This window comes from Amblyraja radiata, chromosome 47, assembly GCF_010909765.2.
Source record: "Amblyraja radiata isolate CabotCenter1 chromosome 47, sAmbRad1.1.pri, whole genome shotgun sequence".
Taxonomy (NCBI): Eukaryota; Metazoa; Chordata; class Chondrichthyes; order Rajiformes; family Rajidae; genus Amblyraja; species Amblyraja radiata.
The window spans coordinates 1073523-1127599 of NC_046002.1; the positions used below are offsets into that span (position 1 = coordinate 1073523).

General features: G+C 51.8%; 4 protein-coding genes across 5 annotated transcripts; 3 read left to right on the plus strand and 1 right to left on the minus strand.

Annotated features, from left to right (window-relative positions):
- The first annotated feature begins 4448 nt into the window (after positions 1-4448).
- Positions 4449-8392, plus strand: LOC116968883 (perforin-1-like). Its single transcript, XM_033015863.1, has 4 exons — positions 4449-4901; positions 5006-5302; positions 7230-7835; positions 7877-8392. Exons 1-4 carry the CDS (start codon positions 4539-4541, stop codon positions 8390-8392), a joined length of 1782 nt encoding a protein of 593 aa, XP_032871754.1. The 5' UTR covers positions 4449-4538.
- Positions 8393-10978: 2586 nt separating this feature from the next.
- Positions 10979-16018, plus strand: LOC116968884 (perforin-1-like). The gene is made up of 3 exons (XM_033015864.1): positions 10979-11680; positions 13611-14764; positions 15614-16018. The coding sequence occupies exons 1-3, from the start codon at positions 10979-10981 to the stop codon at positions 15936-15938; spliced, it is 2181 nt and encodes a 726-aa protein (XP_032871755.1). The 3' UTR covers positions 15939-16018.
- A 2467-nt stretch (positions 16019-18485) lies between these two features.
- LOC116968885 (perforin-1-like) lies at positions 18486-22387 on the plus strand. The gene is made up of 2 exons (XM_033015865.1): positions 18486-19187; positions 21118-22387. The coding sequence occupies exons 1-2, from the start codon at positions 18486-18488 to the stop codon at positions 22273-22275; spliced, it is 1860 nt and encodes a 619-aa protein (XP_032871756.1). The 3' UTR covers positions 22276-22387.
- A 4718-nt stretch (positions 22388-27105) lies between these two features.
- On the minus strand, positions 27106-41045 carry prf1 (perforin 1). Of its 2 annotated transcripts, XM_033015862.1 has the most exons (3): positions 40178-41045; positions 34987-35380; positions 27106-28172 (listed from the first exon to the last, which is right to left on the minus strand). In XM_033015862.1, exons 1-3 carry the CDS (start codon positions 40940-40942, stop codon positions 27331-27333), a joined length of 2001 nt encoding a protein of 666 aa, XP_032871753.1. In that variant the 5' UTR covers positions 40943-41045; the 3' UTR covers positions 27106-27330. The 2 variants fall into 2 exon arrangements, with proteins under 2 accessions (XP_032871753.1, XP_032871752.1); XM_033015861.1 differs by lacking the exon at positions 27106-28172 and having other exon boundaries at positions 33811-35380.
- Between the last annotated feature and the right edge of the window lie 13032 nt (positions 41046-54077).

Genomic DNA, 54077 nt, shown 5'->3' on the forward strand with positions numbered 1-54077 from the left:
CCCACATCTCTCTCCATCCCTATCTCTGCTTCTCTCCCCCCTCATCTCCCTCACTGCCTCTCATACTCATATCCTCCCCCCTCCTCTCACTCTCTCCCCCCTCCCTCTCCACTTTTCATTCCCCCATTTCTCTCTCCATCCTTGCGTTTTCTCTCTCCCTCCCTCTCTCTGTCACCCTCTGTCTCTCTAACACATCCCCTTCATGCCTCTTTGCTGCCTTTCCCACTCTCTTTCCACCACCTCCCCCCCCCCATTTTTCCTCCTCTTCTGCCCTCTTTCTCAATTTACTCCCCCCCCCTCTCTCTCTCTCTCTCTCTCTCTCTCTCTCTCTCTCTCCCCCCCTTTCTCCATTCCTCCCTTTCTCCACATCTCTTCTATCCCCCTCCCTTTTTCCTTCTCTCCTCTACTTTTCTTCACTTCCCCGCTCCCTCTCTCTAATTGTAATGAATTTGTAAACATACAAGGAATTTGATTTGCCACCAGTCATACAAAAAAGCAACATAACCACATAAACTCAAACATAGACTTAAACAGCCCCCACAGCGGCGTGTGAGAATCCCCAGGGCACACAGCATAAGTGGAGACCTAGGGCCACACACACACACACACACACACGCTCCTTCACCGTGAAGTGACCAGAGTTGTACCGACCGCTGTCACTCTCTCTGCCGTCCCTGTCCGAGCGAACAGTCGGAAAGCCGTCCACACTCACACCAGACTCCCGGATTCCTCATGGACCCATGTCCCCACAAACACCGAGATCACCGCACTCACGGCTCTCCCTCCGAGTCCCCACCAGCGCAGGCAGCATCTCCATCTTGTCCCCATTCCCCACTGTGATGGAAGGCAAATCACTTCTACCTTCTTTCCTGCGTTTGTCCCAATGGAAACTTCCACAGTCGGGGGCAATAGAAGCTCTCTCATTAGGGGGGGGGGGGGGGGGGGGGTGGGGGGGGAATTTGAAAGCTCCTGTGGAGCTCCCGTAGTCGGTCACTAACAAAGGGACCGCCAGCTCCACCATGTTAAAGCCACAGTGCAGTGGGAGAAACGATGGGGAAAGTCGCATCTCCGTGGAGGAAAGAGATAAAAAAGGTTTCCCCAACACCCACCCCCTCCTACATAATACAAAAACTAAAGATACACTAAAAACACACAAGTAAACACTGTAACAAAAGAAGCAACAGACTCTTGGTGGCCGGTGGCTCAGCGACAGAGTTGCTGCCTTACAGCGCTTGCAGCACCGGAGACCCGGGTCCCATCCCGACTACGGGCGCTGTCTGTACGGAGTTAGTACGTTTTCCCCGTGACCTGCGTGGGATTTCTCCGAGATCTCCAGTTTCCCCCCAAACTCCAAAGACGTGCAGGTTTGTAGGTTAATTGGCTTGGTAAATGTAAACATTGCCCCTCGTGTGTGTAGGATAGTGTTAGTGTGCGGGGATCGCTGGTCGGCGTGGACCCGGTGGGCTGAAGGGCTTGTTTCCGCACTGTATCTCAAAACTAAACTAAACTTAAACCAGGTATCAAAGTGTGTCAGATACACTGTCCCCTCAGACACTATAACCGGGTGTCACAGTGGATCAGACACACCGTCCACTCCCCCCCGGGACAGGATGCGACGGTGGGTCAGACACACCGTCCACTCCCCCCCCCCCCCCGGGGCAGGATGCGACGGTGGGTCAGACACACCGTCCCCTCAGACTCTATAACCGGGCGTCAGACACCCCCGTTCTCGCCCCCTCGGTAACCGGGAGCTACGATGCATTAAGCACACCATCCTCTCCCCCTCCAGGACTGGCCGTCACGGTGCGTTAGACATGCCACAGTTATATTACACTTTGGTGAGGCCACATTTATTTTGTTCAGAAGATAGACACAAAAAGCTGGAGTAACTCAGCGGGACAGGTAGCTTCTCTGGAGAGCAGGAATGGGTGACGTTTTGGGTCGAGACCCTTCTTCAGTCTAAAGGAGGGTCTCGACCCGAAACGTCACCCATTCCTTCTCAGCAAACACCACCTCCCAAGTACAAAACCATGCTGATTATCCCTTATCAGCCCATGCCCATCCAAAAGCCTTTATACAGGGCTGCCAACCTTGGGTGAGAGTTGGGAGTGAGAAATTGCGAGAGACCAAGCCCAAGGGAACGTAGCGACCGGGGTGGGGGGGGGGGACTTTGGTTGCACACCTAGTACTATTACAGACCTTGACTCTGGATGCACACTTGGACTTGCTCCTAGCCCCACTGCACTGACAATATATCTGGCCCACACATAAAGCCCCATATCTGACCCCCTGGACTTAAGCTATTATGTTCAAGTCCTCAGGTGCTTATCTAATGCGGTAATCTTTTATGGGGCACTTCACAGAACAAATTATGATAACAACATTTGCTATATCCATTGGCTTCCTTGTCATCTAACATGCTAGTTACTTTGTCAAAGAAGTCATCAATTGGTTGAACAAAATATCTCATCCATAAAATTATACTCACTCAGTCGTATAAGTATTCTGTTACCATTTCTTTTATTTTCCCTACAAACTGTCCTGAAGTCATTTTCACCCTCAATATTTTCAGTAATTTGCTGCCTTCCTCTCAGCTGGGACTTTTCCGAAATGCAAAGTCCAATAACTATATATTTAAGCAATATTATTCTATTAAATGTGATCTTGAGATTACATAATATTTTCTGTGGTATTCATAGTGCAACAATGATAAAAAGGTCTTTGTTTTGATTGCACCTACGAACGTGCATACATTATTATATTACAGTTAATATGTACCGAGGGCAAACTTTGTTCCAATGCTCCCCATTCCCAATTACTTTTACATTGAAGTGATTGAAATCCAAGTGAGGTTAAAAGCCATCATAAAAGTAAAACCTCCTGAATGGATGATATTCATTATGTGGTTGTGTGGGGTCAGTATCAGCACAATTATTGTCGTTGTGTCCTTGGGCAAGACACTTCACCCACCTTTGCCTGTGTGTGAATGTGTGTGAATGTGTGTGAGTGATTGGTGGTGGTCGGAAGGGCCGTAGGCGCAAGAATGGCAGCCACGCTTCCGTCAGTCTGCCCCAGGGCAGCTGTGGCTACAGAAGTAGCTTACCACCACCGAGTGTGACCTGAGGAGTGAATGAATAATGCGATGTAAAGCGCCTTGAGTATTAGAAAGGCGCTATATAAATCCCATCCATTATTATTATTATTAATTACTATATTAAACTTTTAATCTTCAGATGTCCTGGTTCAAGCTAAACTAAGACAAATACTAATCTCCTCACACATTGCCCTGCAAGTATCTCTGTCACTCCTTTAAAAAAGCCCCCTCTTTGAACAAGCTCTTAAATATCGCATCTGAATCAGTTTCCATCTGATTACACTGCTGGAGTATGTTCATCTACATGTATTAATAAAACAACGAGATTGGGGACATTTCTATTCAACCTGTCAAATGAATTTGGGGGGTGGGGGGGGTTAGAAATAGTCAGTGAGGCAACAAACATAATAGTTGAGTGGCAAATGACAATAGTGCTACCTTCCCAATATTTAACTGAGGAAATAATGGGTTATCGGGGCTGTATGTTGTGACAGACAGCCTGACACCTTGCATGTCATTTTAATATTACACTTGTCCCATCCCCCTGGATATTCCAGATTAATAAATTAAGGTTTTGTCAACTAATTACAAATCAGGCTAATTACAAATCAATAACATTAGCAACTCCGAAACACGAAGCGCTGAGCATTGGGATCCAGACATCACGGACAACTGGCCTCAGTTCCCCGCTCACATCTGGCAGTGCTCTCCGTCTGAACTAGGGGCCGCGGAGCGTTTTTTGAAAGTTGGGGAGGCTGAGCAATCACTGATCACTGGCCTTGGGTTATCTGGCGAGGGAGTGGAGCAACCGAGTGGGGAGAGGATGTGGAAAGGGGGATTGTCCCCCCTCCCAGGGTAGGGACCATTTGAAAGTTGATGTATTAAAATCATGTTTTAGTGCATTGTAGAAGTATGATTTCAATGTAGGATTTGTATGAAGTATTTTTAAGAGGTAACATTTCCACACAAAGGTTGGTGGGTGTAGGGAGCAGGTAAGAGCGTGAGAATTTGTCAAAATGCGTGATTCTCACGCTCAAAGCGTGAGAGTTGGCAGCCCTGTTGTAAAACCTATCCCTCAGAATACGCTCTAGTTCCAACTACAGATGTTAAGCTCACCGGCCTATAGTTCCAGGCATTTTCCCAGCAGCACGTCTTGAAAAGCGGCACAAATTTGCCACCCGCCAGTCTTCGGGCACCTCTCCTGTATTTAAGGACGATGTCAATTTCAAGCAGGATTCCCGCAATTTCCTCTCTTGTTTCCCACAATTTCCTCGGATATATCTGATCAGGCCCTGGAGATTTGTCCACCTCACATTCACACTCTACCCCCAGGCCCTAGGGTGCGTTACTCAGACTCTGCCCCTCTGGAATACGGTGCGCCATTCACACTCTTCCCCCCTTCTCTCTCTCTCTCTCTCTCAGCAGAGACCCCAAAGACGTGCCCATGGCTGCCCGCTGTTGGTGCCCACCCTTGCTGCTGATCTCCCTGCTGCTGCTGGCCCCTCGCGTGGCCTCCAGCGTGTGCGGGACAGGCACGGCCAAAGAGTGCAATGTGGCGACCCCGATGCCGGGGGTGGAGATGGTGGGCGAGGGCTTTGACGTGGTCCACATGCGTGGGACGGGCACCTGGGTGGTGGATACCCGGTCCTGGCAGCTGCCGGATGGGGGCTGCACACTGTGCCACAACGATCAGCTGGAGGGCAAGCGTCAGCGGCTGCCCCAAGCCGTGAAACACTGGCATTCGGCGACGGACTGTCGGCGTTACCTGTCCGGCCAGACCTTCAATTCCAGCGGGGGAGGTAAGCGCGTCGGAGAGCAGCGGGCTGGACAGCAGCTGGAGCTCCCACCCTGGACGTGGCGAACAAGGATATGTCTGCCGTGGTCTCTGCTGCCGGCTCGCTCTCCCAGCAGACCGAATTGCCCGGCGGGAAGGCCTCCAGCGCCGCTACAGTTTCAGCCGCCTGTCCTTCAGCTGCCGCTGTACAAGGCGCGGTTGGGGCCACCAGCCACCACAGCATCCGCACCTGGAGCAGCTCCTGCGCACCCTGCCCGTTACCGTGCACCAGCGAAGCCGACTTCCTCTACAGCAGCTTTCTGCGCACCTTCGGCACCCCCTATGTGGTGGCCGTAGACCTGGGTGGCGCCTACACTGACCTCACCGCCCTCCGCACCTGCCAGATCGCCCTCAACGGGCAAACCCTGGATGAGGTGAGTGCCGACCCTGACCCCAGACCATGAACCCCCGCCCTCGGCCGTGACCTCTGAATCACAACTGTTAACTCCAATCTTGTGTTCTCAGGACCTCTGACCTTGAACCTTGACCGCTGAACCTCAAACTTTAACTCAAAGATAACCCCTGACCTGGACTATGAACATCGACCTCTGTCCACGAAACATTGACTCCTGAACCCCCAACGCTTAACTACAAATTGACCTCTAACCCCGACCTCTGACCGCGAACCTCAACCTCTGACCATGAACTTGGAGCTGGTGTACAATTAATGACATAACCCTTAACAGCATTGATGTACAGAGGGATCTTGGGGGCCAAGTTTGTAACACCCTGAATGTGGCAACACAGGTAGATACAGTGGTAAAGAACTATAATATGTTTGCTTTCATAAGTCCGAGCCTTGAGCACAAGTCAGGAAATCATGATGCACTTTGGTCAGGCCATACTGAGAACATTGGGTGCAGTTCTGGTCACCCCATTACAGGAAGGATGTGGAGGCTTTGGAAAGAGTGCAGAGGAGGTTTACCAGAAATGATATGCGCCAAATGCTGGAATAACTCAACTGGTCGGGCAGCATCTCTGGGGAAAAAGAATAGGCGACTTTTTGAGTCGGATCCTTTGTTCAGAATGAAAGGAGAGGAAGTAGGGCCCAGAATAATGTTTGGATCAGTTGGTATTAGCTACAGGATGAGGTTGGACAACCTCGGATTATTTTCTCTGGATTCGCAGATGTTGTGGGAGACCTGGTGGAAGTATGAGAGGCATTAGATAGGGTAGACAGTCAGAGCCTTTACCCTACGATGGAAATATCAAATACCAGAGGACATAGCTTTGAAGTGAGATGAGCAACGTTTAAAGGAGATGTGTGGGTCAAGTTGTACGGATGTGGGGGGACTCCATTGAAACGTACAGAATAGTGAAAGGCCAGGATAGAGTGGATGTGGAGAGGATATTTCCACTAGTGGGAGAGTCATGAACTAGTGGTCACAGCCTCAGAATTAAAAGACGTTCTTTTAGGAAGGATATGATGAGGAATTTCTTCACTCAGAGGAGGTGAATCTGTGCCACAGAAGGCTGTGGAGGCCAAGTCAGTGGATATATTTAAGGCAGAGATAGATAGATTCTTTATTAGTACGGGTGCAGGAGATTATGGGGAGAAGGCAGGAGAATGAGGTTAGGAGGAAGAGGTAGATCAGCCATGATTGAATGTGGGCCCGAATGGCCTAATTCTGCTCCTATCACTTATGATCTTATTAAGTTTATTTTTACACAGAGGATGGTGGGCTCCTGGAACACGCTGCCAGGGGTGGTGGTGGAGGCAGATACGATAGTGGTGTTTAAGAGGCGTAACTTGGATAAGCACATGGCTATCAGGCAATAGAAAGATATGGATTGTGTGCAGGCAGAGAAGAGTTGGTCTTGGGATCTTGTTCAGCACAAACATTGTGGGCCGAAGGGCTTGTTCTTGTGCTTTATGACCCTTGACACAAACACATGACCCCTCCCGGACGGGCCCAATGACTGCAGACACCAATGGTAAATATTAACAACAGATCCCCGACCTTAAACCTGATCCCTCCCTCACTCTCCCACGGTGCTCCCTCAACCCCCTACCCTCCCTCCCCTGACGCTCCCTCACCCTCTCCACACTCCTCTCTTCTCCAATCGCTCCCTCATACCCGTCTTCCTCACCCCATCTCCCCCCCCCCCCCCATCTCCTTCATCCCCTGACCCTCCCTCACCCCCCCCCCCCCCCGTCTCTCTCCTTGTCATGTCACACAGCTTATTTATTTATTTACTTTTCTTTTACATCGGTTGGAAGCTGCGTACTAAATCTCGTTGCACTGACGTGCAATGACAATAAAAGATATTATTATTATTATTATTATTATTCACCCCCAGGTGAAAGACTGCCTGAAGTCGGAGGTGCTGAAGAAGATGACGGGCAAGGTGGACTCTGACACCAAGGTGGACTCTGACACCAAGGGGCCAAACTGCAACCAAGACCGCAGCAAGATGGAGGGCAAGCTGACCTTCCACCAGACCTACAGCGAACGCCTCACGGAGGTGACGGGCGGCAGCCCAGGCAGCATGGACAACCTCTTCAACCCCTCTTCCTCCTCTGACTCCTTCTACCTCTCCTCCAATTCCTCCCTCTCTACCTCCTCTGATTCCTCCCCCTCCTCCTCCTCCTCCATCTCCAACCCCCCCTCCAAAGACTCCTTACCTTCCTCCAACTTCGTCTTTACTTCCGATGACTCTTCTGACCCAGACTCTCCCTCCAACTCCAAACATTCCTCCATCTCCTCCTCCTCCAACTCCCTACCTTCCTCTGACACCGACTCCTCTTCCCCCGGCGGCTCTTCGGCCTACACCTCCTGGCTAGCCTCGCTGCCCGCGCACCCTGGGGTGCTGCGCCGCACCCTGGAGCCGCTCCACCTGCTCCTGCCCTCCAAAGACCCGCGGCGGGATCTGCTGAAGGCGGCCATCGCCCGCCACCTCCTGCAGGCGGGAGGGGAGGCGATGAAGAATCAATGCCCCGGGTCGGGACCGAGCCGTGCCCGGCGGGCGGCCGCACTGACCCGAGTAGGCCCTGCAGCTGCCGTTGCCAGGGGCAACCGGGGTTGAGCGCCGCCTGCTGCCCCCTCCGGCGGCGCTGGGGGACGCTGCAGGTGGAGGTCCAGCGGGCTCGCGGGCTGTGGGGCGACTGGTTGTCGCAGACCGACGCCTATGTGCGCCTGCGCGTGGGGGCCGGCGGGAGGCGGGGCCGACATCGCCACCGGGTCCACCGACGTCATTTCGGACACAACCCCGTGTGGAACGTCACCCTGCACCTGGGCCAGGTGAGTCTGGCCGCCAGCGACACCGAGCTCACCGTCGAGGTGTGGGACAGCAACAGCTTCTGGGCCGACGCGCTGCTCGGCTCGTGCCAGGTGCACCTGTCCTCCGGCCACCGCGACCACGTGTGTAGCCTGAAGCACGGTAGCCTCAACTACTCGCACACCCTCACCTGTGGCCCACACCTGGGCGGCGACCTGTGCCAGGAGTACATGCCCGGCAGATGAGCCCCTACCCGCCTCGCTCTGCCCCCGCATCCTCCCCTCCCTCACCTGCAGCCCGCACCTGTGCCAGGAGTACATGCTCGGGAGATGAAAACCTCCCTCCCTCCTCGCTCTCCCCCCGCATCCTCCCCTCCCTCATCCCCACATCACCCCTCACTTCCCCCACTCCTCACCATCCACCCCTGACCGTCCCCATCCTCTTATCCCCTCCCTCCCCCTCCACTCACCTGCAGCCCGCACATGCGCGGTGACCTGTGCCAGAGGTACATACCCAGGAGATGACACCCTACCAACCCTCACCCTCCCCTCCCTCGTCACGTCTCGTCCTCCCCTCCCTCTCTCCCTTCCATTCCTCCCTCACCTCCCCCCTCCCCTCATGTTCCCTCCCTAGTCATCCCCTCCCTCGTTCTCCCCTCATGCTTCCCTCCCCATCCCTCCCCCCTCATTCTCCCCATCCCTCCCCCCCTCATTCTCCCCTCCCCCTTATCTTCCCTTCCTTAACTCCCTCTCTCATCTTTCCCTCCCCCTCTTCCCGTGAATCTTCCTCTTCGCCCCCCCACCCCCACCCCCAATGCTTCTCAATGCTAAATATTGCAACAGTTTTTAATCCTGCTTGTGATTAAATAAAATCATTGTTACGCTGAGAGACGGCCTGAACTTTATTGACCCGTGTATGACTGAGGGTGAATGCACAGAGTATTTTACGCATAGCAGGAGAATTGAGAACCTGAGAGGCAAATGGAGGGGGCTAATGCATGAAAGATTGGGGGTGATGGGGAACGGGCACAGAGGTACCTGGGTCAGGCAGAGTGTTGCTATGTTGTGGCCAACTCTCTCCAGCTGAGGGTTAAGGCCAACACTGAGCAACTGGGAATTTATTATTGTTGGGGGCCTGTGATGGAACGATGCAGTAGTTTAGTTTAGAGATTCAGCGCAGAAACTGGCCCTTCGGCCCACCCTGTACGTGCCGACCAGTGATCAACCCGTACACTACCACTATCCTACGCACACTAGGGACAATTGTATAATGTTCACCTAGTCAGTTAGGCTACAAACCTGTACGCCTTTGGAGTGTGGTAGGAACCTGGAGAAAACCCATGCAGGTCACGGAGAAAACGTGCAAACTCCGTACAGACAGCACCCGTAGTCAGGATTGGACCTGGGTTTCTGGCACTGTGAGGCAGCAACTCTACTGCTGCACCACCGTGCCTTCCTAACTTCCAGAACCTGAATGTAGACATAAAAAGCTGGAGTAACTCAGCGGGTCAGCAAGCATCTCTGGAGAGAAGGAATAAGTGACATTTTGGATCAGACTGAGGGTCAGGGGAGTGGGAAACTATGAAAAGGTACAGAACAGATCAGAGCTGTCAATGATGACCAAGAAAAGGTGGAGCCCACAATGGTCCATTGTTGGCTGGGGATAAGGTGATAATGAAGGGATGCGAACAGTGAAATTCATGACTCGTTATCACCTTCCTCACAGCCAACAATAGACCCTTGTGGGCTCCACCTTTCCTTGGCCATTGTTGCTGACTTTGATTCGTCCTTTTGCACATCTTTCATGCATTTTTTCTATGTTCCTTTTCATATCCCTCGTTTCCCTCTCCCCTGACTCTCTCAGTCTGAAGAAAGGTCACGTATTCCTTCTCTCCAGAGATGCTGCCTGTCTCGCTGAGTTACTCCAGCATTTTGTGTCTATCTTCGGTCTAAAGCTGATCACCCTAGCGACATGAACATTGGCTTCTCTAACTTATTTACTTACTTCTTAGTCCAGATAAAGAGCATATATTACATAGAATAAATTGTATACAGAAGCACAGTAAATTACATACAAAAGCACAACACATGGTTTAAGATCAAGAATTAAAAAAATCAGTGTCCTACAACGAGACGACGATGCCAATGTCTCCGCAGCTGGGATTGGTAGCATGTAGTGCTAAACCTTATGTTTGATAAGGTCAAGATTATTTCATTCTCAGTCATTAATCCGGCAAATAAATGTATACTGTATAAATGTATAAACGAGTATACCCACCTTATTAACACTAATTGAGGAATTCGGCTCTTTTTCAGGATATAGAATAAATTGGAATAAAAGCGAAATTATGTCTTTAAAACCACAGGATTCGAGACACTTACTAAAATTCCCCGTCAAAATTGTAACAGAAAAATTCAAGTATCTGGGTATTCAAATTACGAGAAGACACAAATCATTATTCAGTGCCAATTTTATACCACTATTAAATAAACTGAATGATATGATTAAATTTTGGAAAGCACTTCCGCTCTCATTGATAGGTAGAATTAACGCTATAAAAATGACTTTCTTACCACAATTAATATATTTGTTTCAAGCGATCCCAATATATATTCCAAAATATTTTTTCAAAAAACTAGATTCCACTATCACTAATTTTATATGGGATTACAGAACACATAGAATTCAACTAAAGCATTTGTGCAAATCTAAAGAAGTTGGGGGTTTATCATTACCTAACTTTATGTATTACTACTGGGCAGTGCATATTAAGAACATAATGTACTGGCTGGATAGTTCCACTCAGCAGTTGGAGTGGATAAGAATGGAGAATGGCCTCCAGCGTGTGCGGGACAGGTACGGCCAAAGAGTGCAATGTGGCGACCCCGATGCCGGGGGTGGAGATGGTGGGCGAGGGCTTTGACGTGGTCCACATGCGTGGGACGGGCACCTGGGTGGTGGATACCCGGTCCTGGCAGCTGCCGGATGGGGGCTGCACACTGTGCCACAACGATCAGCTGGAGGGCAAGCGTCAGCGGCTGCCCCAAGCCGTGAAACACTGGCATTCGGCGACGGACTGTCGGCGTTACCTGTCCGGCCAGACCTTCAATTCAGCGGGGGAGGTAAGCGCGTCGGAGAGCAGCGGGCTGGACAGCAGCTGGAGCTCCCACCTGGACGTGGCGAACAAGGATATGTCTGCCGTGGTCTCTGCTGCCGGCTCGCTCTCCCAGCAGACCGAATTTGCCCGGCAGAAGGCCTCCAGCGACCGCTACAGTTTCAGCCGCCTGTCCTTCAGCTGCCGCCTATACAAGGCGCGGTTGGGCCACCAGCCACCACTGCATCCGCACCTGGAGCAGCTCCTGCGCACCCTGCCCAGTACCGGTGGCACCAGCGAAGCCGACTTCCTCTACAGCAGCTTTCTGCGCACCTTCGGCACCCACTATGTGGTGGCCGTAGACCTGGGTGGCGCCTACACTGACCTCACCGCCCTCCGCACCTGCCAGATCGCCCTCAACGGGCAAACCCTGGATGAGGTGAGTGCCGACCCTGACCCCAGACCATGAACCCCCGCCCTCGGCCGTGACCTCTGAATCACAACTGTTAACTCCAATCTTGTGTTCTCAGGACCTCTGACCTTGAACCTTGACCGCTGAACCTCAAACTTTAACTCAAAGATAACCCCTGACCTGGACTATGAACATCGACCTCTGTCCACGAAACATTGACTCCTGAACCCCCAACGCTTAACTACAAATTGACCTCTAACCCCGACCTCTGACCGCGAACCCCAACCTCTGACCATGAACTTGGAGCTGGTGTACAATTAATGACATAACCCTTAACAGCATTGATGTACAGAGGGATCTTGGGGGCCAAGTCTGTAACACCCTGAAAGTGGCAACACAGGTAGATAGAGTGGTAAAGAACTATAATATGTTTGCTTTCATAAGTCCGAGCCTTGAGCACAAGTCAGGAAACCATGATGCACTTTGGTCAGGCCATACTGAGAACATTGGGTGCAGTTCTGGTCACCCCATTACAGGAAGGATGTGGAGGCTTTGGAAAGAGTGCAGAGGAGGTTTACCAGAAATGATATGCGCCAAATGCTGGAATAACTCAACTGGTCGGGCAGCATCTCTGGGGAAAAAGAATAGGCGACTTTTTGAGTCGGATCCTTTGTTCAGAATGAAAGGAGAGGAAGTAGGGCCCAGAATAATGTTTGGATCAGTTGGTATTAGCTACAGGATGAGGTTGGACAACCTCGGATTATTTTCTCTGGATTCGCAGATGTTGTGGGAGACCTGGTGGAAGTATGAGAGGCATTAGATAGGGTAGACAGTCAGAGCCTTTACCCTACGATGGAAATATCAAATACCAGAGGACATAGCTTTGAAGTGAGATGAGCAACGTTTAAAGGAGATGTGTGGGTCAAGTTGTACGGATGTGGGGGGACTCCATTGAAACGTACAGAATAGTGAAAGGCCAGGATAGAGTGGATGTGGAGAGGATATTTCCACTAGTGGGAGAGTCATGAACTAGTGGTCACAGCCTCAGAATTAAAAGACGTTCTTTTAGGAAGGATATGATGAGGAATTTCTTCACTCAGAGGAGGTGAATCTGTGCCACAGAAGGCTGTGGAGGCCAAGTCAGTGGATATATTTAAGGCAGAGATAGATAGATTCTTTATTAGTACGGGTGCAGGAGATTATGGGGAGAAGGCAGGAGAATGAGGTTAGGAGGAAGAGGTAGATCAGCCATGATTGAATGTGGGGCCGAATGACCTAATTCTGCTCCTATCACTTATGATCTTATTAAGTTTATTTTTACACAGAGGATGGTGGGTGCCTGGAATGCGCTTCCAGGGGTGGTGGTGGAGGCAGATACGATAGTGGTGTTTAAGAGGCGTAACTTGGATAAGCACATGGCTATCAGGCAATAGAAAGATATGGATTGTGTGCAGGCAGAGAAGAGTTGGTCTTGGGATCTTGTTCAGCACAAACATTGTGGGCCGAAGGGCTTGTTCTTGTGCTTTATGACCCTTGACACAAACACATGACCCCTCCCGGACTGGCCCAATGACTGCAGACACCAATGGTAAATATTAACAACAGATCCCCGACCTTAAACCTGATCCCTCCCTCACTCTCCCACGGTGCTCCCTCAACCCCCTACCCTCCCTCCCCTGACGCTCCCTCACCCTCTCCACACTCCTCTCTTCTCCAATCGCTCCCTCATACCCGTCTTCCTCACCCCATCTCCCCCCCCCCCCCCCATCTCCTTCATCCCCTGACCCTCCCTCACCCCCCCCCCCCCCCGTCTCTCTCCTTGGTCATGTCACACAGCTTATTTATTTATTTTACTTTTCTTTTACATCGGTTGGAAGCTGCGTACTAAATCTCGTTGCACTGACGTGCAATGACAATAAAAGATATTATTATTATTATTATTATTATTCACCCCCAGGTGAAAGACTGCCTGAAGTCGGAGGTGCTGAAGAAGATGACGGGCAAGGTGGACTCTGACACCAAGGTGGACTCTGACACCAAGGGGCCAAACTGCAACCAAGACCGCAGCAAGATGGAGGGCAAGCTGACCTTCCACCAGACCTACAGCGAACGCCTCACGGAGGTGACGGGCGGCAGCCCAGGCAGCATGGACAACCTCTTCAACCCCTCTTCCTCCTCTGACTCCTTCTACCTCTCCTCCAATTCCTCCCTCTCTACCTCCTCTGATTCCTCCCCCTCCTCCATCTCCAACCCCCCCTCCAAAGACTCCTTATCTTCCTCCAACTTCGTCTTTACCTCCGATGACTCTTCTGACCCAGACTCTCCCTCCAACTCCAAACATTCCTCCATCTCCTCCTCCTCCAACTCCCTACCTTCCTCTGACACCGACTCCTCTTCCCCCGGCGGCTCTTCGGCCTACACCTCCTGGTTAGCCTCGCTGCCCGCGCACCCTGGGGTGCTGCGCCGCACCCTGGAGCCGCTCCACCTGCTCCTGCCCTCCAAAGACCCGCGGCGGGATCTGCTGAAGGCGGCCATCGCCCGCCACCTCCTGCAGGCGGGAGGGGAGGCGATGAAGAATCAATGCCCCGGGGTCGGGACCGAGCCGTGCCCGGCGGGCGGCCGCACTGACCCGAGTAGGCCCTGCAGCTGCCGTTGCCAGGGGCAACCGGGGTTGAGCGCCGCCTGCTGCCCCCTCCGGCGGCGCTGGGGGACGCTGCAGGTGGAGGTCCAGCGGGCTCGCGGGCTGTGGGGCGACTGGTTGTCGCAGACCGACGCCTATGTGCGCCTGCGCGTGGGGCCGGCGGGAGGCGGGGCCGACATCGCCACCGGGTCCACCGACGTCATTTCGGACAACAACCCCGTGTGGAACGTCACCCTGCACCTGGGCCAGGTGAGTCTGGCCGCCAGCGACACCGAGCTCACCGTCGAGGTGTGGGACAGCAACAGCTTCTGGGCCGACGCGCTGCTCGGCTCGTGCCAGGTGCACCTGTCCTCCGGCCACCGCGACCACGTGTGTAGCCTGAAGCACGGTAGCCTCAACTACTCGCACACCCTCACCTGTGGCCCACACCTGGGCGGCGACCTGTGCCAGGAGTACATGCCCGGCAGATGAGCCCCTACCCGCCTCGCTCTGCCCCCGCATCCTCCCCTCCCTCACCTGCAGCCCGCACCTGTGCCAGGAGTACATGCTCGGGAGATGAAAACCTCCCTCCCTCCTCGCTCTCCCCCCGCATCCTCCCCTCCCTCATCCCCACATCACCCCTCACTTCCCCCACTCCTCACCATCCACCCCTGACCGTCCCCATCCTCTTATCCCCTCCCTCCCCCTCCACTCACCTGCAGCCCGCACATGCGCGGTGACCTGTGCCAGAGGTACATACCCAGGAGATGACACCCTACCAACCCTCACCCTCCCCGCCCTCGTCACGTCTCGTCCTCCCCTCCCTCTCTCCCTTCCATTCCTCCCTCACCTCCCCCCTCCCCTCATGTTCCCTCCCTAGTCATCCCCTCCCTCGTTCTCCCCTCATGCTTCCCTCCCCATCCCTCCCCCCTCATTCTCCCCATCCCTCCCCCCTCATTCTCCCCTCCCCCTTATCTTCCCTTCCTTAACTCCCTCTCTCATCTTTCCCTCCCCCTCTTCCCGTGAATCTTCCTCTTCGCCCCCCCACCCCCACCCCCAATGCTTCTCAATGCTAAATATTGCAACTGTTTTTAATCCTGCTTGTGATTAAATAAAATCATTGTTACGCTGAGAGACGGCCTGAACTTTATTGACCCGTGTATGACTGAGGGTGAATGCACAGAGTATTTTACGCATAGCAGGAGAATTGAGAACCTGAGAGGCAAATGGAGGGGGCTAATGCATGAAAGATTGGGGGTGATGGGGAACGGGCACAGAGGTACCTGGGTCAGGCAGAGTGTTGCTATGTTGTGGCCAACTCTCTCCAGCTGAGGGTTAAGGCCAACACTGAGCAACTGGGAATTTCTGGACATCGCCACCGGGTCCACCGACGTCATTTCGGACAACAACCCCGTGTGGAACGTCACCCTGGACCTGGGCCAGGTGAGTCTGGCCGCCAGCAACACCGAGCTCACCGTCGAGGTGTGGGACAGCAACAGCTTCTGGGCCGACGCGCTGCTCGGCTCGTGCCAGGTGCACCTGTCCTCCGGCCACCGCGACCACGTGTGTGACCTGAAGCACGGTAGCCTCACCTACTCGCTCACCCTCACCTGTGGCCCACACCTGGGCGGCGACCTGTGCCAGGAGTACATGCCCGGCAGATGAGGCCCTACCCGCCTCGCTCTGCCCCCGCATCCTCCCCTCCCTCACCTGCAGCCCGCACCTGTGCCAGGAGTACATGCTCTGGAGATGAGACCCTCCCTCCCTCCTCGCTGTCCCCCCGCATCCTCCCCACATCACCCCTCACTTCCCCCCCCCCCCCCCACTCCTCACCCTCCCCCCCCTGACCGTCCCCTCCCCACCCACTTTATCCCCTCCCTCCCCCTCCACTCACCTGCAGCCCGCGGTGACCTGTGCCAGAGGTACATACCCAGGAGATGACACCCTACCAACCCCCTCACCCTCCCCTCCCTCGTCTCGTCTCGTCCTCCCCTCCCTCCCTCTCTCCCTTCCATTCCTCCCCCCTCCCCTCATGTTCCCTCCCTAGTCATCCCCTCCCCTCGTTCTCCCCCTCATGCTTCCCTCCCCCCACATTCTCCCCTCCCCCTTATCTTCCCTTCCTTAACTCCCTCTCTCATCTTTCCCTCCCCCTCTTCCCGTGAATCTTCCTCTTCGCCCCCCCACCCCCACCCCCAATGCTTCTCAATGCTAAATATTGCAACTGTTTTTAATCCTGCTTGTGATTAAATAAAATCATTGTTACGCTGAGAGACGGCCTGAACTTTATTGACCCGTGTATGACTGAGGGTGAATGCACAGAGTATTTTACGCATAGCAGGAGAATTGAGAACCTGAGAGGCAAATGGAGGGGGCTAATGCATGAAAGATTGGGGGTGATGGGGAACGGGCACAGAGGTACCTGGGTCAGGCAGAGTGTTGCTATGTTGTGGCCAACTCTCTCCAGCTGAGGGTTAAGGCCAACACTGAGCAACTGGGAATTTATTATTGTTGGGGCCTGTGATGGAACGATGCAGTAGTTTAGTTTAGAGATTCAGCGCAGAAACTGGCCCTTCGGCCCACCCTGTACGTGCCGACCATTGATCAACCCGTACACTACCACTATCCTACGCACACTAGGGACAATTGTATAATGTTCACCTAGTCAGTTAGGCTACAAACCTGTACGCCTTTGGAGTGTGGTAGGAACCTGGAGAAAACCCATGCAGGTCACGGAGAAAACGTGCAAACTCCGTACAGACAGCACCCGTAGTCAGGATTGGACCTGGGTTTCTGGCACTGTGAGGCAGCAACTCTACTGCTGCACCACCGTGCCTTCCTAACCTCCAGAACCTGAATGTAGACATAAAAAGCTGGAGTAACTCAGCGGGTCAGCAAGCATCTCTGGAGAGAAGGAATAAGTGACATTTTGGATCAGACTGAGGGTCAGGGGAGTGGGAAACTATGAAAAGGTACAGAACAGATCAGAGCTGTCAATGATGACCAAGAAAAGGTGGAGCCCACAATGGTCCATTGTTGGCTGGGGATAAGGTGATAATGAAGGGATGCGAACAGTGAAATTCATGACTCGTTATCACCTTCCTCACAGCCAACAATAGACCCTTGTGGGCTCCACCTTTCCTTGGCCATTGTTGCTGACTTTGATTCGTCCTTTTGCACATCTTTCATGCATTTTTTCTATGTTCCTTTTCATATCCCTCGTTTCCCTCTCCCCTGACTATCTCAGTCTGAAGAAAGGTCACGTATTCCTTCTCTCCAGAGATGCTGCCTGTCTCGCTGAGTTACTCCAGCATTTTGTGTCTATCTTCGGTCTAAAGCTGATCACCCTTGCGACATGAACATTGGCTTCTCTAACTTATTTACTTACTTCTTAGTCCAGATAAAGAGCATATATTACATAGAATAAATTGTATACAGAAGCACAGTAAATTACATACAAAAGCACAACACATGGTTTAAGATCAAGAATTAAAAAAATCAGTGTCCTACAACGAGACGACGATGCCAATGTCTCCGCAGCTGGGATTGGTAGCATGTAGTGCTAAACCTTATGTTTGATAAGGTCAAGATTATTTCATTCTCAGTCATTAATCCGGCAAATAAATGTATACTGTATAAATGTATAAACGAGTATACCCACCTTATTAACACTAATTGAGGAATTCGGCTCTTTTTCAGGATATAGAATAAATTGGAATAAAAGCGAAATTATGTCTTTAAAACCACAGGATTCGAGACACTTACTAAAATTCCCCGTCAAAATTGTAACAGAAAAATTCAAGTATCTGGGTATTCAAATTACGAGAAGACACAAATCATTATTCAGTGCCAATTTTATACCACTATTAAATAAACTGAATGATATGATTAAATTTTGGAAAGCACTTCCGCTCTCATTGATAGGTAGAATTAACGCTATAAAAATGACTTTCTTACCACAATTAATATATTTGTTTCAAGCGATCCCAATATATATTCCAAAATATTTTTTCAAAAAACTAGATTCCACTATCACTAATTTTATATGGGATTACAGAACACATAGAATTCAACTAAAGCATTTGTGCAAATCTAAAGAAGTTGGGGGTTTATCATTACCTAACTTTATGTATTACTACTGGGCAGTGCATATTAAGAACATAATGTACTGGCTGGATAGTTCCACTCAGCAGTTGGAGTGGATAAGAATGGAGAATGGCCTCCAGCGTGTGCGGGACAGGTACGGCCAAAGAGTGCAATGTGGCGACCCCGATGCCGGGGGTGGAGATGGTGGGCGAGGGCTTTGACGTGGTCCACATGCGTGGGACGGGCACCTGGGTGGTGGATACCCGGTCCTGGCAGCTGCCGGATGGGGGCTGCACACTGTGCCACAACGATCAGCTGGAGGGCAAGCGTCAGCGGCTGCCCCAAGCCGTGAAACACTGGCATTCGGCGACGGACTGTCGGCGTTACCTGTCCGGCCAGACCTTCAATTCAGCGGGGGAGGTAAGCGCGTCGGAGAGCAGCGGGCTGGACAGCAGCTGGAGCTCCCACCTGGACGTGGCGAACAAGGATATGTCTGCCGTGGTCTCTGCTGCCGGCTCGCTCTCCCAGCAGACCGAATTTGCCCGGCAGAAGGCCTCCAGCGACCGCTACAGTTTCAGCCGCCTGTCCTTCAGCTGCCGCCTATACAAGGCGCGGTTGGGCCACCAGCCACCACTGCATCCGCACCTGGAGCAGCTCCTGCGCACCCTGCCCAGTACCGGTGGCACCAGCGAAGCCGACTTCCTCTACAGCAGCTTTCTGCGCACCTTCGGCACCCACTATGTGGTGGCCGTAGACCTGGGTGGCGCCTACACTGACCTCACCGCCCTCCGCACCTGCCAGATCGCCCTCAACGGGCAAACCCTGGATGAGGTGAGTGCCGACCCTGACCCCAGACCATGAACCCCCGCCCTCGGCCGTGACCTCTGAATCACAACTGTTAACTCCAATCTTGTGTTCTCAGGACCTCTGACCTTGAACCTTGACCGCTGAACCTCAAACTTTAACTCAAAGATAACCCCTGACCTGGACTATGAACATCGACCTCTGTCCACGAAACATTGACTCCTGAACCCCCAACGCTTAACTACAAATTGACCTCTAACCCCGACCTCTGACCGCGAACCCCAACCTCTGACCATGAACTTGGAGCTGGTGTACAATTAATGACATAACCCTTAACAGCATTGATGTACAGAGGGATCTTGGGGGCCAAGTCTGTAACACCCTGAAAGTGGCAACACAGGTAGATAGAGTGGTAAAGAACTATAATATGTTTGCTTTCATAAGTCCGAGCCTTGAGCACAAGTCAGGAAACCATGATGCACTTTGGTCAGGCCATACTGAGAACATTGGGTGCAGTTCTGGTCACCCCATTACAGGAAGGATGTGGAGGCTTTGGAAAGAGTGCAGAGGAGGTTTACCAGAAATGATATGCGCCAAATGCTGGAATAACTCAACTGGTCGGGCAGCATCTCTGGGGAAAAAGAATAGGCGACTTTTTGAGTCGGATCCTTTGTTCAGAATGAAAGGAGAGGAAGTAGGGCCCAGAATAATGTTTGGATCAGTTGGTATTAGCTACAGGATGAGGTTGGACAACCTCGGATTATTTTCTCTGGATTCGCAGATGTTGTGGGAGACCTGGTGGAAGTATGAGAGGCATTAGATAGGGTAGACAGTCAGAGCCTTTACCCTACGATGGAAATATCAAATACCAGAGGACATAGCTTTGAAGTGAGATGAGCAACGTTTAAAGGAGATGTGTGGGTCAAGTTGTACGGATGTGGGGGGACTCCATTGAAACGTACAGAATAGTGAAAGGCCAGGATAGAGTGGATGTGGAGAGGATATTTCCACTAGTGGGAGAGTCATGAACTAGTGGTCACAGCCTCAGAATTAAAAGACGTTCTTTTAGGAAGGATATGATGAGGAATTTCTTCACTCAGAGGAGGTGAATCTGTGCCACAGAAGGCTGTGGAGGCCAAGTCAGTGGATATATTTAAGGCAGAGATAGATAGATTCTTTATTAGTACGGGTGCAGGAGATTATGGGGAGAAGGCAGGAGAATGAGGTTAGGAGGAAGAGGTAGATCAGCCATGATTGAATGTGGGGCCGAATGACCTAATTCTGCTCCTATCACTTATGATCTTATTAAGTTTATTTTTACACAGAGGATGGTGGGTGCCTGGAATGCGCTTCCAGGGGTGGTGGTGGAGGCAGATACGATAGTGGTGTTTAAGAGGCGTAACTTGGATAAGCACATGGCTATCAGGCAATAGAAAGATATGGATTGTGTGCAGGCAGAGAAGAGTTGGTCTTGGGATCTTGTTCAGCACAAACATTGTGGGCCGAAGGGCTTGTTCTTGTGCTTTATGACCCTTGACACAAACACATGACCCCTCCCGGACTGGCCCAATGACTGCAGACACCAATGGTAAATATTAACAACAGATCCCCGACCTTAAACCTGACCCCTCCCTCACTCTCCCACGGTGCTCCCTCAACCCCCTACCCTCCCTCCCCTGACGCTCCCTCACCCTCACCCTCTCCACACTCCTCTCTTCCCCAATCGCTCCCTCATACCCGTCTTCCTCACCCCTTCTTCCCCCCCCCCCCCCGCTCCTTCATCCCCTGACCCTCCCTCACCCCCCCGTCTCTCTCCTTGGTCATGTCACACAGCTTATTTATTTATTTTACTTTTCTTTTACATCGGTTGGAAGCTGCATACTAAATCTCGTTGCACTGACGTGCAATGACAATAAAAGATATTATTATTATTATTATTATTATTATTCACCCCCAGGTGAAAGACTGCCTGAAGTCGGAGGTGCTGAAGAAGATGACGGGCAAGGTGGACTCTGACACCAAGGTGGACTCTGACACCAAGGGGCCAAACTGCAACCAAGACCGCAGCAAGATGGAGGGCAAGCTGACCTTCCACCAGACCTACAGCGAACGCCTCACGGAGGTGACGGGCGGCAGCCCAGGCAGCATGGACAACCTCTTCAACCCCTCTTCCTCCTCTGACTCCTTCTACCTCTCCTCCAATTCCTCCCTCTCTACCTCCTCTGATTCCTCCCCCTCCTCCATCTCCAACCCCCCCTCCAAAGACTCCTTACCTTCCTCCAACTTCGTCTTTACCTCCGATGACTCTTCTGACCCAGACTCTCCCTCCAACTCCAAACATTCCTCCATCTCCTCCTCCTCCTCCAACTCCCTACCTTCCTCTGACACCGACTCCTCTTCCCCCGGCGGCTCTTCGGCCTACACCTCCTGGCTAGCCTCGCTGCCCGCGCACCCTGGGGTGCTGCGCCGCACCCTGGAGCCGCTCCACCTGCTCCTGCCCTCCAAAGACCCGCGGCGGGATCTGCTGAAGGCGGCCATCGCCCGCCACCTCCTGCAGGCGGGAGGGGAGGCGATGAAGAATCAATGCCCCGGGGTCGGGACCGAGCCGTGCCCGGCGGGCGGCCGCACTGACCCGAGTAGGCCCTGCAGCTGCCGTTGCCAGGGGCAACCGGGGTTGAGCGCCGCCTGCTGCCCCCTCCGGCGGCGCTGGGGGACGCTGCAGGTGGAGGTCCAGCGGGCTCGCGGGCTGTGGGGCGACTGGTTGTCGCAGACCGACGCCTATGTGCGCCTGCGCGTGGGGCCGGCGGGAGGCGGGGCCGACATCGCCGCCGCGTCCACCGACGTCATTTCGGACAACAACCCCGTGTGGAACGTCACCCTGGACCTGGGCCAGGTGAGTCTGGCCGCCAGCGACACCGAGCTCACCGTCGAGGTGTGGGACAGCAACAGCTTCTGGGCCGACGCGCTGCTCGGCTCGTGCCAGGTGCACCTGTCCTCCGGCCACCGCGACCACGTGTGTGACCTGAAGCACGGTAGCCTCACCTACTCGCACACCCTCACCTGTGGCCCACACCTGGGCGGCGACCTGTGCCAGGAGTACATGCCCGGCAGATGAGGCCCTACCCGCCTCGCTCTGCCCCCGCATCCTCCCCTCCCTCACCTGCAGCCCGCACCTGTGCCAGGAGTACATGCTCGGGAGATGAGACCCTCCCTCCCTCCTCGCTCTCCCCCCGCATCCTCCCCACATCACCCCTCACTTCCCCCCCCCCCCACTCCTCACCCTCCCCCCCCTGACCGTCCCCTCCCCACCCACTTTATCCCCTCCCTCCCCCTCCACTCACCTGCAGCCCGCGGTGACCTGTGCCAGAGGTACATACCCAGGAGATGACACCCTACCAACCCCCTCACCCTCCCCTCCCTCGTCTCGTCTCGTCCTCCCCTCCCTCCCTCTCTCCCTTCCATTCCTCCCCCCTCCCCTCATGTTCCCTCCCTAGTCATCCCCTCCCTCGTTCTCCCCTCATGCTTCCCTCCCCCCACATTCTCCCCTCCCCCTTATCTTCCCTTCCTTAACTCCCTCTCTCATCTTTCCCTCCCCCTCTTCCCGTGAATCTTCCTCTTCGCCCCCCCACCCCCACCCCCAATGCTTCTCAATGCTAAATATTGCAACTGTTTTTAATCCTGCTTGTGATTAAATAAAATCATTGTTACGCTGAGAGACGGCCTGAACTTTATTGACCCGTGTATGACTGAGGGTGAATGCACAGAGTATTTTACGCATAGCAGGAGAATTGAGAACCTGAGAGGCAAATGGTTGGGGCTAATGCATGAAAGATTGGGGGTGATGGGGAATGGGCACAGAGGTACCTGGGTCAGGCAGAGTGTTGCTATGTTGTGGCCAACTCTCTCCAGCTGAGGGTTAAGGCCAACACTGAGCAACTGGGAATTTATTATTGCTGGGGCCTGTGATGGAACGATGCAGTAGTTTAGTTTAGAGATTCAGCGCAGAAACTGGCCCTTCGGCCCACCGTGTACGTGCCGACCAGTGATCACCCTGTACACTACCACTATCCTACGCACACTAGGGACAATTGTATAATGTTCACCTAGTCAGTTAGGCTACAAACCTGTACGCCTTTGGAGTGTGGTAGGAACCTGGAGAAAACCCATGCAGGTCACGGAGAAAACGTGCAAACTCCGTACAGACAGCACCCGTAGTCAGGATCGGACCTGGGTCTCTGGCACTGTGAGGCAGCAACTCTACTGCTGCACCACCGTGCCTTCCTAACCTCCAGAACCTGAATGTAGGCATAAAAAGCTGGAGTTACTCAGCGGGTCAGCAAGCATCTCTGGAGAGAAGGAATAAGTGACATTTAAGATCAGACTGAGGGTCAGGGGAGTTTGAAACTATGAAAAGGTACAGAACAGATCAGAGCTGTCAATGATGACCAAGGAAAGGTGGAGCCCACAATGGTCCATTGTTGGCTGGGGATAAGGTGATAATGAAGGGATGCGAACAGTGAAATTCATGACTCGTTAGCACCTTCCTCACAGCCAACAATAGACCACTGTGGGCTCCACCTTTCCTTGGCCATTGTTGCTGACTTTGATTCGTCCTTTTGCACATCTTTCATGCATTTTTTCTATGTTCCTTTTCATATCCCTCGTTTCCCTCTCCCCTGACTCTCTCAGTCTGAAGAAAGGTCACATATTCCTTCTCTCCAGAGATGCTGCCTGTCTCGCTGAGTTACTCCAGCATTTTGTGTCTATCTTCGGTCTAAAGCTGATCACCCTTGCGACATGAACATTGGCTTCTCTAACTTATTTACTTACTTCTTAGTCCAGATAAAGAGCATATATTACATAGAATAAATTGTATACAGAAGCACAGTAAATTACATACAAAAGCACAACACATGGTTTAAGATCAAGAATGAAAAAAATCAGTGTCCTACAACGAGACGACGATACCAATGTCTCCACAGCTGGGATTGGTAGCATGTAGTGCTAAACCTTATGTTTGATAAGGCCAAGATTATTTCATTCTCAGAGTCATTAATCCGGCAAATAAATGTATACAAAAGATTTCTTAAGACAGTTTGTAAAGTATTGACTCCTGCAGCCACAAACATTTCACTTGCACGACACCATCGAGGTCTCTTAAGTAATATTTTCATGGCATCATCATAACTTCAAGTAATAATAATAATAATAAATTTTATTTATGGGCGCCTTTAGCAGGTAGAGGAAAAACATGGAAGGGGAATTAAATAAATAGTAGAGACATGACTAGTACACAAAGTAAAGACAGAATTCAATTCAAAACACAATATGAGGCAATTAATGCACAGATGAAAAGGGAGGGGGACGTGGGGCTAAGGATAGGCAGAGGTGAAGAGATGGGTCTTGAGGCGGGAATGGAAGATGGTGAGGGACACGGAATTGCGGATCAGTTGGGGCAGGGAGTTCCAGAGCCTGGGAGCTGCCCTGGAGAAGGCTCTGTCCCCAAAACTGCGGAGGTTGGACTTGTGGATGGAGAGGAGACCGGCTGATGTGGTTCTGAGGGACCGTGAGGGTTGGTTGGGGGAGAGGAGGTCAGTGAGATATGGGGGGGCCAGATGGTGGAGGGCTTTGTCGGTGAGGATCAGGATTTTGTAGGTGATCCGGTGGGAGATGGGAAGCCAGTGAAGTTGTTTGAGGACTAATGATTTGGAAGAGAGAATTAAAGGTTCAAAGGTTCGTTATTAGTCACATACACCATAGGTGTAGTGAAATGCTTCTTGCCAATGCAGCACATAAAAAAAAGAATACAGACATAACAATAATAAAGAGATTTAAACATAAAAAACATCCCCCCACAAGGGTTCCCATTATGAGTGATGGCACAATGTCCAGTCCCCATCCCATGTCCACCCATAGTCGGGCCTCCTCCATCTCCAACCCCCCCCTCCAAAGGCTCCTTACCTTCCTCCAATGACTCTTCTGACTCAGACTCCCCCTCCAACTCCAAACATTCCTCCTTCTCCATCCTCCCCTCGCCCAACTCCCTCCCCTCCTCCTCCTCCTCCTCCAACTCCCTCCCCTCCTCCTCCTCCAACAACCCCTCCTCCAACTCCCTACCTTCCTCTGACACCGACTCCTTCTTCGACTCCTCCTCCCCCGGCGGCTCTTCGGCCTACACCTCCTGGCTATCCTCTCTGCCCGCGCACCCTGGGGTGCTGCACCGCACCCTGGAGCCGCTCCACCTGCTCCTGCCCTACAAAGACCCGCGGCGGGGTCTGCTGAAGGCGGCCATCAGCCGCCACCTCCTGCAGGCGGGAGAGGAGGCCAAGGCGATGATGAATCAATGCCCCGGGGTCGGGACCAAGCCGTGGGGGGGTGGTGGGGGAGACATTGTTGTGTGGGGGGACATTGTAGTGTGGGGGGGGGGACATTGTAGTGTGGGGGGGGGGGGGGTCTAGTGTGTGTGAAGTTGTGGGGAGGTTTACAATGTATATTATTTAATGTCCCTTGTCTAGTCTGAAATAAACTTCATCATTGGATATAAAAATCAGAAGAAATATAATTGTGTGTGTGTTATATGATTATATACATTTGGTGATGTGGGGATGAGGGAGGGGAGGATGCGGTGGTAGAGCGAGGAGGGAGGGAGGGAGGGCCTCATCTTCTGGGCATGTACTCCTGGCACAGGTCGCCGTCCAGGTGCGGGCTGCAGGTGAGTGGAGGGTGAGGGAGGGGGTGAAGAGGAGTGGGGGGATGCGGGGGAGAGCGAGGAGGGAGGGAGGGTCTCATCTACCGGGCATGTACTCCCGGCACAGGTCGCTGCCCAGGTGTGGGCCACAGGTGAGGGTGAGCGAGTAGGTGAGGCTACCGTGCTTCAGGCTACACACGTGATCGTGGTGGCCGGAGGACAGGTGCACCTGGCACGAACCGAGCAGCGCGTCGGCCCAGAAGCTGTCGCTGTCCCACACCTCGACGGTGAGCACGGTGTCGCCGACGGCCAGACTCACCTGGCCCAGGTGCAGGGTGACGTTCCACACGGGGTTGTTGTTGACCCACACGACGGCGGTGGCGATCAAAGATCCTATAGCGGAGCAAGATAGCCCACTCCTGCGAAATACAATGGGCTGACGTGTAGTACGCTATTGAGGGGATCCTGGGCATTTTTCCCCGTCCATTTTAGTAACCAGAGCCTACCTGACCCGACCCGACCCGACTCGCAGTGTAATCAACGTTTCGGGGCAACAGTTTGTGTGTGTGATATAGGGTTAGATTCATAATTCTGTCAATTCATACTTCTTGTCAAGAATAAAATTTGACTCTGGTAATTGTCTTTTTTAATGTTTTTAAAATCATTTCTATTTAAATGGCTCACAAGCAGTGTTTGAGTTGATTTTGTAGTAACCGGAACCGACCCGACCCGACTCGCAGCGTAATTAACATTGCGGGGGAACAGTTTTTGTACGTGATATAGGGTTAGATTCATAATTCTGTTAGTTCATACTTCTGTTAATTCTTGTTAAAGAATAAAATGTTTATAAACACACATACATGAATGTGATATAAATGTATGTAATCATATAACACACACACAATTATATTTCTTCTGATTTTTATATAAACACACATACATGAATGTGATATAAATGTATATAATCATATAACACACACACAATTATATTTCTTCTGATTTTTATATAAACACACATACATGAATGTGATATAAATGTATATAATCATATAACAGACACACAATTATATTTCTTCTGATTTTTATATAAACACACATACATGAATGTGATATAAATGTATATAATCATATAATACACACACAATTATATTTCTTCTGATTTTTATATAAACACACATACATGAATGTGATATAAATGTATGTGATCATATAACACACACACAATTATATCATGAACTTGAACTTGAGGGAGGGGACGGTCAGAGGAGGAGGAGTGGGGGGGGGGGGAAGTGAGGGGTGATGTGGGGATGAGGGAGGGGAGGATGCGGGGGGGAGAGCGAGGAGGGAGGGAGGGTCTCATCTCCCGGGCATGTACTCCTGGCCAGGTGCGGGCTGCAGGTGAGTGGAGGGTGAGGGAGGGGGGTGAAGAGGGGTGAGTAGTGGGGGGAGAGCGAGGAGGGAGGGAGGGAGGGATCCCGGGCCTCATCTCCCGGGCATGTACTCCTGGCACAGGTCGCCGCCCAGGTGTGGGCCACAGGTGAGGGTGACCGAGTAGGTGAGGCTGCCGCGGTCCAGGCTGCACGTGTGATCGCTGTGGCCGGCGGACAGGCGCACCTGGCACGTGCCGCGCAGGTCGTCCAAGGAGACGTCGCGGTCCCACACCTCGAGGGTGAGCTCGGCGTCGCCGGCGGGGCCGGGGGCCAGACTCACCTGGCCCAGGTGCAGGATTTCGTTCCACACGGGGTTGTTGTTGTTCCACACGATGTCGGTGGCCGCGCTGGGTCCTGCAGGCCCCACGCGCAGGCGCACATAGGGGTCTGCCTGCGAAAACCAGTCGCCCGGCAACCCGCGAGCCCGCTGGACCTCCACCTGCAGCGCCCCCGAGCGCCACCGGAGGGGGCAGCAGTCGGCGTTCACGCCCGGTTGCCCCTGGCAACGGCAGCTGCAGGGCCTACTCGGGTCAGTGCGGCCGCCCGCCGGGCACGGCTCGGTCCCGACCCCGGGGCATTGATTCTTCATCGCCTCCCCTCCCGCCTGCAGGAGGTGGCGGCTGATGGCCGCCTTCAGCAGACCCCGCCGCGAGTCGTTGAAGGGCAGGAGCAGGTGGAGCGGCTCCAGGGTGCGGCGCAGCACCCCAGGGTGCGCGGACAGCGAGGACAGCCAGGAGGTGTAGGCCGAAGAGCCGCCGGGGGAAGAGGAGGCGAAGAAGACGTCGGAGAAAGGTAGGGAGTTGGAGGAGGAGGAGAGGATGGAGAAATGTTTGGAGTTGGAGGGAGAGTGTGGGTCAGAAGAGTCATCGGAGGTAAAGTAGACGTTGGAGGAAGATAAGGAGACTTTGGAGGAGAGGTAGAAGGAGTCGCATTTTGACAAATTCTCAGCTCTTTTTAGATTAGATTAGATTAGATTCGTTTATTGTCATTCAGACCTTTCGGTCTGAACGAAATTTTGTTTCCCTGCAGTCATACATATTATTTAAAAAATGACAAAAACACACAATCAACACAAATTTAACATCCACCACAGTGAGTTCACCAAACACCTCCTCACTGTGGTGGAAGGCAAAATCTTAAAGTCTCTGTCTCTTCCCTCTTTGTTCTCCCTCTGCGCCGAGGCGACGGTTCAAACTCCGCGGGTGGTCGCTGCCTCCGCCACAGCTTCGGGGCCGAGTCAGGTCTCCGCGGCCACAGCTTCGGGGCCGAGTCGGGTCACCGCTGCTGCTGCCGCCGCCACAGCTCCAGGACCGAGTCGGGTATCCGCCGCCGCTGCCTCCGCCACAGCTTCGGGGCGAGTCAGGTACCTGCTCCCTACACCCAGCACCCTTTGTGTGGAAAATGTTACCTCTTAAAAATACTTCATACAAACAACATTGAAATCATACTTCTACAATGCACTAAAACATGATCCTTCCTCAAACGCAGAACCATCCAATTTTCATCTACTAACACTCTACTCCACCTAGCAGAGCTGGTCCTCACCCTCAACAACTTCTTTGACTCCTCCCACTTCATCAAGTTCAAGGCGTAGCTATGGGCATGCGCATGGGCCCCAGCGATGCCTGCCTCTTTGTAGGGTAGGTTGAACAATCCTTGTTGCAAGCATACACTGGCCCTATCCCCGAACTCTATCTCCGTTACTGCATCGGTGCTACCTCCTGCACCCATGCAGAACTCATGGACTTCATCAACTTCACCACCAATTTTCACCCTACACTCAAATTTACTTGGACCATCACGGACTCCTCCCTCCCCTTCCTTGATCTCACCGTCTCCATCACAGGAAATAGACTATTGACTAACCCACTGACTCCCACAGCTGTCTAGACTACACTTCTTCCCACTCAGCTACCTGCAAAGACTCTATCCACTACTCCGTCTACCCCGCATCTGTGCCCAAGATGAGGTGTTCCACACTAGAACATCCGAGACTTCCTCATTCTTTAGGGCATGGAGGTTCCCCTCTCCAATCATAGACGAGGCCCTCACTCATGTCTCGTGGGTACCCCGCAGCTCCGCCTTTGCTCCCCCTCTCCCTAGTTGCAGCAGCGACAGAGTCCCGGGTGGTGCTCCATCCAGCGCGGCCTTGTTGGCTTCGGAAGCCGCAGTCTCCAGTAAGGAAGCGGTCGTTCCAGGGTTCCCAAGCCACCTACCCACCTACCACACTCCAAAGGCGTACAGGTTTGTAGCCTAACTGACTTGGTGAACATTATACAATTGTCCCTAGTGTGCGTAGGATAGTGGTAGTGTACGGGTTGATCACTGGTCGGCACGTACACGGTGGGCCGAAAGGACAGTTTCTGCGCTGAATCTCTAAACTAAACTACTGCATCGTTCCATCACAGGCCCCAGCAATAATAAATTCCCAGTTGCTCAGTGTTGGCCTTAACCCTCAGCTGGAGAGAGTTGGCCACAACATAGCAACACTCTGCCTGACCCAGGTACCTCTGTACCCGTTCCCCATCACACCCAATCTTTCATGCATTAGCCCCCTCCATTTGCCTCTCAGGTTCTCAATTCTACTGCTATGCGTAAAATACTCTGTGCATTCACCCTCTGTCATAAACGGGTCAATAAAGTTCAGGCCGTCTCTCAGCGTAACAATGATTTTATTTAATCACAAGCAGGATTAAAAACAGTTGCAATATTTAGCATTGAGAAGCATTGGGGGTGGGGGGGGGGGTGTGAAGAGGAAGTTTCACGGGAAGAGGGAAAGATGGGCGAGGGAGTTAAGGAAGGGAAGATAAGGGGGAGGGGAGAATGAGGGGGGAGGGATGGGGAGGGAAGCATGAAGGGAGAATGAGGGAAGAACGAGGGTGGGGAGGTTGAGGTAAGAATAAAGGAAGTGAAGATGAGGGGAGGGGGGAGATTAGGGAGGGAAAAATGAGGGAGGAATGGAGGTGAGAAAGATGGAGGAATGGAAGGGAGATAGAGGAGAGGAGAGGATGAGGAAGGGGAGGGAATGGTGAAGCAGGGGAGGATGGGGAGAGGATGATGAGGCAACTGAGGGGGGGTTGGGTGTGGATGATGAGGCATGAACTACTGGCACAGGTCGCCGCCCAGGTGCGGGCCACAGGTGAGGGGAGGAGGGAGTGGATGATGAGGCATGTGAATAGGGAAGGGGAGGGTGAGGCAGATGAGGATGAGGGAGGGTATGATAGGTGTGGGGCAGGGAGGGGATGAGGGGAGAATGAGAGGCGGGTAGGGCCTCATCTAGCGGGCATGTACTCCTGGCACAGGTCGCCGCCCAGGTGTGGGCCGCAGGTGAGGGTGAGCGAGTAGGTGAGGCTACCGTGGTTCAGGTCACACACGTGATCGCGGTGGCCGGAGGACAGGCGCACCTGGCACGAGCCGAGCAGGTCGTCGTCCCAGCCGTTGTCGCGGTCCCACACCTCGATGGTGAGCACGGTGTCGCCGTGGGGGCCGTGGACCAGATTCACCTGGCCCAGGGAGAGAGAGAGAGAGAGAGAGAGAGAGAGAGAGAGAGAAGGGGGTAAGAGTGTGAATGACGCACCGTGTTCCAGAAGGGCAGAGTCCGAGTAATGGAGAGTCCGAGGAATGACACACTTTGGGGCCCAGGGCCAAGCATGCAAGTTACGCAACTTGTCCCGGCTGTGGAAAGCATCTTGTCCGGGAAACATTACCATCTGGTTTGGGAATTGCTCTGCCCAGGCCAAGAAGGCTCTGCAGAGAGTAGTGCGTTTGGCCGAACGCACGCACTATGGGAACTTCACTTGCCCCCCTGCAGGAACTATACATCAGGAGGTGCAACTCCAGAGCCAACAATATTATGGGGGACCCCTTCCACCCCTGCAACGGACTGTTCCAGCTGCTACGGTCCTCCGTTGCCATGCCGTGAGAACGGAGAGGTTGAGAAGGAGTTTCTTCCCAGAGGCCATTCGGACTGTAAACGCCTATCTCACCAGGGACTAACTCTACTGAACGTTTTTCCTTCCAATATTTAATATATAAAAGAATATGTGTGTGTTTATGATTGTGTTTATAGTTTGTTTGGTTGTTTGTTTGTTTGTCTTTTTGCACAAAGTCCGCGAGCATTGCCACTTTTCATTTCACTGCACATCTCGTATGTGTATGTGACCAACAAACTTGACTTGACTTGACTTGAGTGACGCACCCTAGGACTCGGAGGGGAAGAGTGTGAGTGTGAGGTGGACAAATCTCCAGGGCCTGATCAGATATATCCGAGGAACATTGTGGGAAACAAGAGAGGGAATTGTGGGATCCCTGCTTGAAATTGACATCGTCCTTAAATACAGGAGAGGTGTCGGAAGACTGGCGGGTGGCAAATGTTGTGCCGCTTTTCAAGAAGGGCTGCTGGGAAAATGCCTGGAACTATAGGCCGGTGAGCTTAACATCTGTAGTTGGAACTAGAGAGTATTCTGAGGGATAGGTTATACAACAGGGCTGCCAACTCTTACGCGTTGAGGGTGAGAATCACGCATTTTGACAAATTCTCAGCTCTTTTTAGATTAGATTAGATTAGATTAGATTCGTTTATTGTCTTCAGACCTTTCGGTCTGAACGAAATTTTGTTTCCCTGCACATACATATTATTTAAAAAATGACAAAAACACACAATCAACACAAATTTAACATCCACCACAGTGAGTTCACCAAACACATCCTCACTGTGGTGGAAAGCAAAATCTTAAAGTCTCTGTCTCTTCCCTCTTTGTTCTCCCTCTGCGCCGAGGCGACGGTTCAAACTCCGCGGGTGGTCGCTGCCTCCGCCACAGCTTCGGGGCCGAGTCAGGTCTCCGCGGCCACAGCTTCGGGGCCGAGTCAGGTCTCCGCTACCGCTGCTGCTGCCGCTGCATCCGCCACAGCTTCGGGGCCGAGTCGGGTACCTGCTCCCTACACCCAGCACCCTTTGTGTGGAAAATGTTACCTCTTAAAAATACTTCATACAAACAACATTGAAATCATACTTCTACAATGCACTAAAACATGATCCTTCCTCAAATGCAGAACCATCCAATTTCCATCTACTAACACTCTACTCCACCTAGCAGAGCTGGTCCTCACCCTCAACAACTTCTTTGACTCCTCCCACTTCATCCAAGTTCAAGGCGTAGCTATGGGCATGCGCATGGGCCCCAGCGATGCCTGCCTCTTTGTAGGGTAGGTTGAACAATCCTTGTTGCAAGCATACACTGGCCCTATCCCCGAACTCTATCTCCGTTACATTGATGACTGCATCGGTGCTACCTCCTGCACCCATGCAGAACTCATGGACTTCGTCAACTTCACCACCAATTTTCACCCTACACTCAAATTTACTTGGACCATCACGGACTCCTCCCTCCCCTTCCTTGATCTCACCGTCTCCATCACAGGAAATAGACTATTGACTAACCCACTGACTCCCACAGCTGTCTAGACTACACTTCTTCCCACTCGGCTACCTGCAAAGACTCTATCCACTACTCCGTCTACCCCGCATCTGTGCCCAAGATGAGGTGTTCCACACTAGAACATCCGAGACTTCCTCATTCTTTAGGGCATGGAGGTTCCCCTCTCCAATCATAGACGAGGCCCTCACTCATGTCTCGTGGGTACCCCGCAGCTCTGCCTTTGCTCCCCCTCCCCCTAGTTGCAGCAGAGACAGAGTCCCGGGTGGTGCTCCATCCAGCGCGGCCTTGTTGGCTTCGGAAGCCGCAGTCTCCAGTAAGGAAGCGGTCGTTCCAGGGTTCCCAAGCCACCTACCCACCTACCACACTCCAAAGGCGTACAGGTTTGTAGCCAAACTGACTAGGTGAACATTATGCAATTGTCCCTAGTGTGCGTAGGATAGTGGTGGTGTACGGGTTGATCACTGGTCGGCACGTACACGGTGGGCCGAAAGGCCAGTTTCTGCGCTAAATCTCTAAACTAAACTACTGCATCGTTCCATCACAGGCCCCAACAATAATAAATTCCCAGTTGCTCAGTGCTGGCCTTAACCCTCAGCTGGAGAGAGTTGGCCACAACATAGCAACACTCTGCCTGACCCAGGTACCTCTGTGCCCGTTCCCCATCACACCCAATCTTTCATGCATTATCCCCCTCCATTTGCCTCTCAGGTTCTCAATTCTACTGCTATGCGTAAAATACTCTGTGCATTCACCCTCTGTCATACACGGGTCAATAAAGTTCAGGCCGTCTCTCAGCGTAACAATGATTTTATTTAATCACTACCAGGATTAAAAACAGTTGCAATATTTAGCATTGGGAAGCAATGGGGGGGGGGGGGGGCGGTGTGAAGAGGAAGATTCACGGGAAGAGGGAAAGATGGGCGAGGGAGTTAAGGAAGGGAAGATAAGGGGGAGGGGAGAATGAGGGGGGATGGGGAGGGAAGCATGAAGGGAGAATGAGGGAGTGAGGGAATGAGGGAAGAACGAGGGTGGGGAGGTTGAGGGAAGAATAAAGGAAGTGAAGATGAGGGGAGGGGGGAGATTAGGGAGGGAAAAATGAGGGAGGAATGGAGGTGAGAAAGATGGAGGAATGGAAGGGAGATAGAGGAGAGGATGAGGAAGGGGAGGGAATGGTGAAGCAGGGGAGGATGGGGAGAGGATGATGAGGCAACTGAGGGGGGGTGGGGTGTTATCTCCCGGGCATGAACTACTGGCACAGGTCGCCGCCCAGGTGCGGGCCACAGGTGAGGGGATGATGAGGCAGGTGAATAGGGAAGGGGAGGGTGAGGCAGGTGAGGATGAGGGAGGGTATGATAGGTGTGGGGCAGGGAGGGGATGATGGGAGAATGAGAGGCGGGTAGGGCCTCATCTACCCGGCATGTACTCCTGGCACAGGTCGCCGCCCAGGTGCGGGCCACAGGTGAGGGTGAGCGAGTAGGTGAGGCTACCGTGGTTCAGGTCACACACGTGATCGCGGTGGCCGGAGGACAGGCGCACCTGGCACGAGCCGAGCAGGTCGTCGTCCCAGCCGTGGTCGCGGTCCCACACCTCGACGGTGAGCACGGTGTCGCCGTGGGGGCCGTGGACCAGATTCACCTGGCCCAGCTCCAGGGTGACGTCCCACACGGGGTTGTTGTTGTTCCACATGACGGCGGTGGACCCGGTGGCGGTGGCGGCGCCCCCTCCCGCCGGCCCCACGCGCAGGCGCACGAAGGCGTCCGTCTGCGACAACCAGTCGCCCCACAGCCCGCGAGCCCGGTGGACCTCCGCCCGCAGCGCCCCCAAGCGCCGCCGGCGGGAGCAGCAGTCGGCGCTCACCTCCGGTTGCCCCTGGCAACGGCAGCTGCAGGGCCTACTCGGGTCAGTGCGGCCGCCCCCCGGGCACGGCTCGGTCCCGACCCCGGGGCATTGATTCATCATCGCCTTCTTTCCCGCCTGCAGGATGTGGCGGCTGATGGCCGCCTTCAGCAGACCCCGCCGCGGGTCGCTGGAGGGCAGGAGCAGGTGGAGCGGCTCCAGGGTGCGGTGCAGCACCCCAGGGTGCGCGGGCAGCGAGGCTAGCCAGGAGGTGTAGGCCGAAGAGCCGCCGGGGGAAGAGGAGGCGAAGAAGGAGTCGGAGAAAGGTAGGGAGTTGTTGGAGGAGGAGGGGAGGGAGTTGGAGGAGGAGGAGAAGATGGAGGAATGTTTGGAGTTGGAGGGGGAGTCTGAGTCAGAAGAGTCATTGGAGGAAGGTAAGGAGTCTTTGGAGGGGGGGTTGGAGATGGAGGAGGAGGAGGAGGACGGCAAGAAGAAGGAGAGGAAGGAGGAGAAGATGGAGGGAGAGGGCGAGATGGACTCGTCTGGGGAGGGGGAAGAGGAGAAGGAATCAGAGGAGGGGGAGGAGGTAGAGAGGGAGGAGTTGGAGGAGAAGTAGAAGGAGTCAGAGGAGGAAGGGGGGTTGAAGATGTTGTCCATGCTGCCTAGGCTGCCGCCCGTCACCTCCGTGAGGCGTTCGCTGTAGGTCTGGTGGAAGGTCAGCTTGCCCTCCATCTTGCTGCGGTCTTGGCGGCAGCGTTGCCCCTTGGCGCCAGAGTCCACCTTGCCCGTCATCTTCAGCTGCACCTCCGCCTCCAGGCAGTCTTTCACCTGGGAGTGAGGGAGAGAGACGGAGGAGTGAGGGAGGGTCAGGGGATGGAGGAAGGGAAATAGAGAGGGATAGGGATGAAGGATACAAATTATCCAGAAAAAGCAGCCTACCAGAGGACTGGGAGAAATTCAGAGTCCAGCAGAGGAGGACAAAGGGCTTAATTAGAAAAGGGAAAATAGATTATGAAAGAAAACTGCAGGGAACATAAAAACTGACTGCAAAAGATTTTATAGATATGTGAAGAGAAAAAGATTACTTAAAACGAATGTAGGCCCCTTGCAGTCAGAAACAGGTGAATTGATCATGGGGAACAAGGACATGGCAGACCAATTGAATAACTACTTTGGTTCTGTCTTCACTAAGGAAGACATAGATAATCTGCCGGAAATAGCAGGGGACCAAATGAAATGGGAGGAACTGCGTGAAATCCAGGTTAGTCGGGAAGTGGTGTTAGGTAAATTGAATGGATTAAAGGCCGATAAATCCCCAGGGCTAGATAGGCTGCATCCCAGAGTACTTAAGGAAGTAGCCCCAGAAATAGTGGATGCATTAGTGATAATTTTTCAAAACTCTTTAGATTCTGGAGAAGTTCCTGAGGATTGGAGGGTAGCTAATGTAACCCCACTTTTTAAAAAGGGAGGGAGAGGGAAAACGGGGAATTACAGACCAGTTAGTCTAACGTTGGTAGTGGGGAAAATTCTAGTCAGTTATTAAAGATGGGATAGCAGCACATTTGGATAGTGGTGAAATCATTGGACAAAGCCAGCATGGATTTATGAAAGGTAAATCATGTCTGACGAATCTTATAGAATTTTTCGAGGATGTAACTAGTAGAGTGGATAAGGGAGAACCAGTGTTATATCTGGACTTTCAGAAGGCTTTCGACAAGGTCCCACATAAGAGATTAGTATGCAAACTTAAAGCACATGGTATTGGGGGTTCAGTATTGATGTGGATGGAGAACTGGCTGACAGACAGGAAGCAAAGAGTAGAAGTAAACGGGTCCTTTTCAGAATGGTAGGCAGTGACTAGTGGGGTACCTCAGTGCTGGGACCCCAGCTATTTACAATATATATTAATGATTTGAACGAGGGAATTGAATGCAACATCTCCAAGTTTGCGAATGACACGAAGCTGGGGGGCAGTGTTAGCTGTGAGGAGGATGCTAGGAGGCTGCAAGATGACTTGGATAGGTTGGGTGAGTGGGCAAATACATGGCAGATGCAGTACAATGTGGATATATGTGAGATTATCCACTTTGGTGGCAAGAACAGGAAAGTAGACTATTATCTGAAAGGTGGTCGATTAGGAAAACGGGAGATGCAACGAGACCTGGGTGTCATGGTACACCAGTCATTGAAAGTAGGCATGCAGGTGCAGCAGGCAGTGAAGAAAGCCAATGGTATGTTAGCATTCATAGCAAAAGGATTTGAGTATAGGGGCAGGGAGGTTCTACTGCAGTTGTACAGGGTCTTGGTGCACTTGTTGGAGGGAGAGGGAAGAGTGAGGGAACGCCGAGGGAGAGAGAGAGAGGGGGGTGAAGGAGTGTGGAGAGGGTGAGGGGGCATCAGGGGAGGGAGGGTAGGGGGCTGAGGGAGCACCGTGGGAGAGTGAGGGAGGGGTCAGGTTAAAGGTCGGGGATCTGTTGTTAATATCTACCATTGGTGTCTGCAGTCATTGGGCCAGTCTGGGAGGGGTCAGGTGTTTGTGTCAAGGGTCATAAAGCACAAGAACAAGCCCTTCGGCCCACAATGTTTGTGCTGAACAAGATCCCAAGACCAACTCTTCTCTGCCTGCACACAATCCATATCTTTCTATTGCCTGATAGCCATGTGCTTATCCAAGTTACGCCTCTTAAACACCACTATCGTATCTGCCTCCACCACCACCCCTGGCAGCGCATTCCAAGCGCCCACCATCCTCTGTGTAAAAATAGACTTAATAAGATCATGTGATAGGAGCAGAATTAGGCCATTCGGCCCCTCAATTCAACTCTGCCATTCAATCATGACTGATCTCTCTCTCTCTCCTAACCTCATTCTCCTGCCTTCCCCCCATAATCTCTGACACCCGTACTAATCAAGAATCTATCTATCTCTGCCTTAAATATATCCACTGACTTGGCCTCCACAGCCTTCTGTGGCACACATTCACCACCTCTGACTAAAGAAATTCCTCATCATATCCTTCCGAAAAGAACGTCTTTTAATTCTGAGGCTGTGACCACTAGTTCATGACTCTCCCACTAGTGGAAATATCCTCTCCACATCCACTCTATCCTGGCCTTTCACTATTCTGTACGTTTCAATGGAGTCCCCCCACATCCGTACAACTTGACCAACACATCTCATTTAAACGTTGCTCATCTCACTTCAAAGCTATGTCCTCTGGTATTTGATATTTCCATCGTAGGGTAAAGGCTCCGACTGTCTACCCTATCTAATGCCTCTCATACTTCCACCAGGTCTCCCACAACATCTGCGAATCCAGGGAAAATAATCCGAGGTTGTCCAACCTCATCCTGTAGCTAATACCAACTGATCCAAACATTATTCTGGGCCCTACTTCCTCTCCTTTCATTCTGAACAAAGGATCTGACTCAAAAAGTCGCCTATTCTTTTTCCCCAGCGATCCGTTGAGTTATTCCAGCATTTTTGTGCCCAATGTAGAATGGTTATTGTATGTGAACCAATCATAGTAGAAATAGCATCACTAACCCCACCCTACTGTATGATTTATACTAACACCCACTTCCTACACTGGTCAGTCTTAGAAGCAGTAACGATGAACTGACAACAAACAACCTGCTGCACCGCTATACTATGTGTACAGACTAAAGATGACTTTGAACTCCAGATTGTGCAGCTCGCTTATTTACACCTATCATTTCTGGTAAACCTCCTCTGCATTCTTTCCAAAGCCTCCACATCCTTCCTGTAATGGGGTGACCAGAACTGCACCCAATGTTCTCATTGTTGCCTGACCAAAGTGCATCATGATTTCCTGACTCTTGTGCTCAAGGCTCGGACTTATGAAAGCAAACATATTATAGTTCTTTACCACTCTATCTACCTGTGTTGCCACTTTCAGGGTGTTACAGACTTGGGCCCCCAAGATCCCTCTGTACATCAATGCTGTTAAGGGCTATGTCATTAATTGTACATCAGCCCCCACCCCCCTTATCTGTGACCTCCCAAAGTGCAGTGCCTCACACTTGCTCAGATCAGAAATCCACAAGTTCAATGAGCAGAATTAGGCCATTCGGCCCATCTAGTTATGCAATCATGACTGATCTATCTTTAACCTCTCAACCCCATTCTCCTGCCTTCTCCCCATAAACCCCTGACACCCGTACAAATCAAGAATTTGTCAAACCCTGCCTTTAAAAATATCCAATGATCTCCACAGCAAAGAATGCCACAGATTCACCACCCTCTGACTATAGAAATTCCTCCTTTCTAAAGGAGCATCCTTTGGAGTAACTCAAATTTAATTGGTACGTGACAATTAAATTGAATCTTGAATCTTTTATTCTGAGGTTATGGCTTTGGTCCTCGACTCTCCCACTAGTGGAAACATCCTCTCCACATCCACTCCATCCAAGACTCCAAATTAAATCAGATTTTAACCCAGATTAAACTCCATTTGCCATTTCTCCAATCAAGAATCTGTCTTTAGGTACACAAAAATGCTGGAGAAACTCAGCGGGTGCAGCAGCATCTATGGAGCGAAGGAAATAGGCAACGTTTCGGGCCGAAACCCTTAAGGAAATAGGCAACGTTTCGGGCCGAAACCCGGAAGGGTTTCGGCCCGAAACGTTGCCTGTTTCCTTCGCTCCATAGATGCTGCTGCACCCGCTGAGTTTCTCCAGCATTTTTGTGTACCTTCGATTTTCCAGCACCTGCAGTTCCTTCTTAAACAAGAATCTATCTTTCTCTGTCTTAAAAATATCCATCGACTTGGCCTTCAGTGGCAATGAATTCCACATACGTTCTATACGATCTATGAGCTTTAAACGTTGACAGCTTTCATTACAGACTGGGACCCCAGCAATCTTGGTGTCATCTGTAAATCTACTAACCAAACTGTCCATGTTAACGTCCAAGTTATTTATATATGTATATATATATATCAGAGGTCGTGGAACACAAGTTTGGAGTTAACAGTTGTGGTTCAGAGGTCACAGTCAGGGTCAATGATCAGGGCCTGAGGTTGAGGGGTGAAGGTTCACGGCATGGAGTTAGAGGTCGAGGTTCACTATCCAGGTCAGGGATCAAGTTTGGAGTTAGGGGTTGAGGTTCAGGGGTCAAATTTCATGGTCAGAGGTCGGGATCTAGGGCTGGTGTGTGAGGTCAAGTTTAGAGTTGAGGTTCAGGTGTCCAAGTTCACGGTCAGAGGTCGAGGTTAGAGGTCAATTTATAGTTATGGGGTCAATGTTTCGTGGACACAGGTCGATGTTCATAGTCCAGGTCAGGGGTGATCTTTGGAGTTAAAGCTTGAGGTTCAGTGGTCAAGGTTCAAGGTCAGAGGACGGGGATGGGGTCAGTTATCAAGATTGGAGTTAAGGGTTGAGGGTCAAAGGTCAAAGTTCACAATCAAGGGCCGGGGTCAACTTTGGCGTTGAGGGTTGATGTTCGGGGTCAAGGTTCATGGTCGAGGGTGGAGGTCATGGATCAAGTTTGGAGTTAAGGGTTGAGGTTCAAAGGTCAAGTTTGGAGTTAACAGTTGGGGTTGATAGGTCAAGATTCACGGCCAAGGGCGGGGGTTCACGGTCTGGGGTCAGGGTCGGCACTCACCTCATCCAGGGTTTGCCCGTTGAGGGCGATCTGGCAGGTGCGGAGGGCGGTGAGGTCAGTGTAGGCGCCGCCCAGATCCACGGCCACCACATAGTGGGTGCCAAAGGTGCGCAGTAAGTCGCTGTAGAGGAAGTCGGCTTTGCTGGTGCCACCGGTACGAGGCAGGGTGCGCAGACGCTTCCGCAGGTGCGGATGCAGTGGTGGCTGGTGGCCCAACCGCGCCTGGTACAGGCGGCAGCTGAAGGACAGGCGGCTGAAACTGTAGCGGTCGCTGGAGGCCTTCTGCCGGGCAAATTCGGTCTGCTGGGAGTGCGAGCCGGCAGCAGAAACCGCGGCAGACATATCCTTGTGCTCCACGTCCAGGTGGGCGCTCCAGCTGCTGTCCAGCTCGCTGCTCTCCGACTTGCTTACCTCCTCCGTTGAATCGAAGGTCTGGCCGGACAGGTGACGCCGACAGTCCGTTGCCGAATGCCAGTGTTGCACGGCTTGGGGCAACCGCTGACGCTTGCCCCCCAGCTGATCGTTGTGGCACAGTGTGCAGCCCCCATTCGGCAGCTGCCAGGTTTGGGTGTCCACCACCCAGGTGCCCGTCCCACGCATGTGGACCACGTCAAAACCCTCGCCCACCTTCTCCACCCCTGGCATCGGGGTCGCAGCTTTGCACTCTTTGGCCGTGACTGTCCCACACACGCTGGAGACCGGGCGAGGGACCAGCAGCAGCAGGGAGATCAGCACCAAGGGCGGGCACCAACAGCGGGCAGCCATGGGCACGTCTTTGGGGTCTCTGCTGAGAGAGAGAGAGAGAGAGAGAGAGAAGGGGGTAAGAGTGTGAATGACGCACCGTGTTCCAGAGGGGCAGAGTCTGAGTAACGCACCCTAGGGCCTGGGGGTAGAGTGTGAATGACACACTTTGGGGCCCAGGAGCGAAGGGTGCAAGTTACACACCTTGTCTCGGAGGGGAACAGTGTGAGTGACGTACCGTAGGGCTCGGAGGGGAACAGTGTGAGGTGGACAAATCTCCAGGGCCTGATCAGATATATCCGAGGAAATTGTGGGAAACCAGAGAGGAAATTGCGGGATCCCTGCTTGAAATTGACATTGTCCATAAATACAGGAGAGGTGCCGGAAGACTGGCGAGTGGCAAATGTTGTGCCGCTTTTCAAGAAGGGCTGCTGGGAAAATGCCTGGAACTATAGGCCGGTGAGCTTAACACCTGTAGTTGGAACTAGAGCGTATTCTGAGGGATAGGTTATACAACAGGGCTGCCAACTCTCGCCCAATGTTGGCAGCCCTGTATAAAGGCATTTGGATGGGCATGGGCTGATAATGGATAATCAGCATGGTTTTGTACTTTGGGAGGTGGTGTTTGCTGAGAAGGAATGGGTATACATGAATATACTAAGATCATTAATGTGCTGCATGTGTTGATCGGAGCCTGGCTCTACTGTGGAATGTAATTAGGAATGTAATTTAGTCTAACCTTATTCGTAGCTAATCCAATTTAAAGCATATATATTGCATTCAAGTGTAAGCTAAAAGACTCGCTACATTATGCACCACATTGCACAATTTCAAGTGAAAAATGCAAAAGCACCCTACCAACTCTCACCCAAGGTTGGCAGCCCTGTATAAAGGCTTTTGGATGGGCATGGGCTGATAAGGGATAATCAGCCTGGTTTTGTACTTGGGAGGTGGTGTTTGCTGAGAAGGAATGGGTGACGTTTCGGGTCGAGACCCTCCTTTAGACTGACGAAGGGTCTCGACCCAAAACGTCACCCATTCCTGCTCTCCAGAGAAGCTGCCTGACCTGCTGAGTTACTCCAGCTTTTTGTGTCTATCTTCTGAACAAAATAAATGTGGCCTCACCAAAGTGTAATATAACTGTGGCATGTCTAACGCACCGTGATGCCCAGTCCTGGAGGGGGAGAGGATGGTGTGCTTAATGCATCGTAGCTCCCGGTTACCGAGGGGGCGAGAACGGGGGTGTCTGACGCCCGGTTATAGAGTCTGAGGGGTCGGTGTGTCTGTCCCACCGTCGCATCCTGTCCCGGGGGGGAGTGGACGGTGTGTCTGATCCACTGTGACACCCGGTTATAGTGTCTGAGGGGACAGTGTATCTGACACACTTTGATACCTGGTTTAAGTTTAGTTTAGTTTAGAGATACAGTGCGGAAACAAGCCCTTCAGCCCACCGGGTCCACGCCGACCAGCGATCTCCGCACACTAACACTATCCTACACACACGAGGGGCAATGTTTACATTTACCAAGCCAATTAACCTACAAACTGCACGTCTTTGGCGTTTGGGGCGAAACCGGAGATCTCGGAGAAATCCCGCACAAAGAAGCGACCATTACCCATTCTTTTGTTTCCTGCACAAAACCACAAAACTTCTGGAGGGGAACGTTTGATGTCTTTTCCAAAATACTTAAAACTAAATTGGATCCCGACATAAAATTGATCACACTCGGCCTGTTCTGAGCTAACGATATTTCAAAAACGTCTCCTTAACTGGCCTGATAACGGCGAAAAAAATTGATACTTAAATTTTGGAAACAGACAACAGTCCCTAAAGTGAAGATGTGGATCACAGACATGTCCGAGACACTATATTTGGAAAACATTAGGCTTGTCTTGGAGGAAAAACCAGATCAATTTCTCAAGACATGGACACCCTTCACCGAATTCTTACCGAACAATGGCATGGTGCAACACAAATTTATATTTAAATCCGATGCTGGGTTGGGTGAGGTGGGCGGGGGGGACGGGGGGGAACGAGGGGCAAGGTATATCTCCACCTTTCTCTTTCATTTTCTTATTTCTATATCTTTCTGCCACACTGCTTTGGTAGTTTAGGGATCTTCCTTTCGTTCTTTTTCCATCTATCTTTTCGCTTTCTACTGTTTTCCTTTCTTGTTTTCTTTTTCTTTTATTTTTTCATTTTCATAGTTTAGGTTATAAGGTCACGGGGAGAACGTACCAACTCCGTACAGACAGCGCCCGTAGTCGGGATCGAACCCGGGTCTCCGGCGCTGTAAGGCAGCAACTCTGTCGCTGAGCCACCGGTCACTGAGGGAGAGAGGCCGGGGGTGTTTGACCCACCGTGATGCTCGGTTATAGATGGGGAGACAACGGTGGGTGTCTCCGCTTCCCCCTCCCCCCCCCCCCCCCCCCCCCCCCCGCCGTGGCTGACATAGAGCGGGATGGAGAGACGGAATGGCTTTTGTCGGGCGAACTACAAGACCACGTTTTGGGAATCTGGGATCCACGTGGGCTTCCCATCCAGCTGTGCAGCTCCTTCCTCAACACCCCACCCCCTCAATCTCACATCTGGAATCAGCTCTAGGAGAATCCATGCTGACATGTCCTTGACACCCCATCAGCTTCCCGAGAGAGGGAGAGAGTGGACTGGGGAAGGGAGAGAGACTGAGGGAGAGTGGGGTGGGTAGAGAGAGAACGAGGGGGGGAGTCGGGTGGGAGAGAGTGATGGAGTGGGGTACAGGGGTAGGAGAGAGCCTGGAGGGAGGGAGGGAACAGGGGGAGAGGGAGAGACTGAGTGGGGAGAGAGACTACGATAGATTTGGAGAGCGCAGGCACTGTATATGGCTGGCGCGCCGACAGCCTGTCCCGTCTTTTGCTTCTTTTGTTACAGTGTTTACTTGTGTGTTTTTAGTGTATCTTTAGTTTTTGTATTATGTAGGAGGGGGTGGGTGTTGGGAAACCTTTATTATCTCTTTCCTCCACGGAGATGCGACTTTTTCATCGTTTCTCCCACTGCACTGTGGCTTTAACATGGTGGAGCTGGCGGTCCCTTTGTTAGTGACCGACTACGGGAGCTCCACAGGAGTTTCAAATTCCCCCCCCCCCCTAATGAGGGAGCTTCGATTGCCCCCCCCCCCCCCCCCCCTAATGAGGGAGCTTCGATCGCCCCCGACTGTGGAAGTTTCCATTGGGACAAAAGCAGGAAAGAAGGTAGAAGTGATTTGCCTTCCATCACAGTGGGGAATGTGGACAAGATGGAGATGCTGCCTGCGCTGGTGGGGACTCGGAGGGAGAGCCGTGAGTGCGGTGATCTTGGTGTTTGTGGGGACTTGGGTCCATGAGGAATCCGGGAGTCTGGTGCGAGTGTGGACGGCTTTCCGACTGTTCGCTCGGACAGGGACGGCAGAGAGAGTGACAGCGGTCGGTACAACTCTGGTCACTTCACGGTGAAGGAGCGTGTGTGTGTGTGTGTGGCCCTAGGTCTCCGCTTATGCTGTGTGCCCTGGGGATTCTCACACGCCGCTGTGGGGGCGGTTTAAGTCTATGTTTGATTTTATGTGGTTATGTTGCTTTTTTGTATGACTGGTGGCAAATCAAATTCCTTGTATGTTTACAAATTAATTACAATTAGAGAGAGGGAGCGGGGAAGTGAAGAAAAGTAGAGGAGAGAAGGAGAAAGGGAGGGGGATAGAAGAGATGTGGAGAAAGGGAGGAACGAAGAAAGGGGGGAGAGAGAGAGAGGGGGGGGGAGTAAATTGAGAAAGAGGGCAGAAGAGGAGGAAAAATGGGGAGGGGGTGGTGGAAAGAGAGTGGGAAAGGCAGCAAAGAGGCATGAAGGGGATGTGTTAGAGAGACAGAGGGTGACAGAGAGAGGGAGGGAGAGAGAAAACGCAAGGATGGAGAGAGAAATGGGGGAATGAAAAGTGTAGAGGGGGGGAGAGAGTGAGAGGAGGGGGGAGGATATGAGTATGAGAGGCAGTGAGGGAGATGAGGGGGGAGAGAAGCAGAGATAGGGATGGAGGATTTGAGAGAGACGGGGAGAGAGGGAGGGGATGTGGAGGAGAGGGATGGAGGGAGGGGGTTGTGAGATTGGAGAGGGGGAGAGAGTGAGGGCAGAGGATATATGCATGTGAGAAAGAGAAGGAGCGGAGAGAAAGAGAGATGGGGATGGAGGGAGATGTGAGAGAAACGGGGGGGGGGGGGAGAGACAGGGAGGGAGGGGATGTGAGATGGGGAGAGGGGATGGAGGGGAATATGTGCTGTTGAGAGAGAGGAGAGGAGAGAAGCAGAGATGGGGATGGAGAGAGATGTGGGAGAAACAGGGGGGAGCAACAGGGAGGGAGGGAGGGGGACATGAGAGTGGGGAGGGTTGTGGGGACGAGGATTGGACGACCCGGACAGGGTGGGCCGTGCGAGACCGGCACAGAGGGGCCGAGTGGCCTGCGGGGCAACTACACAGAAGCGTGTCGCTGAGCCAGGCACACAGGCTCCTGCTGCCTCGTACCTCGCTCTCTCTGCCTCCCCTCGTCCTATTCCACCACACCCACCCCCCTCCCCTCCCCGTCCCATCTACCAAGTACACACTCACCTGCTAGTGAGGATGGGGCGCTCGATGTATGACCCACGAGGTCAGGCAGCAGGGTTATATAGTCACCTCCCCCCACCCCACCCCCCCTCTCCCCCCCCCCCTGTCATCCGCTCCATGACGTGAATCACACAGTGACACCTCCACCGCTGTTTCTCGTCTCAGCTCAGCCTGTGGTTACCAGCTCTCGAACCCTCGCCACTGCACGCAAACAGGCCTCTTCCGCCTGTCCTCACCCGGTGTGGAAATGTCAAAGACCAGCTCCAAGGTGAAAAGAAGGGGGGGGGGGGGGAGGGGGCAACGTTTAAAAGGAGGTTTGAGTTAGGTTTTAGCTTTCGAGGGACGGCGAGGAAACAGGCCCTTTGGCCCTCCGATTCCGTGCCGACCGGCGATCCCTGCACACACCTGGGGACAATTTCACACTTGCACCAAGCCAATTAAAATTGGAGTGTGGGAGGAAACTGAAGATCTCGGAGAAAACCCACTCAAGTCACGGGGAGAGCGTACAGACTCACCCGTAGTCGTGATCGAACCCGGGTCTCTCCCGCTGCGCCACCGTGCCGACCTTAATGTGTAAGGAGCATCGGGTGGATAGTCAGAACAGAGGGATCTAGGAGAGTGCAGGGGGGCAGAGAGATTCACCTACGATAGTACCACCTGCCTGCTTTGCCATGTGTACCGAGATACAGTGAAAAGCTTTAGTTGCGTGCGATCCAGTCAGTGGCCGGACTATACATGATTACAATCTGAGGTCAGGCTGTGAGTGGATATGAAGTGTTGATTGGGGTGGGGAACGGTCCAGTCTTTTATACTGGAGCCTTGCCTTAAGTAGGTTTGGTGGTGAATGGGAAGGAGATGGTGCAGGGTCCATTCTTTGTAGACTAGGGTCTGGCTGTGTTGGGGGGGGGGGAAGGGGCTACAAGGGTTACGTTTCTGATTTTCAAAACTGCAGTAAAACTCATTCAGGTCGTTGGCCAGCTGACGATTACATAGAAACATAGAAAATAGGTGCAGGAGGAGAGGCCATTCGTCCCTTCGAGCCTGCACCGCCATTCATTGTGATCATGGCTGATTGTCCCCTATCAATAACCCGTGCCTGCCTTCTCCCCATATCCCTTTACTCCACCAGCCCCTAGAGCTCCATCTAACTCTCTCTTAAATCCATCCAGTGACTTGGCCTACACTGCCCTCTGTGGCAGGGAATTCCATAAATTCACAATTCTCTGGGTGAAAAAGTTTTTCTCACCTCAGTCTTAAATGACCTCCCCTTTATTCTAAGACTGTGTGGCCCCTGGTTCTGGACTCGCCCAACATTGGGAACATTTTTCCTGCATCTAGCTTGTCCAGTCCTTTTATAATTTTATATGTTTCTATAAGATATGCCCCTCATCCTTCTAAACTCCAGTGAATACAAGCCTAGTCTTTTCAATCTTTCCTCATATGACAGTCCCGCCATCCCAGGGATCAATCTCGTGAACCTACGCTGCACTGCCTCAATCACAAGGATGTCCTTCCTCAAATTAGGAGACCAAAACTGTACACAACACTCCAGATGTGGTCTCACCAGAGCCCTATACAACTGCAGAAGAACTTCTCTACTCCTATACTAAAATCCTCTTGTTATGATGGCCAACATTCCATTAGCTTTCTTCACTGCCTGCTGTACCTGCACGCCAACTTTCAGTGACCAGTGTACAAGGACACCCAGGTCTCGCTGCATCTCCCCCTTACCTAACCTAACCCCATTGAGATAATAATCTGCCCCCTTGTTTTTACTGCCAAAGTGGATAACCTCACATTTATCTATATTATAGTTTGTCTATATTGTGCATAGAGCGGGGGGCTTTCCTCGTGTAGCTGGTAATTTCTGGCAAGCCCTTCCAAACTGAAGAAGAGTCACTAGCTGAGAACTTGCTCCTCATCTTCTCAGAGTACCTTTCCTTGGCAGCTCTGATTCCTCTTCTCAGCTTGTACTTGGCCCGCCTGTAGAGGTCTGCATCCCCGCTCCTGTAGGCCTCATCATTAGACTGTCGGAGCTGTCTGAGTTCTGCAGTAAACCAGGGCTTGTTGTTGTTGAACCAGGTCCGGGTCTTAGTTGGAAATGCAACTGTCCTCACAAAAGCTGACATATGATGATAGTGTCCGTATACTCATCGAGGCTTGTGGTTGCTTCCCTGAACACATTCCAATCCGTGCAGTCAAAGCAGGACTGTAGGTTCTCAATGCCCTCCCTCGCTTGTCCACCTTTTCATTGTTCTGACCACAGGCTCAACAGGTTTTAGTTTCTGCCTGTAGATCGGAATAAGGTGAACTAGACAATGATCAGAGAGACTCAGAACCCGCCCCGGGGAATAGAGCGATATGCGTTCATGTTTGCCGTATAACAGTGATCCAGTGTTCTCTCCCCTTATGGTGGGGCAGGTCACATGAAGTCTGTACTTTGGACGGTCACGGTTGAGGTTAGTTTTGTCCCACAAAACAATGACCATGGAGTCTGTGAATTCACTGTCTACCCTCATTACCTGGTCAGCGAGTTGCGTTTGTGCCTCACGCACACCGGCTTGGGGGGAATGTAAACTCCAGCAAGAATAAAGGAGTTAAATTCCCTCGGAGAGTAGAAGGGTTTGCAGTTTATAGAGGGATTCTAGGTTGGGAGAGCAGAAATTTGACAGTACCGTGATGTCACTGCAACAGTCCTGGTTGGTATAGAAACATATTCCACCGCCTCTTGATTTCCCCGCTGCCTCCACTTCACGATCCGCTCGGTGAAGTTGGAAGCCAGCCTTTGTTCTGTAATATTTGTAAAAGGTCCTTGCAGATGAGAGCGGAAATCCATCTCCCAGAGATAGGAGGAAAAGGGGAGGCTGTAATGTAGAATGAAGCTGTATCCTGGCACCAAACACTTATTAATTAAGTTGACAGATTTACAACCCATGTATGCTTGGAGTTGGGAGGTGTGTGAGGGTTTTGAATTTAGAAGCTGTGTAATTCGGCAAACATATAATTAATGTTTTTAATACATTGGTATTAGTATTTTAAACTGTGTAAAATTGTAGTGAAACCATTTATGAAATGTATTGTGTCTAAGTAGGATTGTAAACATTAGACCTTGTTTAGATTTATAGACATATCTTTCTTCTTGTATGGAAAATGTGTTTGTTTGTATGACTTGTGTGACCATTGTATTATATGTGTGTATCTTATATTTTGAGGAGTGGTCATTGATAATTGAGCCTACTGGGGTTTTGCTTTGTTGAAATAAAATAATTCTAAATAAAGTTAAACCACAGGCAAACGAAGGTTGTAAAATAAGGCCAGAGAAGGGGGGATCGTGTGACTGCTGTTGTAAATCACCAGAAGGACTCAGATGATTGGTTACTAGTTTGTCATACCCTCTGTATCAGAAATGTCTAATACCTATATAAATGCCATGAGTTTGTATCAAAGTTACTAATTCTCTGGATCTGCCCCAGAGCTTTCAGCTCTGTGTTAGAAGGTTCAGAGACTAGTCTCAGCGCTGAATAAAGGATTGATTTCAACAGCTACAAGCGTTTGAGTCAAGTTTTCTTTAGATAGACAAAAGAACTCAGATGTCAGCTGATCTACATCGGTGAGACCAAGCGGAGGCTTGGCGATCGTTTCGCCCAACACCTCCGCTCAGTCCGCATTAACCAACCTGACCTCCCGGTGACTCAGCACTTCAACACCCCCTCCCATTCCCCATCCGACCTCTCTGCCCTGGGTCTCCTCCATGGCCAGAGCGAGCAACACTGGAAATTGGATGAACAGCACCTCATATTCCGCTTGGGGAGTCTGCATCTTGGGGGCATGAACATTGAATTCTCCCAATTTTGTTAGCCCTTGCTGTCTCCTCCCATCCCTCAGCCCTCAGGCTCCTCCTCCTCCTTTTTCCTTTCTTCTCCCCGCCCCTCCCCCCTCCCCCCCACCCGTTGCCTATTTCCTTCGTTCCATAGACGCTGCTGCACCCGCTGAGTTTCTCCAGCATTTTTGTGTACCTTCAGTTTAACAAGGGTCTCCTCTATATCCCGCAGCTCAGCGCTTACTCTCCATCCCCCTACTCGTAACAACGACAGTCTCCCATGTCCTCACCTTCCACCCTACCAGCCGACACAAACAACAGATAATCCTCTGACATTTTTGCCACCTCGAAGGCGATCCCACCATTTGCCTCATCTTCCCATTATCCAATTTCAGTGGTTTCTCCCTCCTTCCCCTCCCCTTCCCGGCTCTCCCGCAGCCTACTGTCTCCTCCTCTTCCTTTCTTTTTCCCATCCCCCCCCCCCCCCCCTACGCCAACATCAGTCTGTAGAAGGGTCTTGACCTGAAACGTCACCTATTCCTTCTCACCATAGATGCTGCCTCACCCGCTGAGTTACTCCAGCATTTTTGTCTTCCTTTGATTTTTCCAGCATCTGCAGTTCTTTCTTAAACCACAAGGTGGGAGTGTTGACCACAAACTGGTGGGCCTGCAGTGCGGCAGATCACCACACGGTGGGAGTGTTGACCACAAACTGGACGGGCCTGCAGTGCGGCAAATCACCACATGGTGGGAGTGTTGACCACAAACTGGACGGGCCTGCAGTGCGGCAGATCACCACATGGTGGGAGTGTTGACCACAAACTGGACGGGCCTGCAGTGCGGCAGATCACCACATGGTGGGAGTGTTGACCACAAACTGGACGGGCCTGCAGTGCGGCAGATCACCACATGGTGGGAGTGTTGACCACAAACTGGACGGGCCTGCAGTGCGGTAGATCACCACACGGTGGGAGTGTTGACCACAAACTGGACGGGCCTGCAGTGCGGCAGATCACCACATGGTGGGAGTGTTGACCACAAACTGGAGTGACCTATTGTACAAATTCACTGCACATTGGGAGTTGCTGTCTACAAATTAGATATTGTTCTCTTTACTGCAAAATGGTTCTTTATTGCTCTGTGACCCTTTATCTTTCCCCGTAAAGCACCCATTGCACAGATGCCAAATTTAGTAAAAGCCCTGAAACCAGGGAAGATTTGGGATGAAAATCAAGGAACTGCAGGTGCAGGTTTACCAAAAAAAAGACACAGAGTGCAGGAGTAACTCAGCGGGTCAGGCAGCATCTCTGTTGATCACATAATGTCTTCTCTGTATAGACTATAGAAGTTGGGATGTAATGTTAAAATTGTACAAGGCATTGGTGAGGCCAATTCTGGAGTATGGGGTACAATTTTGGTCGCCTAATTATAGGAAGGATGTCAACAAAATAGAGAGTACAGAGGAGATTTACTAGAATGTTGCCTGGGTTTCAGCAACTAAGTTACAGAGAAAGGTTGAACAAGTTAGGTCTTTATTCTTTGGAGCGCAGAAGGTTAAGGGGGACTTGATAGAAGTCTTTAAAATGATGAGAGGGATAGACAGAGTTGACGTGGATAAGCTTTTCCCATTGAGAGTAGGGAAGATTCAAACAAGGGGACATGACCTGAGAATTAAGGGACAGAGGTTTAGGGGTAACATGAGGGGGAACTTCTTTACTCAGAGAGTGGTAGCTGTGTGGAATGAGCTTCCAGTGAAGTTGGTGGAGGCAGGTTCGATTTTATCATTTAAAAATAAATTGGATAGGTATATGGACGGGAAAGGAATGGAGGGTTATGGTCTGAGTGCAGGTAGATGGGACTAGGGGAGAATAAGTGTTCGGCACGGACTAGAAGGGCTGAGATGGCCTGTTTCCGTGCTGTGATTGTTATTGGTTATATGGTCCTTTGACTCCTCCCTTTTCCTCCAAATCCAAGGCGTAGCTATGGGCCCCAGCTATGCCGGCCTCTTTGTAGAGTACGTTGAACAATCCTTGTTTGAGGCCTACCTTGGCCCTATCCCCGAACCAATTGATGACTGCATTGGTGCCACCTCCTGCACCCATGCAGAACTCACTGACTTCATCTATTTCCCCACTAACTTCCATCCGGCACACAAATTCCCCTGGACTATTTCCGACATATCCCTGCCGTTTCTAGACCTCACTATCCCCTAGGTAACAGACTACTGACCGACATCTACTATAAACTCACTGACCCCCATGGCTAGCTAATGTTGAGGGGATGAGAGGATATCTCATTGAAACATTGGACACGCTAGAGGCAGGAAACATGTTCCCGATGTTGGGGGAGTCCAGAACCAGGGGCCACACACACACAGTTTAAGAATAAGGGGTCGGCCATTTAGAACGGAGACGAGGAAACACTTTTTCTCACAGAGAGTGGTGAGTCTGTGGAATTCTCTGCCCCAGAGGGCGGTGGAGGCCGGTTCACTGGATGCTTTCAAGAGAGAGCTAGATAGGTCTCTTAAAAATAGTGGAGTCAGGGGATATGGGGAGAAGGCAGGAACGGGGTACTGATTGTGGATGATCAGCCATGATCATATTGAATGGTGGTGCTGGCTCGAAGGGCCGAATGGCCTCTACTCCTGCACCTGTTGTCTAACCCCATTCTCCTGCCTGATCCCCATAACCCCTGACACCCGCACTAATCAAGAATCTATCTTATCTCCACCTTAAATATATCGACTGACTTGTGGCCTCCACAGCCGTCTGTGGCAAAGAATCCCACAGATTCACCGCCCTCTCACTAAAGAAATTCCTCTTCATCTCCATCCATTAACTATGAGGCTGTGCCCTCTAGTCCTAGACTCTCCCACTAGTGGAAACATCCATTCTATCCAGGCCTTTCACTATTCTGTATGTTTCAATGAGGTACCCCCTCATCCTTCTAAACTCCAGTGAGCGCTGACAAACGCTCATCATGTTATCTTGACGCCCGTAGCTGGTGGTGTTTGGGCCCTCCACATCGGGGTGTTCCTTGAACGTTCCTCTGAAGAAGGGTCTCGACCCGAAACGTCACCTATTCCTTGGCGCCATAGATGCTGCCTCACCCGCTGAGTTCCTCCAGCTTTGTTGTCTCCCTTCACTGTACCTCGTTACACTTGACCAATATAGTATCAAACCAGAGGTGAAGGGGAAAAGATTTAATAGGAATCTGAGGGGTAACTTTTCCACACAGAGGGCGGTGGGTGTACGGAACGAGCTGCCGTTGGAGGTAGTTGATCCTGGGACTATCGCAACATTTAAGAAACAGTTAGACAGGTACATGGATAGGACAGGTGTGGAGGGATAGGGACCAGGTGGGGCTAGTGATGGCCAGTGTGGGCAAGTTGGGCCGAAGGGCCTGTTTCCCCCACTGTATCACTGTGACTCTCTAGGTATCAGGACAAACACTTGAATGACCGGGGTGGAAGGGAGAGAGCGCTGGGGAACTGGGTCAATGTGGAGAGAGGGGGTCAGTATGGGCCAAAGGACCTGTCCCTGTCCCTGCCCCCTGATTGGCCTTACTGGGGCAGTGGGATTAGTGTGGGACTGACAGGGCCTTAGCAAGGAGATGAGGAGGAATTTCTTTAGTCAGAGGGTGGTGAATCTGTGGAACTCATTGCCACAGACGGCTGTGGAGGCCAAGATATCTCCCATTTCCTTATCCCTGACCAGTCTGAAGAAGGGTCTCGACCCCAAATGTCACCCATTCCTTCTTTCCGGACATGCTGCCTGTCCCGCTGAGTTACTCCAGCATTTTGTGTCCATCTTCGGTTTAAACCAGTATCTGCAGTTCCTTCTTACACAATACAAATGAAGTCCACCTCCAATCCAACAGGTAGAACAAAGGGGAAGATACAGAATGCATGGGGGGGGGGGGGGGGGGGGGGGGGGGGGGAGGGGTGGGTGGGGGAGAGGGGGGGGTGGGGGGGGGGGGGAGAGAGGGGGGTGGGGATAGAGGTGGGGGGGGAGGGTAGGGGGAGAGGGTTGGTGAACATTTTGATGGGGTGTGGGTGTAAATCCCGCCCTCTCCTCTCCGTACAATTCCGTAACCGGGCGTGGACAGGATTTGCAGCAGGGAATTCCAGGAATAGGAATAGTTGCAGTAACGGAAAACAAGCCAGTCACTTCCTTTTCAAGTTCAGTTTGTTTATCTTATTGGCCGCTGACATTTTTACAGCACAATACTCAATTCATCAAGAAATCTCAGCTCATTATTTTTAAAAAACATTTAAACATATAAAAACCGCCGTGTGCATACGCACATCACCAGGTGTGTGTATGCAGCATGTATGTGTCTGCGTGTACATTCATGTGTGTGTACACTCGCGTGTGTGTGTAACACGTGTGTGTGTGCGTGTCTGTATTTACACAATACTAAATCTGACGAAGGGTCTCGACCCAAAACGTCACCTATTCCATTTCTCCAGACGCTGCCCGACCCACTGAGTTACTCCAGCATGTGGTGTCTATCTTGTCTGTACGTACACGTGTGTTTGTATGCATGTATTCATGCGTATGTGTGTATACACCCGTGTTTGTGTGTGCATATATATATATGTGTGTGTGTGTGTGCGTATATGTGTCTGTATATGTACACATTTGTATATGTGTATAAACAAATTTTAATATACACACCTGTGTGTGTGTGTGTGTGTGTGTGTGTGTGCGTGTGTGTGTGTGAGTCTGTTT

Excerpts from the sequence above, each read along its gene's own strand:
- LOC116968885 (XM_033015865.1), top strand. The coding sequence starts at position 18,486 with ATGGCCTCCAGCGTGTGCGGGACAGGTACGGCCAAAGAGTGCAATGTG. Across the intron at positions 19,188-21,117 it reads ACGGGCAAACCCTGGATGAG|GTGAAAGACTGCCTGAAGTC; the intron begins GTGAGTGCCGAC and ends ATTCACCCCCAG.
- LOC116968884 (XM_033015864.1), top strand. The coding sequence starts at position 10,979 with ATGGCCTCCAGCGTGTGCGGGACAGGTACGGCCAAAGAGTGCAATGTG. Across the intron at positions 11,681-13,610 it reads ACGGGCAAACCCTGGATGAG|GTGAAAGACTGCCTGAAGTC; the intron begins GTGAGTGCCGAC and ends ATTCACCCCCAG. Across the intron at positions 14,765-15,613 it reads GAGTACATGCCCGGCAGATG|GCCAACACTGAGCAACTGGG; the intron begins AGCCCCTACCCG and ends CTGAGGGTTAAG.
- prf1 (XM_033015861.1), bottom strand. The coding sequence starts at position 40,942 with ATGGCTGCCCGCTGTTGGTGCCCGCCCTTGGTGCTGATCTCCCTGCTG. Across the intron at positions 35,381-40,177 it reads ACGGGCAAACCCTGGATGAG|GTGAAAGACTGCCTGGAGGC; the intron begins GTGAGTGCCGAC and ends CCTCACTCCCAG.
- LOC116968883 (XM_033015863.1), top strand. The coding sequence starts at position 4,539 with ATGGCTGCCCGCTGTTGGTGCCCACCCTTGCTGCTGATCTCCCTGCTG. Across the intron at positions 5,303-7,229 it reads ACGGGCAAACCCTGGATGAG|GTGAAAGACTGCCTGAAGTC; the intron begins GTGAGTGCCGAC and ends ATTCACCCCCAG. Across the intron at positions 7,836-7,876 it reads TCGCCCGCCACCTCCTGCAG|ACCGAGCCGTGCCCGGCGGG; the intron begins GCGGGAGGGGAG and ends CCCCGGGTCGGG.